The following is a 72089-nucleotide window of genomic DNA, read 5'->3' on the forward strand; positions in this document are numbered from 1 at the left end:
AAGCTATGCTAAAGGTTAAACTGCATGTAGCTGTGAAGATGTGCTGCCTCGTACTAGTCTTGTGTCCAGTTACTGATTGTCACTCAAAAATGATCACATTATACTAATAGAATCAATAGGTTATATACTAATTACGTTCTGTAAATTACAAGCGTTCTTAGATCAGCAGGTCATCCTTTAGGTAATCGCCTTGCATTAATTACATGGTCTTTCATGCTTGTAACCTCGGTTCTTGGGAACTCTGAGCACATTTTAAGGGGATCCAAAAATTAAAGTAGCATTACCTTATAATGGGTGTCCCCACATCTAGCAGTCTTGCATTAAATACCATGTAGGTCAATGAGAAACACTATGACATGCTGTTAAAAGCAAATGAAACACAGCAACTGCCTGTAACCTTCCTGCAAACAGGGATTTCTCAAAAATATGGATAGCCATTGTCAAGTGCCATCTGATAGCAGGAATGAAAATATCGGACAAAGCTCAGACTGGACTTCTGCATCAAGCCAATAATTACAAAAGTGGTCAGGCACACAATATAGGCCAAAGTTACCATGGCCAGCAATATCAGAACTACAGCACATACTTTCTTGCTGTCCTTGCTGTACCTTCCCCATGTACCAACCTCCTTAATCTCACAAGCCTAAGTGTATAAAGGGTCTGAAAACCTTGCTGTTTACTTTCCCATTCAATACTGTGAAGTCTTAAACTATCTGAATAAAATTGCCTAAGGAGTCAGAAGCTCAATTAAATGGCACAAAGGCTGCAATACAATGCTTGACATGGTGCAACTCTCCTAAATCCACTATTTCGAATACCACTTCTATGAACTAAACAGGCCTCTTACAAGCAGATGAGAAACTCATTCTATGGTGTTTACATAAGTAAAAACAGAATAAGTTTCCTCTTAACATAAAAGAGGAAAGGTTTCATGTTGTGTCTTTCGGCTTATCCTGGTTAGGGGTTGCCACAGCAGAACTCCGGTCCGCTAATGTTTGGTAGTGGATTTTTACGTGCAGAGTTACCAGCCTTGACCCACAACCTTCAACAAAGGCACGCTCATTCATACATGCCTCCACAGAGAAGACGCTCTAGCTGAGAATCTAACGGGACAATGTCTTGCTGTGAGGCGACAACGCTACCGCAGCACCACTACCGCGATAAGAGCTAAGGTTTCATACCAACTATAAATTTACATGGCAAAAGTATCTTGTTTACTTCCATCCTACCCCTCCCTCATCTAACAAAAATCACTGCTCCGATTTTACATTCATTCATCCAATCTCTTTGCCCTTGCCACCTCCAGATTCATAACGACTGCCCCAAGCCTTTCACCATATTATCTTTGGCATCCTCCAAGCTTTCTCCTGCCCTTTTTACTTTTTACATGCTTTCCTTGTGGCTTTGCCTTGCTTTTAGTACATAAAATCTGATGCAACAAAAAGCTACACCATAATTTCTTATACTCCAATATGTAACAGCCCTACTTCATCTCACTGACCATGCTTTGTACATTTGCATTGTTTGCAATTTATGTTATAACAATTCTCATCTGATTAATTTGCTACTCACTACATATGAATATTGGGAATTTTGTTCATTTTTACCTGTTAACCACTTTTCTTCACTGTCATGGCACGCACTGTAAAATACAGACAGTACATAGTGTTTGCTAGTTTTAACTACGCATATATTTAGCAGACTTCCTTGTAAGATTTTCTGAGCATGCCTTTACTACATATTAGCAATGTCCAGGCAGAACATCTAAAAGTGAGCGAGCACTGGATATGGCTGGCCTGCTCAACATGGTGATGCAACAAATTAGGTCCCAATAAATAATGCTCAGAGTGCCTCTCTGATGCAACACTCGACCATCCACTCCAGATGGAAATCAGGAAATAAGGTTGTTAGCATATGTTAGCCACCTTAAGGCTATGTGTTTTCCCTTTTCAGATATAATCTCAAACTACCCTCTCAATGACCTTAAGGCTAAATGTCTCCTCTTCCCAGATGCAATCTTCCTCCTTACTTATTAACTTCCATCTATTTCCTGTCTGTACTTTAGAAAAGCCTGTAATTGTGTGTACATAGCATTAAACATCATCTATGTTGTTATAATACAAAATATGAATTTCACTAATTACACATCTATATTTGGAGATTTTCTCCCCGGGCCTCCGCTGAAAATGGACATGTATCCAGTTGGACTTTCCCAGTTAAATGTAAAATAAAAAAAATAAAATTTACTGGAGCAAAACTGTAGCAACTGATGGATTTGCAATACTTCATGAAAACCCAGAGTCATCCATATCAAAAGAGACTAGTGATTGTGCGACACTAGTCAAATTCCAATAAAATAAAGCCACACAATTCTTAACAGAACACAGATAAAGAATACAAACAGAAAATTTTAGCAAGAATTTTATTTTCCAGCTATAATACAGCATTGTACTCTAAACATGGGATAGGCGATCTCAAAACATGTTAACATCCATCTCCAGAAATCCATCAGCTAGTGACCCCTTGAATAGTAGGCTCTTGTATCATCTTCCAGAAGGACCTTGAAAGCACAGAAAAAACAGCAGTATTTATAAATCAAACTGTCATACAGTGAAGAGAGTTTGAAAATGGCTACATTTACCAATTAAGACAAGCATTTTTATAGTCATGTTCAGAAGGGCAAGATGGTGTATAGTCAGTGCTACCAAAATGACATGGACAGAATAAAATTTGTGCTTGCCTTTAATTGCAAAGACATTTATGAACTACCTTCAAGACTGTTGACAAAATGTAGTAAACTGGAATGCTATAAACAAATATTTTGAAGTAATCAAAGCAAAATTTGAAGCCTAGAGTGTCATTCAGCTGCTCATACTACACGCTTTATTGGAGACTACCACTGCACAAAAAATTTATTTTACATTTGTTGACCGGGCTAGTCTGGCTGGATACATGTCCATTTTCAGCAGAGGCCCGAGGAGAAAAGCTCCACTATATACTAGTAAATAATAATGATAAAAACAAACAAAAATAGCACAATAAGATAGAAATTACAAGCATGTAAAGAACTATTCACAAGTAGCATAGTAACAGTGCAAAAGTAATATATCAAAACTAAACAGAGTGAGGATTTCTATTACAAAATCTTTGGAAGAGTAATTAAATAAAGCAGTAACTCACACAAGACTATTCAACTATTTACAGCATTAACAATTTTGATAAACATTTTGTGTCAGGGCACTAGTTTTAAGAGAGATTATCAGCTGGGTGATTTAGATACAAGGTGAGATGATAGGTTGCAGTAATATAAAGAGAAGTAAATTTATGGGAAAAGTAATATCCAAGTGGATGGTAGGTGAAGTACAGAGGAGGGGTAAAGGTAGTGATAGGGACATGAGGAAGAGTAGTGGAAAGAGCTGAAGAGAGATGGAAGCAGAGATCAGTCAGGATTTGAACAAGGGCATAGCCAGTGAGTTTTAAAATAGTTTCTTAGTTGTTTTTTGAAAAGTTGTGATGAGCCTAGAGTGGTCAAATCTATGGGAAGTTTATTCCAGTATGAGCCAATGGTATTTGTAAACAAGGAGCTTTGTGTGTTTTGAGGGTGGCCACTAGTAATTAGCTGAGCGAAGGGAAGTAAGATTCCTGTAAGGGACAACAAGGTTATTTAGTATGGGTGTATTAGAAGGGCAATGGAGAATTTTATGTAGGAGAATGAGATTTTGAAGTTCAAGCCAGTCAAGCTTTTTGAGATTAACACAATGTGTGAGAAATGGGGAACCTGTGGCAAACCTGGCAATGCTGTGGTAGGCTGTGGCAAGTTTCTGAAGGCTAGATTTTGAAAGGTTTATAAAAGATGGGGAGGCATATAATAATGTAGAGATAAGATGAGTTTGGGCTAAAGACACCCTGGTGGTTGCTGTTAGAAAGGGCTTAAGTCTATAGAGGGCACCTATCGTTTTATTAACAGTTTTGATAGTTAGGTCAATGTGATAATCAAAGTTTAGTTGATTATCTATTGTAACACCTAGTAGTTTAGCGGAACTATCAGGTGCAATGATAGTGCCATTGTCAGACAATAGAAAAGGAAAGAGGGGCAGATTTAAGGGTGAGAGAAAAGTAATAATTTAGTTGTTTTGGGATTAAGGAGGAGACAGATATCTTGGAACCATTTTTCTGCTGCTGTAAAGACTTTTTGGGTGGAAGAATGAAGTTCAGCTGGAGATGCAGCAGAACAGAGGAGTTGAATTGTCTGCATATTGAATACATGAGGGTGTTGGGAGTGAAATAGACAGGTTGTTTATAAATATGGAGAAGAGAAGGGGTCCTAAGATGGATCCTTGTGGGACACCAATAGTGATTGGGAGCTGAGAGGAGAGATGGCGGTCCCAAAGGACTGCTTGTTGTCTATCTTTCAGATAAGAGTCAAACCAGTGCAATACCGAAGGTTCAAGTGAGAGATTTCAAAGTGTCTAGTAAAAGTTGATGGCTGACAATGGTCAAAAGGCTTTAAAGTGGTCAAGAAACAAAGCAGAAGAGTATAGGTTGTTATTGCGATTTTTTGTTGATAGTATCTGTGAAGGAGAGAAGAGCAGTGGAAGTGCTATGGAAAGGTCTAAAGCCATGTAGGGAGTCTGAAAGTAGGCTATGTAAAAGATGATGTAAAAGTTGTTGGTGTATACAACGCTCCATGATTTTAGATAGTGGTGATAAGGCTATAGGACAGAAATTAGAAAGCTCATTAGAGTTTCCTTTATGCAGAGGAATGATATGGGAGACTTTCCAGAGGGAAGGGATAGTAGATTCGGTTATTGTTCTATTAATTAAAATGGAGACTGGGTATGCTAGTTCTGCTGATGCTAGCTGCAGATATTCAGCTGGTAGTTGGTCAGCTGAAGGAGTGCATGGTTTTAGTTTTGAGAGTAACTTTTGTATATAGGTTGTGGAGACTGTACCGAATGTTAGAGTGGGGGTGTTATTTTGAGGGGAGGCGTTTTTAAGGGAAGTGTGGGGAGTCATGTTCTTTGCAAGAGAGGTGACTTTCAGTGAAGAATTTGTTGAATGTATTGCCTATTAAGTTGAGTGGGGTCTGTGCCAAGTTAGCTGGAGTAGGTGTTTTGGTATTTCCTGGATGGAGCAGTTTGATTCCTGACATTCCTAGGACACCAACTAAATGAATTGCTGAATCGGTGAGGACCCATTCTGGGTATCTAAACTGGGTACAAATTAGAGGCTATGGAAATAAGAACAAGTCTTGTATTAAACTGTATTCTTCAGTGACTAACATTGGGGTAAGGCGGGCAAGAAAATAAGCTGGAATTTGCAAAGATCTAATGCAATAATATCAATGATTTTGGCCTTGTCCACTTAACCAGCAGTGCAATTCCACACTAAGGTCAACTTTCAAATGCTTGAGTTTTCATACACAAATTCAAGAGGTCTGGTGCCCTTGTAACCATTTTCTATATAGCAATACGGCTTTCAGTTAACCAATTCTCTCCCAGTCTTGTTTAGGAACAGATGAGCTCAATGGCCAAAACAGACAGAATTCCATGCTTAAAAAAGGTTAAGGACAGGGAAAGAAAGCTTTGTGAAAAGTCTATGATAGAAAATTAGCAGGATTTGGAATCTGGTAAACAATTTGTGGGAACAAAAGTATGGTTAAGAGGAATTCAGACCCATCTGAAGTTAATACTAGAAATAATAAAATTGAGGGGGTGGTCAGCAGTTAAGAGCTTGGTATGAGGAAATTCAATAGAAGACTGATCAAGACAATGAAATAAAGGAAAACAGTGGGAAGAAATGAGCTATAAGGGAAGAGGTGAAGGAGCAGTATGGTAAAAGGCTAAACAAAAATGTGGAAAAGAATGAAAAGCAGAGATAAACAAGTTAAATACTCATGTTTTCTGTTGTAAGAATTGGTCAATTGATAATAGCCCATATTAGAGACTTGACCAGTCCTGTCTAGTAAATGCCACTGCAAGTCTTACAAAGAGGTCAAGAAATGTAGCCCCACCACACAAATGCTTATAAATGCACCACTTCTAGCCCAATATACCATGGGGGTACACAAGTATGCACTTACCATAGCAATAGACCCATGTTGTCTGGTCCAGTCCTTCCTGAAATGGATGGATTACTGGATCAGACTATCCAAGTCTCAAGTTCCTCCCCTTACCCATAATTCCTCTTTTTAGCAACATTCCCCAGATAAGACTTTGTCCATACCGTATAATAAACCTACTAACACTTACCACAGTAAGCATGTTACAAAAAGGCAGTAACTTCTGAACAGAGCTTGCAGAGGACATTACTAAGCCATGGAACAATCAGTGCAGTCATTCCAGAAACCATGAAAGGACATCTGGAAGGGGAGAAGAGTGAGGGAAGTTTGACAGAAAGACTACATGGATCATTATGTTAAGTACATACTTGTGTGGTCTCTTCCATGTGTTCCCTCAGTGGATGAAACCGCCCTATGCTACTATAAATCTCGGTAGGTTTCATGGAAGGATATTCTGGAGGACAGATGACCCAAAGGAAGCTTTAGAGCTGGTCAGTAAATCCAAATTTGGAGATGTGAAGGTACTGACATTCAACCAACTAGCTGCAGCTGAAATATCTGTGGGTGCCCTGGAGATAAAGGTAGTAGAAGTACCAACTTGACCTAGTAGAGAGCCTTACAAGACCCAGGCAAATACCATCCTTTCTTGTAGACATGAGAAATGCATTTGAAGAGCGAGAAAGTTACCATGGACATTCCTTTGCCAATTTTGCAAAGGAAAAGTGGTCAGTCTGTAGGACATTTAGTACAATGCAGGTTGATTATGCCCATGTAGAAGATATAGCATGCATTCCCTTTATTAGGGAAACAGGGAAATATAATGTGGACAGACTGGTTCAGTGATTATTCAGAAGCCACCTTAGGGAGAATGGTTCAGTGATTATTCAGAAGCCACCTTAGGGAGAAAGGATGGAGTTTAAGTCACTGTCCTTGTGGAACACCAAATAAAGGAGCTTTATAGAAACAATGTGAAGCTCCAATACTCTCTGGTGGCAGTTACTTCTGCATAAGTTTTCCAGGAAAGGTACTTCAAATCAGCTGTGGCTACAAGTTCAAAAGGAGGGGTCTCAAAGCCTGCAGAAGAATGGCACTATCCTAAAGTGGGATAGGATCTCTAAGGGGAGGCAGCAGCAGGAAGGTGCTCTTAAGGTGGACTTAGACAATTCCAAGAAATGGGCAACTGGTTTTCTCCAGTGTGAAATTTGGAGATAGTGGCCAACTGATCTGTGAGTGTAACTAGAACCACTATGAAAGAGATGCCAAAATGTCCAAGATAGTTGGGAGAGGAGCTGAGGAGATCTATATCCCTTCTGGGAGCCCAAATTGAATTATTTTCCCCATTTGCTTTTGTAAAACTTACTAACTGAAGAACTGAGAGGAAGTCAGAATGTGTACAACTTGGGATGAAAAGCCTAAACTATCTAACCAATCAGAATTGCAGAAATCATGCAGTCACCTTTAGGGCTTCTATATCCAGGCGAGGCTTCCCAGAAGGGTGAGGTGATCTGAAGCAGGATCCAGCACACACAGAAGGTGAATCAGATAAGACCAGAGGAAGGGAAACCACACCTGTCAAGGCCGGATCCAGCACCCACAGAAGGTGAATCAGATAAGACCAGAGGAAGGGAAACCACACCTGTCAAGGCCAGAATGGAACAATGAGGATCATTATAGCCTTGCTCCACATTGCTTTCTGCAGAAACTTTGGGATGAAAGGAGTGAGCAGATAGGCATAAAGGAGACTGGGGCCAAGTATGCAGAGCATCCCACAAGAAATCCCCCTCTGAAGGACTCTGGGAGCACCTGCTGCATTTGGTTTTGGCAGGAGATGCAAATAGGTTCCAGAATTGTCAGCCCCAGCAGTGGAAAATCTGGTCTACCACTACCAGATTGAGGGACCACTTGTGAGGAAGGAGGATAGACGTGCTCAATCTGCTTGCTAGAACATTTGACCTCCGTGTGTACATTGCTTCAAGAAAGCAGTGAGAAGACATCGCCTACTGCCAAACCCTCATGGTGTTTCCACACAGTGGGTAAGAACATGTCCCCCCACCGCTTGCTGATGTACCAAACTGACATCAGCATCTGGATGAATATCAAACTTCTGGGGAGGGAGTACTGAAATGTCTGAAACACTAGGAATACCCCCCCAGCTCCAAAATGTTGTCATGAAGATTGGCCTCTGAAGGGGACCACATGCATTGTACTATCTTTCCCAAAAAGTGCCCTTCCATCCCAGTTAAGCATTCATGGTCACTGTGACATGGGGGTAAAGGGAGAACAGTTATACCCCTAATATAACTGGAGTCTCTAGCCAACTCAAATTGACATTGACCACTCAAGTGAGAGGGCTCCACTGTAGCACCCTAACAAAACCTGGCCAGAGGGACTAAGGTAATGGTAGCTGCCACCAAGAGAAAACAATGAAACTTGCTGGTGTTTTTTCATGGAAGGAGTGCCAGTATTACCTTTCAAAAGGTGAGTCCTGGATTTCAGTAGTCTGGCTTTAACTTGGTATCCAGATGGGTTCCAATGAATTCTATCATTTGAATGAAGCTTGGGTTTGGTCATGTTTACAATTATCCTTAGCTGTGAGAAAAGGTGGGGGCAAGGAGCTCCTGGCTTTGAGATTGCTGGCTGGGGGTGGGTATGAGTCAGTTGTCCAGACATGGGAACACAAACCCTGCAGCCAGAAATGAGCTGCAACCATTGCCATGCACTTGAACACACAGGGGCTCTGGTGAGACCAAAGGGTAGTGCTCTACACTGGAAGCGACTGGCTCACAGCAAAAAGCCCAAAAACCTCCTGGAGAATCTATCAACCTTTATGTGTTAAGTTATTACAGCAGAATGACTCCTTCAGGTGCTTCTGCAGTTATATCCTTCGGATGCCTTCAGGCAAATACTGCTTGTTCATATTTTCATCAGTTCTAAATAAAAATGCTATGTTCAAGGTTTTAAAATATTTCACCTTAAAGTCTACACAATGCCAAGCTCAACTGCATTGGTAGTTTACCTCTGTCTAGTGCAGTTAGAGGTATTGTTTATATTTATATAGATATAAACTTTCATATTTTTTCTAAATATCTCAAACAAATCCTTAGCCTTGTATGAAAGCTTTCAGATAGATGAATAAAATGTTGACAGTATGTAACTTTAGTGCATTCTGGAATATTGCAAGTTGTTCACAAAATAGTGTTTACTGTGAGTTATAAAATTCAGTTTTAAGACCTACAACCTAAAGAATACTGCCACTATAAAAATTTGTGCTGAAGAGTTTGCCATTTACACTAACACCTATGGTCCAGATATATGAACAATGGTTTAAAATGCAAGGACATGCTTTGATTCTGTCAAAAGGGTTAGGCTCCACCCATTTAGAAGTTAGTGCAAACTTTCAGAGCTCCACCGGAATGAATGAGTTGTGTGCCCTGGAGTTCAAACACATCCAATCACCCTTCCTAATCAGTGGTAGGATGGACTACACCATGAACATTTAAGAATCTGCTTCACATATTTGTTCAAGTGGCTGTGATCCAGATTGGGCCCAAGGTCCCCACATTCTTCTTTGGCACCAAAGAAAACCTCAAGCTATCTCAAGATCCATGCTTGTGTGGGTGAGGCCTTCTGGACAATATCTGGCAGGCCTCAACATTTCTGGTGCTGCTGTAATATTCCATTGAGAGGACATCACATTGGGAAGTTTTAGAGTACAGCAGTTAAGAAAGGGAACTGTACAACCCTCTGCACCCATCTCAGTTTATCAACATCCAGGCCAAGTGCAGGGATAGGTATGCCTGTCTCCAGAGTGCAGCAGTCTAGCAAAAGTTCAGGGATGTTGAAAACATCCAAAGGACCCCCAGAAGCATTTTTCTGTGGTCCACCTCTGCCACAGGGGGGCCAAAGTCCATCATTATTGTTCCCCATCAGGAGGGTCCATCACCCGAAGCATCCAAATGTAAAACCCTGGGGATTTTTAGAATCCATTTCTTCCCTCCTTTCTGGTTTAAGGCCTGGGGGGGGGGGTTCAAAAATCACATCAATGGTAAACTAGGTTTTGCCCTCCTGCTCGCCTAGACTTGGGACCAAAATGGGTGGACCCGTCATAGGGAGCCTTAAAGGACTTTGGGACTTTTTGAAGAGTTCTGCAGAGACTCATTCAGGCACACCATCTGACAGTTATATCTGTGTCTGCTGCGTGTCCAAATTTAATAGGTCATTGACACGGTCAAAGACTGAAGGGTGACCAGCTACACGTTGACAGCTTTCTTCTCTGCAGGTAAGGAGAAGAAATAATTATTCTCAAATCCCTCTGGAAATTTATTATACGAGCCAGATAATTCAGCACCACAAGAGCAGAGGTTGCAGAGTCATACCTGCTTACCACATTTGTCCAAAGCCCAGGACTCCCAATTAGGGGGATGTATGGTGAAGCTTTCATCAGTAAGCTCCCTCTGGGGGACCACCACCACAGAATCCACAGTAGGACCTTTGCTCCAAAAGAGTCTTTGGAGGGCACCAATATAGTCCAATTTCCAGGGGCTAGGTTCAACTACATAAAGTTCCTTCCATGCTGTACAACAGTATGTGCACAGTGTCTTAAGAAGCATTTCAAGGACTAAATGTGTATAGCAAGCACATGCTACACCTAGGCACAAAAGGTTTAACTAAGCAAAATGTTTTAAGATTTGATAAAATGGTCAGAAAAGCTCAGAGAGTCAGAAATTACCTCGGAGTTGCAAAATGAGTATGCTTAATTTGCAAAGTACCTTGCTAAGGTTTGCCAAGGTAAGGGAAAACAGCTTTTACTTACAAAAAAGCACCAAACCAGGCATGTCCAAGAGTCAGCTTCCAGTGATTTCTCCTGTCCACCTGGTGAATCTGGGCATACCGGTGCAATGCAGCAATTGCCGCATGTACAGACAACCCTCACCTCCTACCACCCAACACTACAACCTGTGAGAGACGCACTTAGAGCCAAACTGGAAGCAAAGCTCTCCCCACCCAAGATTGTGCTAGACAGTCAAGAGAAGGTTAATGCCCACACTACATCTCAAGCAACACATAGCCCTTCTAAACCCACAACACATAGCAACACTAAACCCACATATGTGGAGGTCTTAACAGTAACCTGCCCAAGCAACAAGGACCTCCTAAACTGAAACGCAAACCAACACCAATCACAACCAAATAGCTCACACCACCAGTGTGCCACCCAACAGCCCCTAAGGCAAGACAACATACCCAACACTTCAGTGTGCCCGACTAGAGTCACCTATGACTTTCCCACTCACCAGGCTGAACAAGAAGAAAATTAGTCAGCTGCCTGTCAGGTGCCAGGATCCACCACAATGCATGCACTCATCACTCCACAAGTACAAATATGACATTGTCCATGTTGGAGTGAATGACATGAGACATACCTCCCTGGACTACATGGAGACATGGAAGAGCTCTGATCATGTGGCCCATACAGGTATGACCCTATCCCTCCCTGTGTAGCATCCTGCCTTCACCCAGCATGATACCACAGTACAAGGACAAAATAATTGACTTCAACAATTGGCCAAGCTTTTTTTGTCAAAGGGGATCCAGTATCTGCCTGCCTGGAACATGAGACAGACCACAATGTGGTGCCAGAGATGGTCTGCACCTGTTGCCCCTGGGATTCAGGTTACTGGCTTAGGCTCTTGCCACCCCTATTGTGTTTTTAGACAAAGTTCAAAGGACAAAACCACCAACGTAACAGGTACAAGCATGCAAAATCTGAAGGTAATGCTACTCAATGCTAGAAGTCTGAACCTCAAAATGCACTCTTGAGGCACTGTTAAAAATGGAGAACATGGATATCTGTGCAGTAACTGAGACCTGGTTCAAGGCTCCAAAGAGCACCCCTGCAATACCAGGCTACAACTTATTACACTTTTCGGCCACCAAACTAGGACCGAAACACTAAAGCTGGAGGAGGAGTGTCCATATTCACCAAGGCTATTCATACCACCAGGCTAGTTTCCCAACACAATGCATCTGAAATTCTCCAGGTGCAACTAGCACTAGGTAAGACTGCAATCCAAGTTGTAGATCCCCCACCATACCCCAAGATTCTCACTACACCTTTCTAAACATACTGGAAAATATTAAGATACAACCAAACACCCCAGTACTGGGTGATTTCAACCACCCTCGACATCCACCCCCACCCCCCTTTAAGGAAACCTCAGTAAAAAGCTTCTGAGGTGAGAAGCATGAAGTTGGCTTTGGAGAAGTAACAAACTTCACAATACTCATGCAGCTGGGAACTGGAAGTTCAACTGCTTAATCCTACACTGGTTGGTGCTGTATGAGCACATTGACTTGTGCATGGACAGAGCCATCCCAAATATAACCAAGATGCTGCCCTCAAAAAAAAAAAAAAGGGAAGCCAGTCCGGTGATCCACTGCCATAAACACAACAGAGGGAAGAAACTGTTGCAGAAAAGGGGAAGAACCCCAATTCAAAATAACTCCCTCACCAGCCTCAGTAGAAAGAGATCCCTCAAAATTTTCCAAGGCTAGTTACGAAAGCAAAATTGCCAAAAATTCCAAAGATAACCACAAGCCATTCTATAGCTATGTCAAGAATCTAAATGGCAATACTTAGATCTTCTCTGAGCTACAGCAGAATGGCACTAGATATACTGATCTCAAAGATAGTCAATATCCTGGCAGACCGATTCAATGCCAACTTCACCCCCTTCACCCCGAAAGGGCCCATCTCAATGCCAAAAGAATGCCACATTCTGGTAATCACGGGCAATCAGGTAAAAATCGCACTCTCCAAAGCAAAGAATACAGCATCCATGGGACCAGATGACATCCCGGGCGGTGTCCTGCATGAACTACAAAATGAACTGGCACCTCACTGTGTCATGCTTAATCATAGCCTCGCCTCAGGCTTTATGCCCACAGAGTGGCACACAGCTACAGTCATCCCACACCACAAGGGGGGATCCACGTTGGGAACTACTGTCCCAGTCTGATGAGCCTGATCTGCAAAGCCATGGAACATATCATGGAACTTACAAAGATTGTCAACCTTCAAACACTGGACCCCATCCAATTTGGGTTAATGAAGGCCCAATCTTGCCTCATAAACCCGATAGACTTCTTAGAATCAGTCTCCAGAGCCGTGGAGGAGGGCAAGGTGGTTCGCAAAGCCTACTTGGACCTCACCAAGGGACACTATCAACCACTCTGGAATCAAAGATAAACTTACTAAGCTGGGCATAAACCCCTATGTCACTCGATGGGTTGCAAACTGGCTTACTGACAGAACATACTGTAAAAGTAGCCAACTCAAAATCCAACTCCAGACAAGTGGTGTACCACAGGGTTCTGTCCTGGGACCACTTTTGGCATCTACTTCTCTGAAGTGCAGGTCAACACTAAGGGACTCTGGCTTACAAAGTTCGCAGATGACTGCAAGCAGAGAGCCATTATTGAATCCCCAAAAGTTGTGGATATACTACAAAAGGGCCTTACCAAAATAGATGCCTGGTGCCAGGAGCTATGGGCTCAAGTTAAATGTGTATCATTGTCCCCTTTGGGAAAAACCACATACCTGCAAACAACCACTTACCACATAGGCAGCAGTACACTAAACACCGAAAGTGTGATGAGACCTAGGGACACAGGTGGGCAGTGGTCTCACCTTTGAAAGCCACATAGCCACAACAGTTAGAAAATTCTACGTGGCACACCTCATCACAAAGGCCTTTTCATCCAGAAAAAAAGGAGGTCATTGTCCCTTTGTACTCATCCCTCATTAAACCCATTATAGAATACAATGCCCCATTTGGTATGCACCTCAAGACATCTGCAACTAGAAAGGCCGCAGAAATGCCTCACAAAAAGAATCCCAGACCTAAAGCAGTTGCCTTATGCTGACAGTCTAAAAAAACTCCAGCTATACTCTTGTCATCACCTACTCAGAGGCGATCTCTGCACAACATACAAGGCCATGTCAAACCCAGAGTTGTTGGACATGCTATACTTAAATACCAATCCCTCCGAGCCACATGCTCCTGGGATCTTAACCTTGTCATCACAATGAACAGAACATGCTGGAGGGATAGGTTCCTGACCCAGCGTCTCCCGCAGAGTGCCTCAATGGCCCTCAAGAGGAACCTTGACGATTGGATGGGAGATGGAAAATTCACCCCGGGGATCACACCAGTAGCCCTGCTAGACAGGGGTCCAGGGAAGTAAATAGCTGTGGGAAGCAATAGCCAGGGAATCATAGCTAGGCTTGTATAGGCCCTAGGGCTGATAGCCGGGTACTTACCTATGAACCCTGTCATTAACTGGAGAAAACTACTAGTGTACCGACACCTTTGCCCAACGGTTCTTGGAATGCATAAATCCCAACGCCCTAGATCAACTAATCCTTAGTCCCACCACGGGCTCCAATATCCTAGACCTGGTCATTACCAACATGGGAAATCAATGCTCCACACACCTATGGTCACCCCCTCGTTGGTCAAGTCTGACCATAAGCTAATCACCCTCAACATCCACATCCCACCCCCCAGTAAGGAAACCTCCATAAAAATTCTCCAAAGCCAACTTCATGCTACTCGTCAGAAGTGACAAACTTCATGACACCCATGCAGACGGGAACTGAACTGCTGAATTCTATACTAAGGCACTGTACGAGCACATCCACTTGTGTAGGAATCATGCCATCCCCGATAGAACCAAGACGCTCTCCTCCAAAAAAGAAGCCAATCTTGGTCCCTTGCCATAAACAAACTTTACAACAAAAGGAAAAAACTGCTGCAGAAAAAAGGAAAATCCCAGGATGCAAAAAAACTCCCTCACTAGCCTCAGTAAGAAGCTGAGATCCCTCAAAATCCTCCAAAGCTAGTTACGAAAATAAAATTGCCAAAGATTCCGAAGACTACCACAAGGCATTCTATAGCTATGTCAAGAATCGGCAATGCTCTCATCTGCTCTGAGCTACAACAGAATGGCATTAAATATATTGAGCCCGAGGATACTGCAAAAATCCTGGCAGAGAGATTCAGTGCAAACGTCACCCCCCTAAAGTGCCCATCGCAATACTGAAAGACTGCCAAATTCCAGTAATGGCCACAAAAGTAAAAACACTCCAAAGAATACAGCATCCATGGGACCAGATGACATCCCAAGGCTGTGTACTACATGAACTACAAAATGAACTAGCACCTCACCTAAGGGTCATGTTTAATCATAGCCTCACCTCAGGCTTCATGCCCACTGAGTGGTGCACAGCTACAGTTATCCCACTCCACAAGGGGAGATCCACCTTGGATCCCAGGAACTACCACCCCATCAGTCTGAGGAGTCTGATCTGCAAGGCCATGGAACGTATTATCATGGAACTTATAAACAGACATTGGCAACTTTCAAACACTGGACCCCACACATTTGGGTTCGTGAAGGGCCAGTCTTGTTACCTGAACGGCTTCTTCGAATCCATCTCCAGAGCTGTGGACAAGGGAAAGGTGGTCCACACAGCCTATCTGGACCTTGCCAAGGCATCTCCCACTCTGGAATCCTATAACTTACTAAGCCAGGCATTAATCCCCACTCTGGAATCCTATAACTTATCAAGCCAGGCATCAATCCCCAAGTCACTCGATGGGTTGCCAACTAGCTTACTGACAGAACAGAAACTGTAAAAGTAGACTCCAAATCAAGCTCCAGACAAGTGACAAGTGGAGTACCTCAGGGTTCAGTCCTGAGACCACACTTGTTTGGAATCTACTTCTCTGAAGTACAGGCCATCACTAAGGGACTCTGGCTAAAGTTTGCAAATGACTGCAAACTGGGAGCCATTATTGAATCTCCAAATGTGGATATTCTACAAAAGGACCTTACAGAAACGGATGCTTGGTGCCAGAGCCATGGGCTCAAGCTCAACGTCAGGAAATGTATAGTCATCTCCTTTGGGAAAAAACATGTACCCATGAATTATCACATAGGTGGGCAGTACACTAAACACTGAAAGTGTGATGAGACTTAAGGACAGTCACCAAGGGCTTTTCATCCAGAAAAAAAAAGGTAACTGTCCCACTGTACTCCTCCCTCATTAGACCCATTATAGAATGCAACACCCCATTTGGTATGCACCTGTCAAGACATCTGCAACTAGAAAGGCCACAAATACCTCTCTAAAAGAATCACAGGCCTAAAGCAGATGCCCTATGCTGACAGTCCATCTAGACTGTCGCATATAGTCTACTCAGAGGCGATCTCTGCTCAACATACAAGGCCATGTCAAACCCAGAGCTGTTGGAAATGCTACACTTAAGGAAATTCCAATCCCTCAGAGACTCGCTCCAAGGATCTAAACCTAGTCATCACAATGAACAAAACATGCTGGAGGAATAGGTTCTTGACCCAGAGACTCCTCAGATTCTGGAATAGATGACCCATACACATCAAGCAGAGCACCTCTTTGGCCCTCTTCAAAAGGAACCTTGATGATTGGATTGGAGATCGAAAATTCACCCCGGCGACCACGTCAGTCGCCCTGCTAGACAGGGGTCCAGGGAAGTAAATACTGTGGGAAGAAATAGCCAGGGAATTATGGCTAGGCTTGTATAGGCCCTAGGGCAGATAGCCTAGTACCAACCTATGAACAGGTGTTGGTAAAGTAAAACAGGCATGTTAAGATTAAAACAGACAAGAAAAGTACAATGGGTATAAAGAGATTAAACAAGCAAAACAAATGGGCAAAAAGGGCACATTAAGCAAGGCGACCATGTTTTGGGTGTTGTCTTTTTGGCATAAACTACTGTTTCACATTAACTAAAGCCCTGAATATCATAACTAACGTTATCTGAAATATTTTTCAAAGTGTGTAAAAGTGCTTTGTGTGTGATTACTATGCATTTGTGCAAAGTGCAACTATTTTGTTAAGTCCAATCAAAGTAGAGCCATTTCGAAAAGTTTCTTGTGCTGGGTGAGTATTTGCAGAGTGCTGTCAGAGCGTTTTGCACTGTTAAAAGTACCACCATTTTGGGGAAATTTCAGTGTACTGTTTATTGGCAAAATGCAATTACTTCAAAATGTTAATTCTGAGCTTCTCCTGCCCAGTTCATTCGCGCAGTAGTTATTTGAAATCTTTCTTATACCGATAAGGGGGGATTTCTTACAGCACAGTGATTTCAAGACTGTTGCAGTGCCCAAGAGACTTATGTCACAAAGTTCAGTTATTCAGAGGCTCATTGTGCTATTGAGCATAGTTACAAGTACTGGCATAAATTTCTGGCATATGTATACATGTGAATGTTCGTGCATATTTGCAAAACCCTTTACTGGCATCTGTTAATATGACAGATTTCAAAAGTCCTCACCAATTGTACTTTATCAGAATGTTGCAGAGAACTGGAGAATATTCGAGTAAGAGTAAGATATTTTTATACAAGCAGCTTATTCAAATAAAAATGCATGTACTACGGCATTCATTTTGCTAAACCTAGCTAGGCCAGAGGCCATAAAAAAGACCGTTCATGTGTGTTATGTAACAGTATGTGAAGGTGAAAACCATCATACTGTTGTACAGGCTGAATCAAGGGAAGACCCAGTGTGTGTTTGAAGCACAAATTCAGAGAGATGTGCAACCCCCAGGCAATTACATTAGAGAGGCATTTATTTTACACAAGAGATCAGAAGCCAGGTGAAACATTTGCAGCTTATACAACTGACCTGAGAAACAGCTAAAACATGTTGGTTTGGTGACCTAAAGGATGAGTTGATAAAAGGACAGGCTTGTGCGTGGTATTAATAGCGCTGCAGGGACAAAGATTTTGCTTTGTGACAGTGATTTAATGTTGAGCAAAGCTATGGAGATTTGTCAAATCCATGAAGTTACAGAAAGGCACACAAGTATGCTTTAAGTGAAGAGTATGGTTTCAACAAGCCCTACAGTAAATGTAGATAGCATGCAACACATGGTAAACAGAAGCAGCACTTGGCAGCCACAGCCCCTGCTGGTTTGCCAGGGAAACCAGTGTTCCAACAAATTTTAAGAAAGTTGCATGCTCAGTGCAGCACAAGCATGAGTCAGCAAAACCCAACTCCAACCTTAACAGTTAACTGTGGAGCCAACCATGAGTCAGAAATGCTTAGCATTTGATCAGCAATGCCACAAGTGTAGAAAATGCAATCATTTTCAAAAGTTTCACAAATCAGGTAAACCCCACAGTTATAAAGGTCACTCAAGAAAGCAAACTGATAAAGTAGAATTGTAGCAGTCCACGTTGTGCAGTTTCTGGTGAAAAGGTTGATGCAGTGAATTTAAGAAATTGTGTGTTTTGGTACTGTCCAGATCAATGGTAGATCCGAGCTCAAAGTAGACACCGATTCAAAGTGTAATATGTCAGCAGACACTTTTGCTAAAGTGAGAGCTAACTCAACATGGTCAGTTGTGTGAAGCGTGTTGCTTATGGTGGTGAAGAAATTCAAACCAAAGGCTCGGTAGTACTTTCATATTATTTGGCCAAGCACTGTTGCAACTTATTTTATGTAGTTCGAAGATCTGTGCAGTCCTTATTGGGTCTCAGCTTGAGAATGAATCCTTTTACCAAAGAAGTTAATCAGATAAGCACATATCCTAGTTCCATTTTCTCTGTCCAGTGGTCAGACCTGCAAGAAAAGCTCCGATAGCTACGCAAGAAAGAGTCAAAGCTCAGCTGGATAAAATGGTGCAGCAAGGTGTAATTTGTCCAGTTACAGAACCGAATGGGTTTTGTCCATGGTAGCAGCTCACAAAAAATGCTCAGACAAAAATAGAATATGTATTGACCCAAGAGATTTGAACAAAGCATTGAAGAGACATCACCCAATGCATACAATCAAAGTAGTTACAGCCCTAATGCAGAATGCCACTTTTTCTGTCTTAGATGCAGAGAGTTCATTTTGGCAAGTGATGCTTGATCATAAATCCTTATCAACTTTCAGTACCTCATTTGGCAGATATACATTCCTGGGGATGCCATTTGGAATAAATTCTGCAAGTGAAGTCTTTCAGCATGCAATGGAGCAATTTTTTTCAAGATATTCCTGTACCATAATAGTAGATTTATGGGTTGGAGGCAATGGCGAAGCAGAGCATGACAAATTTTGAGAGTTCTACACAGAGCACACTAAGAGAACTTAAAGCCAAATCCTCTAAAGGGAAATTCAGACTACCAGAAGTTACCTATATAGGTACCAGCACTGGCTTGCAACCAGACCAGTCTACACAGGAAGCCATTCTTGAGATACCAGTGTCAGAATTTTCAAGCTCTACAATATTTTCTTGGCATGGTCAACTAGTTAGGCAAGTTTATATCAGACTTCAGTGAGTTGACAGCACCTTTGATAGAGCAGATGCCCAAAAACGTTACATTGCCTTGGTCAGAACAGCACCAGAAAGCATTTGATGACCTTAAGAGGAAAATTGCCACTCCATCTATGTTAAGATACTATGTTAAACCAGTAACTCTTTCCGGTGATTCTTCAAAATTTGGCCTTGGCGCAGTCATTCAGGAAGGCAGACCAGTAGCCTATTCATAAAGAACCCACTCAAAATGAGATGCAGTATGCTCAAATTGAGCAAACTTTTGGCAATAGTGTTTGCGTCTTCCAAGTTTCAATGTTATATCTATGGTCAAGCTATTTCAGGTTGAAAGTGATAATCAACCTCTAATTACTATTTTAAAGAAGCATATGCTTTCCGCTCCAGCAAGATTACAAAGAATGATTTTCAAATTGCAAAAGTACAACTTCAAAATGGTCTATACAAAAGGCAAACTTCATCTGGTGGATACCTTATCCAGATCCCTTAGTAATACAATGGAACAGCTTCATGAGAATTTTGACTGATGTAAAGTGCATACGTTTTCTACCACGAGACTTGAGCTAAGAGATCATACAAAGACTGATCCACTTTTGCAAAACTGCAACCACAATTAATGTTGAATGGCAGTCAAAGCAGTTTGGCGTACCACCTGAAGTGCAAACTTATTTTCCTTAGAGATGAGATGCTGATGGAAAATGGCATTATTTTCAAAGGTCCTAACATTGTTCCTGCTTCCTTACAACATGGAAATATCCAGATTTTGCATTATCGTGGTCATCCAGGTTCAGAATCTACCAAAAGGGGACTAGTATTTAGGCCTTCTCTAGCAAGAAATTGATGCACCCTGAAGATGAAACTATTTAATAGTACTAGACCGCATCTGCAAAAAGAGAACCACTTCAGCTGTCAAGTTCCTGAACTACTTTGATAAACAGTAGCCACTGATCTATTCGAGTGAATCAGCATTACTTGGTATTGGTAAACTCTTATTCAAACTTGTTTGAGATTGATCTACTACACAACGTCCACTGCTATTACTAAGTTGAAATGTCATTATTCAGTCCATGGTAGTCTACAGTTACTTCTGACAATGGTACTCAGTTTAATAGTAGACAGTTTTGGAAATTTGCAAGAGAATGGGACTTGTACAGGTTAGTAGTCCAGAATATCTACAGTCAAATGGTTTAGCTGAACGTGCAATACAGAGTCCAAAGCAATTACTTGAGAGGTCAAAGAGTGACAATACCAATGTCTATTTGAATTTACTTAATCTCAAACATACCCTGTGACAATATACTTGGCTCGCCTGCTCAGAGACTTCTATCTAGGCAAACCAGAACATTGCCCATCAGTTCCTTTGTTGAGGCCTAAAACTAATGACTATTCGATCTCAACTACTCAGAAAGCATTCTTTCTAGAAGTCCAGCTATGACATATCAAGCAGATTTCTTCATCCACTGAAAGGTGACAGAGGATACAAATGGCAAAAGGTTTCAACTGGATTGGTCAAGCTACAGGTATATGTACCGAGCTGGGATATTACTTGGTAGAATCTGAGGATGTGGAGTACAGGAGAAATCTCATCCATCTTCCTTATCAGAATCTATATTGCAGCATCATTCCTGCAATACAGACTAAACCTCAGAGCAACCTAGTCAATTTCCTGTTCCAGAATAGGTCTTAACTTCTACTTCCATTTCTAATTATGCTGATGTCCAGAGTTGAATATTCAGCAGAGAGTCCCAGTTGCTAAATCTGATTCTAGTTTCTGCGTCACACAATTTGGTTGCATTTCCAGATAGAGTGTGAAATAGTAACCTGGACTTTGTATATTTAGTTCTGTACAATTGCATGACCAAGATTTATACTAATTGTATGTCAATTACTGTTTTAACATTGCATGACATTTCTCAGACAGGGAGGATGTGGAAGTGTGTGTGCTGTGTCTAAGCATTGCAAGGACTAAACATGTGTACATACACAGTCCTTGAAACACTTAGACACAGCACGTGCTACATATATAGCACGCGCTATACCTAGTGCCATTTTGAGTGCAGCCAGAGAGTGAATATATGTGTAACAGCTAGTTTATAACTTTACCCAAGTTAAAGTAAAGTCTCAATCCTGATGTTTGTGGGTTCTGTTCAAGTAGCTTTATGTACAAAGTCTCGTCTACAGTCTGACTAGACGAGCGACATGTCCACTTCAACACTAGATAAATCAATTTGTCCAAGGGAAAGACCAACCAATAGGTGGGGGAGCCCCAAAGGCCTCAAGGAATAGAATCCTCCCGGGAGGGGGCTTTGAGGGGCCACACTCGTCTGAGAAATTCCAGAATCTCACTGGAGATATCTTGAGGGGGGATCTGGGGGAATCCCTCCCTTTTTAATCAAAGTCAGTATCCTCTGTCAGAGAATCCTTCAGGGAGTTTAGATGCCTCCTCTTTTGCATGAAGCCTATCCAATGGGAAGGTCTGAGGATGACTCCCAAGCCTATGAGTCCACTGTGGATTGTCTTGAGACTCGAGCTATTGATCTTGACATGAGAAAAAAGAACCTAAAGAGCTCCACAGGACAAGGGCGGATCTGATCAGGTAAGAATATTTGAAGGTTGAAAAGCCAAAACAGGAGCCAAGGACCCCAACACAGGTTTGCCCAGATGACCCTTCCAACTCTGCTCAGAGGCCAACACCAGTGATGAGCTATCCAGGGCCAATACACCAAGTGGGAAGGACAGCTCCCACAAACTGAGTAAAGCCTGACCCCACAACACTGGCACCTTTGCTCCAAGATTCATTGGGGTCTGAAGCAGTTAATGGATAAGAGTCACTGTAAGAGTGGACTAGGTCAAAGTATTCTGATCCTTCACAGAAACTTGAGGAAGAACTCCGATCCAGGAGCCCAGAGTTCAAGGGGTGATCAGGGAAGGAGCTACAATCTGAGGAGGGCATGGACCTAGGCCAGAAACTATAACACAAGTCAAAGTCAGGAGAACCCAGCTGGATCTGGGTCTAACTATCATTCTGTTAATGTCTGCTTCAGAAAGGTTTCTGTAGAACTGCACAGATATCAGGAATGAAGCCATAGATAAGCATCTATATGTCATGTTAAAGGATCTTTCTTGCAGGAAAGGCCATCAAACCCAGAGATGCTAGTTCCAGTGGAGACCACTGCTCTGGGAGTGAAGGAATGTGGGATTCAATTAAAACAGGTTCTAAAGCCAGTGCAGAGTCCAAAGGCCTCTAATTTTGGCACCAGGCCTAAAGGATCCAATTGATCCAGAGAATGCTTCTTGGGGTCCTTATGCCTTCTCCTTCGACTTGTGCTCTAGTACCAAAAGCGGTACAAAAACATTCAACCAGTGGGAGACCCCTAATCAATAAACAGAGTGAGCATCCAAATTAGCATTTTTGTGGTAAGAACCTACACGCTTAAATTCAGGTTTATCACAACCACCACTACACAACAAGAAAATGCATGTCCAGAGTACAACAAAGAGTAAACATTTTGCACACATATATACACATACACATTTTATCTCAGAAGGGGAGGAAGGTGGATGAAGAAAAAGCTGGCCTGGTCAGTCAGCAGGTAAATGGCCCAAAGGGAGAGAGAAAAAAGTGCCAAAGTAACAAACTTGGCTGTCACCCAAACACTGAGCCAAGAAATCACATCCAAAGCAAATAAGATCAGAGGAGGTGAATTATGGGTAAGAGGAAGAGCCTGTGCCTTGGATCTAAAGTGAAATTAGCCGAAATCAGTTTCAGTAACTCATCCATTGAGGAAAGACAGAAGAGACATTAGAACAATGAAATTTGGGGAGCACTGCGAGAGAGCGGCTTGTTAGATTTATGGGCAAGTTAGGATGGAAGCATGATGAATAGTACACCAGATAATAGATCGGTGCAAATGAAAGGCATACAAAGCAATAATGGTCTGGGGGGAAAAACTTCAGAGAACCAAATATGCAGGTGTATAAGGGAGCTAAAATGGACGGAGGATTACATTAGGACAAACTGCTTTGATGCAAAGGAATAGATACATGAGAAAAAAGTGAAGAGTGATGCTCTAATAAAAAGTTAAAAATGGAAGAGCTACAAATTCTAGATGAAGACAGTAAAAAAAATTGGGAGTATTGACAGCATCAGTGTTCGGGATCTACAGAAAGGACAAGGTGTTCAGTGTTGGGGGAGTGCATGGAAAAGAACTAAGAACTTGTTTATTACTTTCATTTAATCCCATTTTTTGCACCTGTGTATCCAAAGCATAAAAAGCAAGATAAAAATTGAAGTGGGAAGAGGGAAATTAAGGTTGAGAAAACTAATGGTACTCCTGAATCTGCCAACAGTAGGTCACAAGGTACAATTCTTGATAAATCCAAATGATTGTTAGTGTGCAGAAATAGAGCTAAGCTCATCTAAACTGGAATGACGTTTCCCCAACCATAGTCCAAGCAAAAGAGTGTGTTGTAATGAAGCCTCTTGGATAAAGTAACCATGCAACAGGTTCCTTCAATGCCAAAGGGGAAGGCATGGAAAAGAGGAGCACGAATTCATAAGCTGTTGCAGGGTATGAATAGAAGGGAGAATACAGCAACTATGGGAAGTTGATGAACGAGATGAAAGTCAAAACATCCTTCCTCCAAGGGCAGCTAGTGACTTCAGAGCAAGGTGAGGCTGCAGAGAACAGCATGGGTGCAGCTGCACAAGGAAGGGATCTTAGAGCATGTTTACAGTAAATGGTCACACCACTGCACATAAGTAGCTACTTTTCAGCAATATTTTTGCTTGTGTCTACATGCCAGAGTTGTACATATGTGCACATGTCCCTAACAGAGGGAAAAGTCAAGCACGTCTACATACTGTCCTAGCCTAGGCAGATCCAGATTCACTATATGGCTCTGTTCCCACCCATCCAACTCACCCATAATACAAGCCTTTAGATACTTCACTGCCGCGTAAAAAGGGTAACAATAGGGAAATGCATCTTGCCTTCCCCAAAGACTAGCTAGACCTGGCTGAACAGGAGACATCTGCTGCACTGAATGAGGTTATTCAGAAGAGTTGGTCGGAAGATTTCAAATTGCAGCAGGCATGATAGCACTGAGGGATTTTGCCTTTAAAAAAAGTCATGCGGCTTCAATTGGTAGAGAGACTAAATATACAGTAGTCCCTTCCAGGACTTGTTTAATGGGCAATGTTGAACAGACAACTTGCTGGGAAGCATCTGACTGTGCATTATGGCAAGTATACTAACAGCATTTAACAGGTCTAGATCCTGGTCCTGTAAACCTGATAGGGGCAGTGGAAGGGTAAGACAGATCTGGAATATGCAAAGATTTGCCAAGACTTTTATTCTTCATATAGTACAGTCTAAGTAGTGAGGGTTTTTAATCCTCACTAAGAGGATGATCACCCCCAACTGAGAAGCCATGTTTGGCTTTGAAATAAAATCCGTTTCTAGCTTTCCTCATTACTGAAAACATTTCGAAAAGTGGTCTACACACAAAGATATCGGATTTGTTAGTCTTGTCATTCTGGCATTACATCTCAGTATGTGGAGAACACCCATGTGTCAGTGCCCTGGTGAGGGATCAATGACAAGTTTGTCTTTTACCTCTTGGTGGCTTTTGGCACTGGACCATAGGATTCTATCACTAGGTTTGAGGATTATCTAGTACATTTCCAGAGTGGCTTGTTTCTTACCACTCAGAGCTAGACACTATTGAATGTGTTCTAATTTTTCAAGCTCCTATGCTCTGGACTTTGGTATGGTGAAGGGCTCAGTTTTGGCTCCTTTACACCATATACATAAAGCAGCACATCACTGTTGAGCAACAGGATTGACATTGCTTCTCTGATTCGGTTTCTGAATATCTGTGAGAAGGAAAATTTAACCAAATACCACACATCTATGCATATGATATGATGGGAGAAGTACTAAGTCACAGTTAATCTGCTAGGATCCCTGCATCACTGAAACAGTAGGGCCACTGAGCCAAAAAACCCTTCAAGATACAAATGATCACCGCTATATATGCAACTGCAAGGTGATTCACGGGTTTCTGAACCACATTGCTCATATATACATACCTCCACTGCACTCAGCTGTAGTACTATCCTCCATCATGATCCAGTACCACACACTGAAGTGGATGTAGCTATAATGCCATGTAAGCTATAGAATTATACTGCATGACTGTCCTGTATATTCTGGCCAAGGAGTGTTATCTGGGCAAATTAAAACATGCAACAGTATTACTAATGGCGCAGTGCAATAATGTTTACCATAACCACCACAGGCAGCTACTACCATTGAAACATGCACCTCAGTAACCCTGCAAGCAGTTTGCATTACAGAAGGGCATCTGGTAGTGTGCACATGATGTTCTAGTGAATTGTCATCCCACCCAAACTGGTTACAACCAACACATCAAAAGCACCATAAATATGTGCAGAACTGTGCCACCCCAGCTGACATACATGAGGCAATGTATGCACAAAGAAAACTCCACTCCTCCCATATAAATGGGACACACTGCGAAACTATCACCCCTTATATTTCAACAGGTGCAAAAGAATGGCACATTATGCAACCCACTTTTAAAAAGTAGGCCTGTCTTTGTCACTTACCTTTCCAATTACTATTTTAGCCTGCAGAAAATGGAGGTACAGCATCTCCCATTCTGTAATAGGAGTGAGATTCCTCCTCATCTCATGTTGCTATTTTTAAAGCAAGACATGCAGTCTTCTTGATTCGACAGGGTAGAAGGCATTCATCACAAAAGCTACCAGCCACATTTCATGTAGCTGGCAGCATCCACACATCCCCCGCCCGGCCCAAGAATGGTTTCTAGATTTCAGCCCATCTTTCTGGGTAGTCTCTAGCTGCCTTTACATTGGTGGGCCTTATTTTGTTGGGATTGTCAAGCATCCCTACCACTCAAATTTGCATTCTTCCCTTTCCTTCCACATCACATGAACTGGGTCACCAATCTGGAAGAGTTCTGGTGAGGAATCTGTGCCCTCATCTTATTTTTGAACTTTGACTCCCTGTGAGAGAAGTTCCTCTACCAAGAAAAGCATCAGATTCGTTTTCTTGGAATTGTTGGAATCAAGAACCAAGGCTGTTGGAACACTACCTGCGAAATCTCCCCTCACTCCATAAGTGAGACTAATCAGAGACCTTCACTGGGTGTGGATGAACGAGCATGGCATAGTCAACCATTTTCAGCTCATCAGTCCTAATAGCCCTCCGGTTTCCCCAGCTGCCTTTGCCACATTTTTGTAAAAGTAGCTTTTCCCCCATTCATCTGTTTATTTATCATCTGTTTATTTTTCCCCTTGCAGCAATAAGTAGGGAATGATCTTAGAAGAGGGAAGGTGGCATCTGTCATATGGGACATGGGTAAAAAACTGCTGCTGACCCACTATGTCCACTTTTCATCCAGTCTTTTGAAAGCTTTGTGAAAGAGTCCAAAGAGCAAGGACTTTAAGGATCTGTTTTGACATTCTCAAGCAAGGGCTGAATACTCCAGTCAGGCATGTCTGACAGAACTAGTGGTAGCAGCTCTGCATGCTGCATCTATATCAGACCCACAATTCAACACGTTTACTCGTTTAAGAATCTGGTTGGTATAGTTTCAGCGTTGCTTTATGAGTACTGGTCAATACCTTCCCCTTTATCCTTGGCTTCACCTTGTTTGTCCAATGGCTGGTAGCAAAGGCACCCAGAGTTGCTGCAATACAAAAACCTATTTACCATGAAGATACTACTATTCTGGTCATTAGGAAGTGTGTTAAAGGTTGGAACCAATTTAGACTTTAGCTTGATCCATGAATACCACTTTCACTGGATCTGCTATTTACACACAGGTGTGTGTACTTAATTCCAGACCCTGAAAAATTGGTCCGGTTTCTTGTTGGCAAGGAGCTGGGAGACTGGTTCCAGGAATACTACCAGAAAAGTACTACCAGAAAAGTATTCTGGGAAATATCAAACTGGAAGTGCAACTGTCCTTGTAGTGCAGATTCAGGTTGAAACTTTTGGACTTCAGATAACCTCCTTCACCTCCACTTTGAAGTGCTCATACATACTGCACAAGTTATCCCCAGATATAACCGTCTTTGTTGGTAGTACAGTGTATTATACCCAAAAGGTGAAGGCATCTGGGAAGATTAGGACAGATCTTACAGCTTTGAAGCAGAAGATTAACTCCCTTTTTTTTTTTTTTTAAAGGAGGGACACCCAATACTAACAGCTAGCCAGACTTTGGCTACAACCTTTTCATAAAGCCAGCCCTGGGACAATCTCACCAAGCACTGTAAGGGGACTTGAAAGGAGGACATAAACTCTGCCTGTAGAACCTGCACTTGTCTAGGAGTGTGATTAAATCTTATTTCTGGACACGTAATCCCACTGTTGTGAAAGGGTGACTGGGTATGTAGGTGGGCTTTCCAGACCACCTTTCAGTCACAGATACCCTCAAAAACAAGGACCAAAAGATATATTCTCAGCCTTGGAGATTACTAACTAGGTAGAGTGAGGTGCCTGTGGCAGGCAGCCAAAATAACAGATTTAGTTCAAGATGTGCAAGGCTTTCAGAGCATAGGGCTCCTTATGAGGGCAGAGGCCCTGGAAAGTGCAATGACCAGGCTCTACAAGAGCACTTCTCAGGAACCAAGTGGGTACCATGGGGACTGAAGCTGCATCCCTTCACTCTTTAGGGTGTTCCCCAAGACGATACCTGCTACAACTGACTGGACACCACTCTCCATTATGACAATCTCAAGCCTTTCCTAGCCAAGAATCCTGGAAAACATTCTATACCTTTAGCCATTCTGCTGAAATGACCACAATTCAGACATGCATGGGCCAAAGGGGGGGGGGGGGTGTTCCCTACTGAAATGTCAGCACTCAAAATGCTAAGTACAGATAAGAATGGCAAGGGGAAGAGACCAAAACTCCAGAAGAGCAAATCTAAGATCAAAATATAAACACAATGCACCAAGGTAACACAATGTTTAATAAAAACAAAAAGTAAAAGACAGAGGTGTTTTTATTAAACGTTGTGTGTTACCTTGGTGCATTGTGTTTATATTTTTACTTTTTTTGCACCTTGGTTTTATCCGCAGCCGTTTGTTTCAAATCTAAGATCACTCAAGTTCATAGGTAGGTACTAGGCTATTGGCCCTAGGGCCTATAGAAGCCTAGACAAAAAGGTACCCTGGCTTTCGCCATCCAAGAAAAGTATTCCTGTGCCCCTGTCAAGCAGAGCCGCAGAAGTGATCCCCAGGGTTAATTTCCCATTTTCTATCCACTCAAGATTTTTCTTGGAGTGCTAATGAGGAGCTCTGATTGACATATAGGTAGTCTGTTCAAGTATGGGAAGTCTCTGGGACAGGAATCTATCCCTCCAGCATGTTCTGTTTATTGTGGCGAGAAGGTTTAGGTCCCTAGAACGTGTAGTTCGGAGGGATTTGGATTTCTTAAGTGGAGCATGTCCAACAGCTCTGGGTTTGACATAGCTTTAGGCAGAAATCACCTCAGAGTAGGTGATGTGACATAGTAAAGCTAGAGTTTTTGAGATGGTCTGCGTAGGGCATCTGTTTGAGGCCAGTAATCCTCGGGTATTTCTGCGGCCTTTCCAGTTGTAGAGGTCTTGTGAGGTACATACCAAAAGGGGCATTGTACTCTATAATGGGTCTAATGAGTGATGAGTGGAGGGGAACAATAACCCCTTTCTGGATGAGAAACCTTTTGTGATGAGGTGTGCGTAGGAGGATTTCCTGACCACTGTGGCGATGTGATTATCAAAGGAGAGACTACTGTCCACCTGTGTCCCAAGGTCTATCACACTTTTGGTGTTAAGCAGACTACCGCCTATGTGGTAGTTCATGGGTACAGAGTTTTTACCCAAGGGGATGACCATGCACTTTTTGGCACTGAGCTTGAGGCCATGGCTTTGACACCAGGCATCTGTCTCACTGAGGCCCTTTTGTAGGATGTCCACAGTTAGGAGTTTCGATTATGGCTCCTAGTTTGCAGTCATCTGCAAATTTAGTTAGCCAAAGACCTTCCGTGTTTGGTATCTACTTCTCTGAAGAACAGGCTAACAGGACAGGACCCAGGACTGAACCCTGTGGTACTCCACTTGTCACTGGTCTGAAGCCTGCTTTAATCTTAGCCTAGCACCAACCTATGAACCTATATATGCAAGTTATCGGCCCTCAGGCCTATACACACCTAGCCAATTCGTTGGATAGTTCTTCCCACAATATTTACTTCCCTGGACTCATGTCTAGCAGGGCGACAGACGTGATCCCCGAGATGAACTTCCTCTTTCCCATCCAATTGTCAAGGGTTCGTTTGAAGAGGGCCAAGGAAGCACTCTGACATGTATGGGCAGTCTACTCCAGAGTATGGGGAGTCTCTGGGTCAGAAACCTATTCCTCCAGCATATTTTGTTCATTGTGATGACCAGGTTTAGATCCCTGGAGTGTGTGGCTCTGAGGGATTGGGATTTCTTTAAGTGGAGCATGTCCAACAGCTCAGCATTTGACATGACCTTGTATTTTGAGCAGAGATTGCCTCTGAGCAGATGATATGCCACAGAGTATAGTGCCTTTTTTTTTTTTTTTTTTTTTTTTTTTAAAGACAGTCGGCATATGGCATCTGCTTTAGGCCTGTGATTCTTTTAGTAAGATTTCTGCAGCCTTTCCAGCTGTTGCAGATGTCTTGTGAGGTGCATACCAAATGGGGTGTTGTACTCTGAGGGATGAGTACAGGGGGACAATGACCTTTTCTGGATGAAAAGCCCTTGGTGAGGAGGTATGCCAGATAGGATTTCATGACTGTTGTGGCGATGTGGTTATTGAAGGAGAGACCACTGTCCACCTGTGTCCCCAAGTATAAACAGATCACTATACTTCAGAGGAAAAGGTATTATTCTGGGCAATGGTCATCTCAGACTTGTGTATGGAAGTTTGTTCTTTCAGCCGGTCTCCATTTTTCAGGAGACACTCTAGCAGGTCCCAACATTTCAAATGGTTTAACAAAAATGTACTTTACCTTGTGCTGAAGCTGCCTTAATGTACACTTTTTGCAGTGGAATGGCCTGTAAAATAAGCTACCTGACCACCACACAACAATCAGTGCTTTACAATATTGTAAGTAATTATATTCCCAAATGGGTTACTTACCTGCCAGCTCTAGAACAGACTGAGCTGTCTGACAATGCACACTGCAGTAAGACCTAAAGACTATGTTGAGACGTACTGAACACTGACATCCCAGGGACATGGGCTTCCACCTATATGGGAGGGAAGAGGGTGCAAAGCTCTGAAATTTCACCAGGCACCCCAGTAGCTACAAGTATTGCAACAGTGATCACTATGATGACCACCACAGGAAAAAAAGGAAGTCTTCTGGGAAAAGGAAAGGCAGGTCTAAAAGTGGAATATAAAAATGCAAAGAAAGCAAGAAACAGACTAGAATGAAGCCAAGAGAACCATGACAGGATAAAAAAAAATCATACTTTGAGACGGTATCCTACATACCACAATAGGCAAATGTCTCAAAGCTTACATAGTGAAAAAAAGATGCCTGAAAACAGCATTAAACAAGGTCCAGAGTAGAGAGACAATATACAAACTGAACAGGCCTACACATTTCAAAGGTCTGAACTGCAGCCCTTGCAATGTGCATAGTACTTGCAAGGTTTCATATATGGAACAGCTATGCAAGTGAATGCAGGCAGCAGAAAACCATGGCTGCAATCTGCTAAAAATTGCAGTAAGACTGCAATCTGCTAAAAATTGCAGTAAGAATCTGTCAGAGGCAGCATGCATAATGCAAACTGCATACAAGCCACAGTATAACTATAGTGCAATTTGATCACGTTACCACATTCTGCATAACACTGCAGAGCAACAGCATCAGGGAGGCAACAGCCTGTTAACAGGAAAACATTCCCAGACCATCATATATGTTCCATCAACTTCAGTTTACAAAACCAAGTCACAACCAAGCCTACATGAACTCCTACACCATACTGGAGGCAGCTGGACCACCAAGCCAAAAAACCTTCAATAATAATTCAAATTATCACTGCAGTGCACAAAAAATGAGGCTTGCATATATGTTAATTTGTGAAGTGAATTTTCATGCATAGCTGAAAAGAAAAAAGTCTAGTCACAAGAACACAAATTTAAAATGAACGGAGAACTTTAGTAAGACAAGTTTAGATGTTTGGAGAAAATGTGGACAGGAAGAGCTATCACAATGAAGAGATAGTCTGTACAAGTCAGGGGGACAGTGACCAGACCTTCCTCCAGGTAGTTTTTCAAAGGTGAAGACTAAAGTTGCTAGTTTATGCCATTTAAAGGCTACAAGAGTTAATTGGAGGGAAGCCAGTGATACAAATGAACATGACAGAACTGCAACTCACTACATGGGAATTCCCCTCAGTTTGCTAAAACATTCTATTAGGCAATTAGGTAAGTTTTCCAGAGGCCAGAAAACTCACCTGACTGCCTCAATTTTTTGCCAACGAAACCTAACAGATTGGTATATACAAGAAATCACCTTAACCAGGTATTAAACAAGATCTCACAAGTGGGGGACAACTAAGTAGTAATTTTTTGCAATTAAGGAAACCTTAGTGGCCAATCTGGCCTGTAATAGAGTGCTTGCTCTGGTTTTATTCGACATTTGACCATTCGAGAAATAGATAACAGCTGCACTAAATTTAGGTGAGGTGCTGATGAATCAGCAGGAACTCAAAGAGGGAAGATCAGATATCCGAGTAGTGCCACAGGAATCCAATGCCAAATTCAGAATGGTTATAATGGTGGAAACTGGGTAATGAAATATGAAACAAAGGTTCAACCTTGAAATTACCAGAAACAAAACTAAGGTTGCCATCACTTCTATGATCAGTCTTTTTGAACTTTAATGTCAAATGCCTACAAAATATTAAGGTATGAAGCAATTGCAGTGTTCTTTACAGGTATCGTGCCCCTATAAAGGTCACTTGAGCAACTTGGCACCCTCAAGACTTCTCCCGGAGAGGTTTGCTCCAAGTCTGGCAAGATAGCTCCCAACCATTTGCGTGTCAGCACATGCATTGCTTTCATATCAAATACAGTAGAAATGCAAGTAAAGAATTAACATGCAACCTATGTAGCATGTCCTCTCTCTACACTTAAGTAATACTGAGACAGCAGTGCTAGCTTTCCACCTTAACTGGAAAACAGTTCAAAGGGGTGCTAGCCCCATCCAACTATTAGAAAACAGCTTTCAAAAAAGTGGCATTATTAAAAACTGTAGTGGCAATACTGTAATGTGCAGAACACACTAAGGAAATGCTATAAATTTACCTATGCTGTTAAGGATCAAGCCAAGACCAATACCTAGTGGGATTCTGGATATCTTGGAAAATTATCTGGAAGAAATGGTACAAAGGGGCAAAAAATGAAAGTGGTATGAAGAAATAAGGAGACTAAAGGAGCAAGGCATGCATTTTATGGGGGTAAGATTTGGGGAAGTGCAATTCTTGAAGCAAGCTTACCATAACAGTAGATGCTCGAAAGATCACTGGAGTAGCCCAAGTTCTATGGGTTGTATCCTCCCAAGGGCAACTGCCAGCTAGTGTCCAAAGCCTCAGAGTACCTTTCATGTGCACAAACCATTCGGCAGCTTAAGCTGAGTCAACAATCGGGTTTGGGTCCCAAGCCATTCAAAGCTTTCATGCCAACAGAGGGAGGCTAAAAGCCCAGAGGAAATCAATGTTAAGAAAATGCTAGAGCTCCACATCTTGCAATAATAATGCACAAAAAATAAGGGGGAGGGAGCAACTACTGCAGTACTGATCATTTGAACATGCAACTGCACTATATTGTTCATATGGATCACTGCTGCGGTACCATAAGCTACGAGTAAGCTATGAGTAGATTAAACAGCTTAGCATGACTGGGAGAGAATGTTTCCAGCAAAGTCTGTCCTACCTCTGTCCTGCACCCAGGAAGTAATATAGTTTTTCTGCTTTATAAAAATATGCACAAAGGACCAAGTTGCTAGAATCCTACTCGTTCAAAAAAAAAAAAACAGGCTAGTAAAATGAGCCTTTAACCTGCCTACAATAGTTTTGTTGTGGTGGGTCTAATAAAAGCCAATAGTACGAGAACCATTGGAAATAGTTTACTTTGACCCAGGTGTTGAGAGATTTTTGTATCAAGATTTATCTGTGAAGATCCAAAAGTATAGCGTATCCTCTCCCCCCTCATTTTTAGGTTCTGGAAAGAAAACAGAGATTGATAGCTTGGCTTAAGTTAAAGTGATACTACTTTAGGCATAAATTAATTACAATCATCCAGGTAGTTACTTGTTTTTTTGGGCTTGGGACATATCAAACATCCCTGGTCTTGAGAGTAAATCCAGTATAAGAGGAAGCTTGTGCTAATCCTGTCTGGCCATTTCCAAAAGAGAACCACTCCTGGGCCAGATGAAGGGACTCTCAAAAATTCGACTCAAGTCTTCAGAATGACCCTGAATATTAGATCTTCAGAATGACACTGAATATTAGATGAAAGGGTGGAAACCTGTCCAAGGAGAGAGTGCATCTGATCCAGGCCTTTATGCATAGAGTCCTACAGCAGAATTTTGTCAGATTGTTGTAAGTGGAGGCAAAAAAGATGGATGTTCCCCACAACTGGATCAAATTGTAGAAGACCCTCAGATTCAGTTTCCATTCATGAGGCATGTCCTGGGCCAGCACAGCCCAACAGTTTTGCTCTCAGTATGCAAGATACCTGTAGAGCGAGATTGTGCTGAAAAGCTATATGCCAGATTACTATAGCTAGTCTGCATAGAGGGTAAGATCTGGTTCCCCCTTGCTTGTGTACAAACACAGATCAAGGACCACAGATGACGAGAAAGGTATGATGGCTCTTACTGAAGAGATGTTTTTGTGTTAGTCTTTTTTGTTCCAAAGACCATGCATGTTCATCTCCATAGGCACTGGTCCCCAAGCAAATGTCCATGGAGTCCATAGTGACTTGCTCTGCTGGAAGAATGGGAGACCTGGATTCTGAGAAATTTGGTGCATCTATTGCAAACACATCCTTTTCATAAAGTCCAAAACTAGGATTTGAATTTTAAGAAAAATTTGATGCTAGGAACACGAAGGATTTCAGGTACCATTGAAGCTGCAAAGCTCCACATGAGAAAATCCAATCATGAAACCCAAAAAACATTAATTTCTTTGAGACCCTAGTCCAAGAGGGGAAAAACCCAGGAATATATCTACAGATTTTTACTATGGAAGAAACCTCTAAATTGAGGTGTCCATGAGACACCCCAGGAAAACAATCCTGTGAATAGTCAAAGTTGTGTTCTTTGAATCTCAGCCTGTGCAAGAGATCCCTTACCTATGCAAGATTCCTGCGACTTGGGGAAAAGACGTTAAGACATCTAAATAAGGAAAATGAATACCTTACAATCTGCATTACTCTTTGGTCTTTCTACTGTTCCAAGCGTATTAGAATAGTCTCGCTCATGGGATAGCCTAGTGCAGAGAACTGCTGTTATTCAGACAGAATACCTCAACACCCAAAATTTGGGATCTAAAGGAATGTGATGTGCACCTTTTAAATCTAAAGTCACTGGAAATCTCAAATGGGGAATAAGGGGCAACAAGTTTAAGAAAACATTTTGAACTACACAGGTCTCCATCATTTCTTTGGCACCAGAAACATCCTTTAATAAAAAAAAACTGCCCTAAGGAGGAGACCGTTATCACTCCCAGAGTGAGCATATACTGAATGACTGGGGGTGGGTCTGGTGAGGAAGGATTCCCCTGAAAGGGGAGGAGGGGACTCTCCCATTGCCATCTGTACTCTGTACCAATCTGTCTGAATCTCTCCTTTGCCAAAGACAGAAATGGAGGTATACATGCAGAAAAATGTTTTGGAGAAGGAATGAATTGAGAAGGCAGTAACTGAATAATTTATGTAATGCTGCTTAGAATATACATCACATCTATTGTTACATATCCAAAATGTTCACAAGTATGAACTTGACATGATTTGATTAAAGAAGTTTGCCCATGTCACAAGTCAATAAAGGTGTTTTAAGACAGAAATGGAGATTCAGACTTTCTAGAAGGATTAAGGATTGCCATGTTTTGGAGGGATTCTTTTTAGGTCAGACTGTCCTTTGTTTTGGGGGATGCCCCTCCATTTTCTTTAGAATTTGCCAATACTTTTTAAAATTTGCTTGCCAGCAGCTTGCTGTATCTGTTTAAAGGTTATAATGGGAAGATTGAATCCCTTGGCAAACTTGGAGGAGGGTGGTTAAGTCAGCTTTCCCTTTCATTTTTAATGACCTCTGCAGGAAAGGTACAAAAAACTAAGGTACAAAAACTAGGCCCCTTTCCAGGGGATAAAGTCAAAATTTGGTTTCTGATGTTCCCTGGGAGGTTGAGAATGCAGTGAGGCAAACATCCTAATGTTCCACTAGCAGCAGTCAGCACTGAAAGTGGCATCAGCAGAATCATTAGCACATTTCAGACGGTAGGTAGCCACTTTAGATACAAAGCAACCAAGTTATATTAAGCTAAAGATTTCTCCTCAGAAGATGGAACAGAAGCCAATATTGTCGAGGCAAGTGTGAATGTTAAATAACCCCTCCCCCCCCGCAAATCAAAACCCTTCCCATTCTTGTCAGGATTCGTAATGACCAAATATTTAGCAATACCTGATTTTACTAAAGTTAAGCTGCTGAGTCAGATCTAGGAAGAGTGTAAAAAAACTTAAAACTGAGGAATTGTATACAGCCCATCTGGTCTCCAATGTAGATCAGAGTGTGTATGTTTCTTTAAGAAGCTTTCCATGGGCTTGCACGTGTGTATAAATACTGAACATGTGCAAGCTAGACTGCCATTTTGGAGAGAGCTGTTGAAATGCAAGCATGCATGTGTTAAACTGTCAGTTTGTTTATATTTTGTTGCTGTTGTCCATCCTGATGTGTTTCTATATAAAGCATACAAAACTAGCGACCCTGCCTGTTCATCTTAAATCATAACATAGGACAAGCAACATGGTGTCAGAATGAGACCCAGAATAAAGACCAAGAGGCATTCCGTTAAATGTTGGAGAAATACAAGAATGGATCATCCTTGCTGCATGTACGACTTACACAACAGGTCAGAAACAAATTCCAGGCAGAAAAACTCAAATATAAAAAGAAGCACTCTGAATGCTAAAAAATTATTTCTAATTAAACAAAATGTCCAAAACTGACAGATAAAAATATTCGAAATGGTCACAAAAATGTTTGAAATAATGTCAGAATCACAATGTATAAAAGGAAAATTACCTCATTTTTTCACTCTAGTTTTTCACATTAAAGCCATCCAAGGTGTACAAAGTATATGTAAACAGGTGTATTACTACAGTACAGTTATTTTGCAAAATACAGACATTTCAAACCATATTTCACGCAGTACATTTGTGTATTGTGCATTTGAATGTTATTACAAGTACCTGGTGTCTGCATGCTCATACATAATTACAAGGGCCATATTTGCAGTGTTTAAGCATACTTTGTTGGCATAGCTGAAAGATTTTGAAAATCTAGTCCACTTGTATTTGATAATACTGCAGAGAATTGTTTGAGCAACAGTACGACATTGTCATACAAGCATTGTCTGACAAAGATGCACATATGAAGGCATTTGCTTATTTGGCTGGTTCCGAAACCATACAAAGAACATTCATTTGTGTATGCACCAGCTGTGTCTGTAGGGGAGGGGAGAAGACCACCATATAGTGGTACCCACTGAAACAAAGGATGACAGAGTGCTTAAAATGTAAATTTAGAGAAATGTGCAACCACCAAAATGATTGTTATGGAAAGACTTATTTTACACACGGGATCAAAAGCTTGGGGAAACCTTTGCAACACATAACTGACTTGAGAAACCAGGCTAAAATGTGAAGATTTGGTGATTTAGGGATGAGTTAAGACGGACGTGTGTGGTATTAATGATTCTATGAGAGATGCTTCCAAGACCGTGATTTAGCTTTGAATAAGGCAATTCAGATTTGTCAATTATGAACTCACAGAAAAGCAGACAAATATGCTGACAAATGAGAAATGCACGCTTCCAGTATCTAAAGCTAATGCTGATAGTATACAGCACGTGGTTAAGAGAAACAGGCCCAAGCACATGGCAGCTACCAAGAGCCCTGTAACATTCTCTGGTAAACCCTGTAGCTTTCTAGCAAATTCCAAAGCATGCAGAGTCTCAGTCAAGCACAAGGGCAAGTCAAAACACAAAGCATGTTCCCTCACCTAGTCAGTCAACTGTTGAAATTGTGGTGGCAATGTAGCTAAAAGTGAAAAGTGCTTAGACTTTGGTCAGCAATGCCATGGATGTAAAAGTGTAATCATTTCCAAAGACTTTGTAAATCAAGAGGCTTTCTTTTATTGAAAGAACATTCAGAGAGCAAGTTGATCACTTAGAAAGCTGTGACCCTACTTGTATGTTGATGGTGTTTGTCTGTGCTTAAACAGTCAATGCAGCAGACTTGTGGGCAAAGAATCAAGTATTTTGTACTGTTCGGATAAATCGGAGACCCACACAGCTCAAAGCTGATATAGGTTCAAAGTGCAAGGTTATGTCAGCAGAAACATTTGCTAGAGTATGTGCTTGTGAGCAGCTTGATTTGGCAAAATGTGCAAAGCTTGTTGCTTATGAAGGTGAAGAAAGTCAAACTTAAGGTTCAGTAGTGCTTTCATGTTACTCTGGTGGGAACAGCTATGACCTGCAATTTTACGTGGCCAAAAGGCACGTACAGTCATTAGGCAGTTTGAAAATGTGACTAATAATGAAGTCCACCATGTAAGCTTAAAAGAACTATTCTGTCTTATTTTTTTCTACCTATGCTGATCTTTAAGACAAAACTAGATAAAATCCCAGTTGTGTACTCCATGAAGTTAGACCCTGAAGTCAGCCCAGTTATCAGACCAGCCCAAAAAGCTCCAGTAGATATGCAGAATAGTAAAGGCTGAGCTAAAATGGTGCAAGGTGTAATTTGTCCATTAGGTTGATCTACCCCTAATGAATGGGCATCTTCCATGGTGGTAGCGCATAAGAAAAGCTGAGATGATATCAGAATATGTATTGACCCAGGAAATTTCAACAAAGCACTGAAAAGACCTTATCCAATGTGTACAGTCGAATCAGATGCTGCACTTATACCAAATGCCACTGTTTTTCCATCTTGGATGCAAGAAGTGTGCTTTGGCAAATTGTGCGCGACTGAAAATCCTTATTGCTAGCCACTTTCAGTACTTTTAGCAGGTACAGATTTGAGAATGCCATTTGGGATAAATTCTGCCACTGAACTTCCAGCGCGCCATAGAACACATTTTTTCTGGTTATCAGTGTGCTATTATAGTAGAGGATATTCTAGTAGGAGATAATGGTGAAGCCAAACATGATAGAAACCAAGAAAGTTCTGGAAAGAGCACATGAAGTAAATCTTAAGCTAAATCCTCAGAAGTACAAATTCAGGCTACAAGAAGTTACTTATGTTAGTCACTTATTTACCAGCTTAGGCTTGCGACTAGATCCTTCCATGCAAACAGTAATTCTTGAGATGCCAGCTCCAGACAATGTTCAAGCCCTACAACATTTTCTTGGCATGGTTAACTACTTAAGCAAGTTCATTCCAGGCAACTTCCAGCAATGCTCAGAGAGCTGACATGCAAAGATGCTCACTGGTTATATCAAAGAGCATTTGATTTCCTGAAACAGACTTGCCAGTCCAACTCTCAGATACTATGTTCACAAACCAGTTACTCTGATGCTTTGAAGTTTGGAAATGGTGCAGTCATTCTTCAAGAGGATAGAAAGTAGCCTATGCATCCAAAACTCTAACCCAGAGATGCAGTATGCGCAGATTGAGAAAGAGCTCTTGGCAATTCTCTTTGCATGTTCAAAGTTCCATGATTTATGGCCAACCTATGTAAACTGAATCACTATTTTGGAGAAAGCCTATGCATACAGCTCCTGCCAGATTGCAATGCATGAAGTTGAAATTTCAAAAGTAGAATTTTAATTTTGTCTACACAAGAGGCAAACTTCTCTATCTTGCTGATACGTTATCCAGATCACCCAGAAATACCACTTAACAGCACGAAAATGAAAAACTTGATTTTGAAGTCAAAGTGAGCAATTTTTTCTTTCACATCTTGAGCTTAGAAGTAACAGCTTCAGATCCAATTCTTCAGAAGCTCAACCATTACCAGTCAAGGATGACAGTCAAAGCAATCTTGTGTTACCAGCAGACCTGCAACCATAATTTCCTTACAGAAATGATTGACAATGGTATCATGAAAGGTCCAAAAGTGATCATTCCAAAATCCGTGCAACAAAAGTACATTACCATCTTGCATCGTGGCCACCCAGGAATTGATTCTGCAAAAAGGGCAAGAGGACTAGTATTTTGGCCTTCTGTGCCAAAGGATATTGACAGAGTACTTTGTTGATGTGGCTTAGTACTATTACATACAGAACAAGATGAAAGAACCTTCAGCTAAAACAGATTCCTGATTTTCAAATGGAATAGTCAACATTACTTGGTATTCATAGACTCAAATTGGTACAGGATTGACCTACTTCCTAATCTAGTGTCCACTACTGTCGTTACTAAACTGAAGCATAATTTTGTAGTCCGTGGTAGTCTGCATAAAGTTATTTCTGACAATGATACACAGTTTACAAGCCAGCAATTCAAGAGATTTGCTTACCACCTACGAACACAATTTGCAAGAGATGCAGTTACATTAGGCACCTAGAGTCCATGCTCTCCCTCATAAGCCAGTATATCTGGTACTATGAAGCTTGTTGACAACCACTACACCCTCAACTACCCACACCTACACAACACAAATATATGTGGAGGTCAACAAAAACATACCCAAACAAAGGAGACCTCAGGGGCAAAAACCTCCAAGGAAAAAACATGCAATCTCCACAGCCCTCCAGACCACATACCATGCATAGTTCACACACCTGTCTCAACCACTAAGGCTTAACCATAAACTTAGACACAGATATGCCCTCACCAGGCTGGATAAGGAGCAAGTCACAGTTGTCTGTCAGGGGCCAGAGTCCACCATATCACACATGCACTCAAGTCTCTCACAGTAGGTACTTCTATGACTCTGTCATAGTCCATGTCGGTGTGAATGACTTTGCACCTCCCTAGACTATATGGAGAGACATGATTGAACTTGCTGTGTGTGTACCAGGCAGGTATGTCCCTAACCTTAAGTAGTATTCTACCTTCACCTTGAATGATGCCTCAATACAAGCAGAAAATGATGGACTAAATTGGCTTAGTATCTGGTGTCATCCCAGGGGTATCCAGTACTCAACAGCTTGGGAAGATCAGATTGACAGACCATGATGTTTTGCCAGAGATGGTCTCCCATCTATCTCACTTGGGCTTCAGGCAAAAGCACTTGCCTCCCCCGTAGTGCCTTTTAGAAAAAGTGATGGAGGTTAAAACTACCAACAAACATTTCAACAAAACACAAATTAAGTCATGCTGCTAAATGCTAGGAGTCTAAACATGAAACTGCACTCATTGCAAGCATTCTTAACCCTGGAAAATGCTGATATCTGTGCAGTCACAGAAAGCTGTGGACAGCACCCCACCCATACCCAGTTACTCATCATACAGTCAGACCCCAAACTGTGGGTAGTAGTAAAACCAAAGGAGGCTGAGTTTCAATATATATTAATGACATACACACCTCCAGGCTGGTCAAACAGTATGATGCACAGGAGACACTCCAAGTGCAGTTAACCATTGAAAAGATCCCTGTACAAATCATAACTAGCTACTGGCCCCCAAACTTGACTCAAAATGCCCAAACTGCCTATCTAAACCTCTAAATCTATCAAGAGTCAACCCTTTACCCTGATCCTGGGTGACTAACCACCCAGAGTGAAGAACTACTCGTGCCAGAACACAAATGCCCAGAGATTCCTCGATTTTGTCAATGCAAATGCTTTGGAACACCTAATCAATACCCCCACAAGAGGTGATTCATCTTGGACTTGGTATTAACCAACATGAGTGACCACTGCAGCATCCCTGCAGTATCATCCTCTCTTGTAACATCCAACCATAAAGCAGTCACATTTGAAGTCACCATCGCCCCTGACCCCCCCCCAGCTAGGGTTAAATAAAAAAATTCTCCAATGCAGATTACAGCCTCCTGATCCGATGGTATAAACAGCTTCAAAGCCCTCTCCCCCTTTCGGGGAACTGGCACCAGTATCAAACTATACTAAATTACTATACAAACATATATAGATGCATGGAATCAGGAATACCAGACAGGGCTAAATCATCCTCTGCAAGGAAGATTAAAATCTGTCTGGTTTATTTCTGCAATAGACTAGAACAAAAGAAAAAAAATTGCTGTCCTGGATCAAGGAGGCGCAGGTGCCCAATTGGAAGCAATCTCTCCTTAGCCTAAACAAGCGAATAAGAGCAGCAGTGAAATCCTCCAAAGCAAACTTTAGAGTCCAAATTGCCCATATCTAATGGAGGTAGTCATAAGGCCTTCTTCACATATGTCCATAATCTCAAAGGTAGCATCCCAGATCTGTTCGGAACTGGTGGTAAAGGACACCACATATACAAATGCTGTAGATCTAGCAAACTTGCTGGCTGACAGATCAGTGAAAATTTCACCCGTCTGCCCCCCCCCCCCAAGTAAGTCAGGACATTCCCAGTACCACCCCCCTTCCCCTTATATCTGGATAACAGGTAATCACTGCTCTCTCAAAGGCATAAAATACAACCTTCCATGGGACCCGATAACATCCCAGGCTGCATCCTACATGAACTCAGGCAGGACCTTGCAGCACCATTAACCAACCATCCCGGAGTACTGGCTTTGGCCCAGCTGAGTGGAGGACTACTGTCATCCCTTTACACAAAGGGAGAGCATCCAATCTGGGAAATTATAGACCCATCAGCCTAACTAGCCTGATCTGCAAGACCATGGAACAGATTTTGGACCTCATTAACAGGGACACTGGCAGCCTCCAAACACTCGACCCCACATAGTTTGGCTTCATTAAGGGGAGGTCATGTTTTAAATTTGGTCGACTGAGTCTCACCAAAGCCATGGACGAGGGGAAGACAGTACCACACAGTCTACCTTGACCTGGCCAAAGCCCTCAACACTATTCCCCACTCAGGCATAATAGATGTAGTCTCAGCTAGACAAATCCATATGTTACCAGATGAGTAGCTAACTGGCTCACTGATGAACCCACCTAGTCAAAATAGGGGAAGCCACCACAAGCAGTAGACCCATATAGAGTGCTGACCCCAGAGTTCGGTCTTGGGGGTGCTTATTTGGGAAATACTTCTGATGTGCAGGCCAAAACCAGTGGGCTATGGCTGACCAAGTTTGCAGAGGACTGCAAGCTAGGCATAATAAATTCCCCTAATGACATGGACATCCTCCAAGAGGGTCACACCCAAACAAATGACTGGTGCCAGAAACAGGGCCTCAAGCTGAAAACAAAAAAATGCATCATCCACTTTGGGGAGAATGACGTCCCCACACATCATCACATTAATGTGATATGCATGCAGTCATGAGGGATTTGAGCATCCAGATTGATAGCAACCTGACTTTTGATAATGTTGCTTCCATTGTACGGAAAAGCTTTCTACATGGCTCACCTCAAAAGTAAAGGCATCTCATCCAAGGACAAGAGGTCATAACATCCCTGTATTCTTCCAAGGCCCATTCTCGAGTACAATGCCCCAATGTGGCATGTACCTTGCAAAGCATATGCAGCAGTTGGGAGACCACAGATTCCTCACCAAGAGAATCCAGGGTCTCAAAAATCTACCATACACAGGCCGAAAGCCCTATCCCTCTATTCCTTTGCAAACAGACTCCTCAGAGGTGACCTCTGGCATACAAGATGATCCTTGATGGTACTGCTGCATATCCGCAAGTCAAGTTCCACTCAAGTAACAGCCTCAACCTGGTCTGTGACATCAATAGGACTTCTTGGTGGGACAAATTTGTGTCCGAAACTCCATCTGTGGAGCAGATTCCCTTGCCACGTCAAGCAGAGTACCTCTTTACCCCCTTTTAAGTGCAACTTAGATAACTGGATGGGAAATAGAAAATGCATCCCTGGAATTCCACCTGTGTCCCTGCTGGACAGGGACATCTGTTGATTTGTCTCAGAGATAAACTCTTGGCTAGGCTTACAAGGGCCTCAGGGCCTATAGCCTAGTAACTTCCTATGAGTGTGGGACTTTATTCATGTTACAAGTAGCCCTGACTACCCAGTCAAATGGTTTGGCAGAAGGTGCAGTTCAAAGTGTGAAGTAATTAGAGAAGTTGAAACGAGACAATAGCAATATTTTTCTAAATTTTCTGAATCTCAAATATTCCTCATGATAAACATCTTTGTTCACCTGCACAACACAAAGGGTTTTGGTAGAGATAAACCAGAACTATACTACACTATCAATCAGCAACAATCTGTTGGTTCCCTGTGCCATATAGAGCACATGCAAGCTGTCATTTTAGAGAGCTGTTGAGATGTTAAGGATGCATGTGTTAGTCAGTTAATCAGTTCATTTATATTCGCTATCCATCCTGGATGTATTTTTATATAACAAGGCACAAACTACCCCGCCCATTAGTCTTTCATCATAAGACGAGCGACATCTAGAGACCAGCAGGCTGGCTGTCAGACAAATCGCAGGCTGTGGATAAACATCTTCCAGAGCTAAAAGAAGATAGGAGAAATTGGAGTAGGCTCTGGAAATTCCATTGCAAAACAATCACACTACTTTCCTAGGGAATGAGACATAGGACTTTCTCTGAAACTACTTCCAGAATAAGTTTAATTTGGAAAGAATCCTTCAAAGATACTGTCCAAAGCCACACTTAAGATCTGAATTGGAAACCTGGGGAGAAAATCTGCCCCTTCATAATCACTGAGATTTTATCGCTTCGGAAAAAGAAACATTTTACCAGAGACAGCCATTTTGCTTTTACAGTGTTTGTCCAACTATTTTTAGTCAAAACCCCTGTTCAGCAATGACCTGGGAGAAAAGCTTCAACATTCAGTAATATAGATGAACAGGCATTACACATTAGATTACATTCACAATATTTGCCTTTCATATAATAGTTATGCATTGGATGTAGAGCTCTGAGCATTTGAAGAGGTATTAGTGGGCTTGTCAGATAATAGATCATGTGACTAGTGCTTAGAAATTCAAAGAAAATTTAAGTTTGGGAAGGAACTAGGTAATGCAGAAAATGTTGGTGGGGTTTAAAGCAGATGGTGTCTAAATATAGTTATCAAAGATTATATTAGAAATAGAGGTGGTGAGCTGTACAGCTAGGAGATGCAACTAGAGGCATTGGGAAAGTGTTGCGGGAGCATAGGATTCTGAATGAAAAATGGGTTGATATGGCAAGATGAAAACCATGGCATTTATCCTGGGAGACAGCAGATCCACTGATTTGACAGGAAGTTTTTACTTGTAAATTAATAAAAATTTCATGCACAATAAATGTAGACAAATATGTTTTAGCTGACACTAACACAAGCCCTTAATTCCTCTTACACAATCCAGTAACGTATTGAAAGTAATTTAATTTAAGAATTATACAAGATGTACATATCATTAAAATGAACAATGGCCATCGATATATTTCCAGCAGCTGGGACAATCAGTATGTAGACAGAAGTTCATACTTACCATTTCCCTTACACTGGTAATACAGATTAACTTTCTGGATATCCTTTTCACTTATTTTTACTCTCTGACCAATATAGACAGGTTCTCTTGGCTGTAGTGTTTCTTGACCATTCTTGGAAAAGGCATTTCTAGAATTTAGCAAATTGAACACATTCTAGATAAACTCGTTTTCATACATTTACATTTTCTGCTGTCAAGAAATTTTAGTTTTGTTCTAGGAAACACCTACAGTAAGTTAAACACTTACTGGAGGTACAGATCTTAGCAGAAATGCATGAAAGTTATTCTTGCGGTGGTAGAACTCATTCCATATACTTTAAAGTTGTGCAGCGATATCACATAACATGCATCTAAACAGAAAAGCATCCAACTACTTACGCTCTGTAATGGAGAATAGAGCTGTAATCATACGTTGTAACTTCATTAGCACTGTCAGAAGGTTCAAAATTGAATTCATAGCCTGAAAGCAAAGATCATGAATTACACACACCATTACAGGAGCACAAAATTCAACTGAAAAAAAGATTCATCTCGTCAAGTATAAAGTCCTTAAGTAGATGGGAAAACCAGACAAAACAGGTCAGCCACAGCCAGTACCTGCATGGAGTTTTGAAATGCAGACCAATTATACATTAAAAATGAGAAATTTATAAATGCATGTAAAATTAATGCATTCAGATAAAATACTGCATATTTCAGTCCCATGAAAGTTATGTCCACTAAAAACACTGGGCCCCATTTTCATGTACTTCAGTCTACTTAAGCAATTTGCGCAACTGTACAAGAGAGGCCACTAAGACTCCTCCCTCCCTGCTGCATATGCAGACTGCTCCACAACTAGCTTCCAGATAAATTCACCAGAACACATTGAGATGATTGCAGATATACACTTGTCTGCTGAAACAAGAGACAGTAAACCGCTCAAGCAATTAGTGTAATTAATTTCCTATATTAGGATCATTTCTACATTACTCCTTCATAATCATGCACATCAGGTTTGTGTTTGGGTAAAGATACAGCTCCCAAATCGGGACCAAATTTGATTGAGGGTGTTTAACAGATAAAAATGGGGTTGACCGCAACAAATATCCAGGTCCACCAATAACTGGTACATGGCATATTGTACTGAAAAAGCGATCCATTGTGTGGTCAGCTGTAGCAAGTGATAAATCTACATTTTTTTGTCCAAGTCTTCACAATTCTCAACAGGGCTTTCAAAAACTGCATCTTCCTCAACCTTTGGACATATAATTTCCAAAAGCAATCACCTCAAACAGGTTTAACCTTAAAGGCTTCCTTTTGGAAACCTTCAGTCTCTACATTACGAATCAAGTCGCGAATGCTTCAAAGTACAGCATGGTATGTATTCTTTAATACTGAAAAGACTGGTTATATTCTCAAGGAGATGCTTTAAGGGTAGGGTACAAGGAAATGCAATTTCCATGTAAAAATTAATTTTATTTTTGTAATAAACTTAGAGATATATGTAGATTTCCCACTGTAGTAGCAAAGGTTGAGAGATGCACATTCAAGCAGAATTTAATCTGCCTCAACTTGCCCAGTGACATTTTTAGGGCAGATTGTAAGAAATACTAAATTAATGCCAAAGTGAATGATTTTGCCATTCAATAGCTGATCCATAAAGCATGCAACAGAAATTTTGCATAAATATTTATGATCACAATAGTGTCTCATTATTTTTCTTGCTGCCTTTGGAAAAAGCAAGCCATTTTTAAACAAAATCTCGCACGTTTCCACATTTCAAACTACTGATTTTTGTTAAGACAGGTTTTACTTCAAAGCTAAGGCAATGATTAATTGTTCAGGTACTACCTTTCACAAAACACTCAATGGACAATTTGTGATGAACTGTTCATTTTAAACATCTATATTTGAATATAGTTACATGACTAGGACACTGAATATTTTGTGTGGTGGGGAGGCTCAAACACCCTGGAGGCTGTGAAGATCTTTGCTTTGCCTCATAACGGATAAGCAGAATGGATTCCCAAGAAAGAGTATGGAATTGTGCTTTGTTAGTCACTCACTTACTCGTTACATTTACTTTTTTCTGTTCACCTCTGAAGTCCAGGAGTGCCTTCTGGTACAGTAATAGTATTCCTAAATGAAATGCTAGTTCAAAGAAATATTAAACAAATTCAAGGCTTTTTGATAGTGGCAAGGCAGCATTATAAACCATGCAGAACACAGACTTGAAGTGTTGTGGATACCACATTGAGCTTTTACTGTAGTTAATTTGAATAATATGCACAATGCAACTAAAAATGTTAAAGCTAAATTTGTTACACACAAATTCAGTGGAGACTGCACAAAACCAGAATTGTACACGCAATACCTCCCAGATCTAATCCTAAACCTTAAATCTTAAGCACTAAAAATCACAGACCAAGTACTGCTGTAGAAATGAAAAGAAATGCTTTAATCACACAATCCAGAATTCTGAAAAATGGCTTGGACATGTTTCTGGTCATGATACTACACACAACTTTATAACATGGAACAACCATGGCTTAAGAGTAGGACATTACTGAAATGCTTCGTGGAGGTTCTTAGAGAATTGAAATGGCAACCTTTGTAGACCAAAGTGACATACCTAGGAACTATTACTTTTATCACAGATTTAGAGAAAAGTCAGTCTGCAACTTTCCAAAGCTCTTGCTCATCTACCCAATTTTGTGGTGTTACAAAATGTTTCAGATAAAGTGAGAAATGCAGGAAAGGAACCAGAAACTCAACATTTACTACATCTCCCTAATAAAACACTGCCTGTCAAAGGTTTACAAGACAAAAGCATTTGTACAAATGGGTACAAATCTTTAGAACCTTATGAACCATTGTGCCAGACAATGAAAAAATGTACAGTATTGGAAGTGAAAATTGCCACAGATCAAGGAAAAAAACAGCACAAGAGAGTCCACTAAGGAGCAACCACAAGAGCTCACCAATACATTTTTAGTATTAGAAGCTAAAAAGCTGTGATGAAATCTTGGGAGTAATGCATCCCAAATGCAAAGCAGTAATTTTTCACTAAAAAAAAGACAGGATGGCAATAGCCCTGCAAATTTTAATAGGAAATTGGAACAGCTTTAGTAATAAAGTAGGAAGATTAGTCTCAGAGGGGAATATCAAGAGGTGAAGTCTTAGAGGTGGCAAAATGATTCAAGAATAAAAGAACAAACATGAGGAAAAACTACAAAATTAGACCTAATCACTGAATGAGATTCAAGAAGTTAGCAGAAACAGACATCTTCTACTTAATGGCTTGGCCAGGACTAAAAGCAGAGCTAAACAAATTTGACAAAAAAACGGATAATGGAGAAAGTGAGTTGATTTGTCCCCTGCACAGAAAAACGTGCGAGAAACTTATGAGGCAACAATGTTTCAGCCTTTGAAAAAAAAAATTCTAAAGTGTATATATACCCAATTAACCAAACACAGAAGACAACCAACCATTTGAGGAGTACACATTTACTGCTTCCATTCCAGCCTTCTTACATTCAGGCCATCTGCAGTCTTCATCACCCATGTCTGTATGCATTGGTGGGTAGTGTGTGCCTGAACAGTGTTAGAGCAATAAAGCAGAACAGTTTTCCATGTAATGAGCCTGCACTTCTGACAAGTTCAAATGGAAATATTAAAATTTTCCAGCAGAAAATCTAGATCCCTGGAAGGAGCAAAGTGCTTGCATCATGGTTTCAGGTGTAACCCTCCTTACAGAAAGTGTTTTACTAAAACGATTGCAGAAAGTGGAGGGTCAGTGGGCAGACATACCAAAGGGGCTGCAAGCTGTACTTTAAAAATGAGTATAAAAAGACATTGGGTATTGACTCACCAATGGAACATTTTGCTGATGGGACCTTGGTTATAGGCTGGGTAGCACTAAGTCCTCTACATGTCAAACAGACCCATTAGTAGGATCTGTTGCCTCAACACCTGCTGCATCCTCTGAAGAGGTGCCTAAAGGTATCAGAATTAAGTCTTCCAAGATGTACTAGATTGGGGTGCATCAAACTCCGTCTTTTGAGAGTGCATCCAGGTTGTAAGGAACCTTGTGGTATTTGCCCTAGGCCACTTTCATAAAATGTGAGAACCAGTCTTGCCTGGGCCAGAAGAGGGTCACCACAAATATTTGACGTCTACTTCTGAATATTCAGAAACACCCTGATCGTTGAAAGGAATGGGGAAAAGCATCTGTTATGTTAAGTCTGAGGTACTTCCAGCTGGATCAATTCCTGGATCAATTCCTGGAAGACCCCCCCCATTCAATTTCCATTTGAAAGGGTCTGTCCTGGACCTGCTCAGCTTGTGCCACTAGGATTTGCTCCAACAAAATGCATGAAGCTTGGTGGGTTAAATTGCTGAAGAGCAATCACAGCCAACTGCATAGAAGTTACAACATTGTTGCTGCTTGCTAGATGTACTATACCATTTCACTGTGATGTTGTCCTGAAGACCACAGATGTCTAAAGGCATGGATCACAGCCAGTCTCTCTTGCATGTGTTTTGGGACTGAAGAATCCTACAAGCCTTGCACTTCAATCCTGATAGAAACTGCCACCTCAAGCTAAATCTGAGGTGTCCACAGATGGACAGAGTTAGAGGTAGAGAAAAAAATGTTAGACCTGAAATTAGCTGCGTTTCTCTGAAAACCCATAGGACGCCAGCAGTGAATTTGTGTTTTAGACATCACAGAAACTCCATGTGTAGCCTAATGAGAGGAATTGAGAGTCTTAGACGTCATCAATCTCAAAGATTTCCAGACAAAATAGCCTTCCGTGCAAAAGGTTTTTTGGTGCATACTATCAAACTTTCTAGAAATCCTACATGACTGTCAAGGATAAAATTCTGAAAGTATCTGGAATCCCAGATTGGTCAGAAGAGATTAGGCTGTGGACATAGGGAAAGGCTCTGCAAAGATAGGTTATCCAATGAGCTATGACTGGAACTAGACACTTTGGATTTTCTGTTCCAAGGGTGTTTAACAAAGGGCAATGCAGAACACTGAATGCATGACCCACAGAAATTTCCTGAAGCCTTAGGCTATGGGAATGGGATAGTATGCATTTTTAGTTGCAATGTTAGCATAAAGCTACCCTGGGAATGACAGGCAACACTTAGTATCAGCATCTAGAATTTCTGGAATGTTCACGTTTTGAAAGGAAGATTTAGAAGTGGTCTCCAGGAATATTTTCTTTGGCATGAGAAATGCACTTGCTTAATTGGTACTGGTGCTATGACTCCTGGTGCTGACTCCCTAGGGTGAATTGCTGAAGAACCACAGGAAAACAATAGTTTGGTTCAGATGGCAGGAACTCCCTCCTGAAAGTAAGAATTTTGCATCCAGTGCAAGTTTTAAATCTCAGCCACCTTTAACAGGCATGAATCTGTCAAAATGGTTTCCAAAGGGAAATGTCAAAGCTAGGCATTGGGACATTTTTGAGAGGTAGAATCAAGAGGAAGACTGCTGACAGTCATTCAGAAGTTACAAACTGTCTTTTTGGAAAAGGATCCTCATTTCTAGTTCCACTCCTGACCAGGGCATCTTCCAGGAAGCAGTTTCTTAGGCTTGACAAAGGATCTGTGAGATTTGTAAGGGGGGCCTGAAAAATGTTAACTCCTTTAATTTTCAGTCCGTCCAACTGAACCTGAAAAGCAGAGAGATTAAACAACCTTGTTTAAATGAGAATACAAATTTTCAGACTTTGCATCTGTAACCATTTCTTCTTGAGGAGGGTAGAGGTCTAAGAGACAGTATCTACTCAAAATGTATACATTTCTTAAAGCATGTTAATATACTTGTGATAAGCAAGATAGAATCAGGATATAAATCAAAGACTGACAATACCTTCAGGAAGTGTTTTTTATTTAAACAGTTAAAATAGAAACCAGAGTATTTTATACACCAATGTAGAACAAATTCACAAATCCTTCCAAATCTTTCCCTATTCTAAAGGGGAGAAATACTGGTTTGGGACACAACGTAAAGCCTATCTGCTTTACTGGAGACTGAAGATTGCAAATAAATGCAAATATTCTCTACCTCTCCAAGGCTGGCACCAGAGGAGAAACCAGTATAGAAGACAAGCCTCCTCAAAAAACAGGAGAAATATCCATCCCTACCCATCTGTATCCCCTAAACAATTCTCAAATACCATGGCAATGAGAATGTGAAGACCAAGAACCACTGTCCACATAGAAATTGTAGAGAATATGCAGGAGACAAAGCCTAGTCTCAGTCCGAATCAGAGGAGTTTTCCTTGGTATATTTAGAGTAACCTTCTTAAGTATATAGTGATGCATGATTGGCTGTCTAACAGACTGTTGTAGTAAGAAAATCCTTACAGTAAGGAAACACATTTTGTACTGAAAAAAGTAACTTTTTTAAACAGGCAACATTGGAGAGACTTGGAATGAATATTCACAGAGAGCTCTTCCAGTTCATACACTGGTCAGCAGAATCTGCCTGAAATCTCCATACCCCAGAAAGAATGGTGCTTGCATGCCCGTAATGGACACTGGCACAGCTGGAGATGTGGGTTGACCCCTGGTTCATAGCAGCCAAAAGGAATACACCACAGGAAGCCAGAGAGGCATGTCAGTGGTCTGAGGAACAAATGCTGGCCACTACAGAGTGACCTACTTTAAGGTGAAGACTGTAGAGCCCTATAGTTGGAAGGGATTTCTGGTAAGTAGATTTTGCTTTCTAGGAACTGCAAACAGACCAGCAGGAATGGAGTACCCACCTGTGCTGTGACAAAATGCTTCAGCTAAGGACAGACTCACTAGAACAAGGTCGGTTGGAATGAAATTTGTCAAAATGTTTACATAAGCAGCATGCTTACGTTTCACCACCACAATTTTCAAAAAGCTCAGTAATTCACAAGCAGTACAAACACTGGCAGAAACAAGTATGACAGAAACCAGATTTTGGCCTCCTATTTCTGGTCCATTTTTCACAAAATCATGGTTTTCCAGCAAAGTTAGTGGTAAATCATTAGGAGTTAGAAAATATGTACATACATTTGACTCTCAGGCTTCATATCTTCAGAAAATGCATGCTAATGCAAAACCTAATGCAAAACCTGTTATTCTATCAACCAAGTTTGAAAGAGCAATATTTTAAAACTGTTCCTATTTCTGGCTTTGTGCAGATTTCTTGCTCTAAGAGGTTGACTGGTATGCTCAGAGAAAAAGGGCTCTTTTAGGTGGCATTATTTGCCATTTGCCTCAAAGTCTTAATAGGAAAGATTCTACTGGACTATGTAGGCACAGCGATTGAGTTCTGCAGTCTCCCTGGTTAATGCTTTAGGATACGAAAGCTTAGTTGCACTGTCTGCACTCTTTGGAGACACGTGCTTTTAAATATGCAGCGCATTAAATAATGAAAACTAAGCTCAAGTACTGAGGCTTGTCTATGTAAATTACATTGCACTTTTATTCCAGAGACTATAATCAACCTTATTCAAGATGTAATGAAGGTTTCAGGTCTCATCTATGAAAATGTTAATACCACAAGTAACACAGATGTATAAAGTGACTGCAGTACCTTACCACTATTGTTGCTTACCTTTGAAAGATGGAAATAAATTTGCAGACTATCAGAAGGTATTAATGCACCCATAATTAATGGAGCTTTTATCCCAGAGCCTCCACTGGGAGCCAAATTCTTGCTCAACTACACTATGCAACTAAAACTAGGATGCTGATGATACCCATCTCATGTACACAAGATAAAATTACAGGAAAGTATACCAGTAAATTAGCACAAGCATCAATTCACATCTAAATGTGGATGAAGTAAAGTGCGTCAAGGTTTAGATCTCTGTGCTTAGAAGACTGATGAAAGGTGGGCAGAAACAGAACTTAAAGACTTAAATCAAATATTATAGTCCTAAACCAAAGTTAAAACGAGTCATATCGCAGCATGGTCAATTCTGCAATTAGTCAAAACTGGTGGTTATGGCTATGAATTTTTGGTCCTTTGAATTAAACAATTTGTTTTGGAATAGCAAATGCAACATTTACTGCAAATGAACAGCACTCATGATATCTGAGAATTAATTGATCTAGCTGATGAAATTTCAGTAAGATAAACACACTGATACAGGTCATCTGCACAAGTGATGGCTAAAATTTTCAAAACTGAAAATTTCCTGAATATGCAGGACTAAGATATGCACTAGACATGGCACGAGGTGCAAGAATGGAAACTGGATGACAGCCTCATGAGCTCAGACTTCAGACCTTTTGACCAATTATGCAAGACATCAGTAAACACATGGCACCTGCAGAATTGATTAATGTAAAATCAACAGTGATGAGCTCCAGTGAAACAGATTCACCTTAAGTTTTCATGATGGCAACAATTCAATTTCACATTACCTCAAATATATAGGCAAGGATTATAGAAAGAAAACGCTACAATGGATGCCATATGCAAGAACCTTTTGCTCATACAAGTGGCTTCTGTATACTAAACATGAAGTTTATAAGAACAGCTGCTCTTAAACATATTTAGTACTGGTTTAAATCTTCCATATAGATACAGCAACTGTTCCTTACTGGATGCCTGCAACAAATTTGGCAGACTACTTTGCTGCCTGTCCAAACAAAGCAGTTAGCTCTCTTGGCAACAGCTTTCCCTTTTAAGTTCTTCCTCTTGATCGGATGACTGATGTGGATGCACCATCTGTTGCTTGTTCTTTTATTGCTAATTCGCTCTTATGTAAGCGATCGCCTTCTCCAGAATTTGCAGAAGCCATGTTGTGATATCACCCAAGCGTGATGCAGAATTTTTAGCAGTAAAGGAAGGAACTGTCCATGCTTGATTCTTCCCTTGATTGTATGCCGACTGCTTATTTCACGATACATCCAGATTTTAGCAAGTTAGACCACCATGCTCTAATAATTGGTGTACGGATGGTTGCCAAGATGAAGTCCTTGTATTTTCCTGCATTGCTGTGCTGATAGGTTGAAACATGGACGCTGTAAAAAGGGCTCCTACTGAAATGCTTTCACAATAGTTTAGTGGTGTGTTGTGACTGCTACTTTTAGTTTGCTCAAACTTACACTCACTGCTTGGGCCACCAAGGAAGGCTGATATGTTAACGAGGTATAAGACCAAATTGTAAAGAATCAAACGTAATATGCTGTCCGTAGTACATTTATATACCCTCTCTTTGAATTATTCATACATCGTACAGACTACAGAAACCGTATTAAACAGCTCATTGTCAAGTGTCTTGCAGTGAAGTGGAGAAATTGCAGTGATTGGAGAAGAGGTGGTTTGAAATAGGATGAGTCACATACAGAAAGTAGCATGCATTCATTAGTTCAATACAGAGAAATAGTTGCGGGGGAACAGATTTTAGCACGATCAAAAAAACTGCAACATTTACCTATCCAGTTTAGTTATTGCCTTAGCTGGGGTTGGGGTTGCCACCCTTTCAGGTGTCCAGGTGGGCCATTTTTGAAGGGGAGTGAGATTTGCAGGACAGGGCATGCCCATGGCTGGTGCAGGGGAGCGAACTTCACTTTTTTTCCAGAAAAGATTTTTGCGGCATTTGATTTAGTTATGTTTCTTATAACACTTGGGTGTTTCTTGTATAAATAACCGTTTTGTGCAGTTATTAAAGTAAACCCAGAAAATTTTCAAGTGCTCTAGGTTGCACCGTATATATAAATTTCTCTGTACATGTAGAATAGGCTACTTATTCTACTGTATTACTGCCTCAAATAATTTTTTCAGTTGTGCATTTTCCTTGCTTCATTTAAAAAGTTTAATTGCTAATTTTGTAGAGTTTTAATTGCATTTACTGTTTAGGACTACACACACAAGTGTGTTGGCCTTTTGTTTACTGTATTATTGCATTGTTTAGCCTTTTTTTTTTTGTTAAGACACACTTGTTTGCTCATTTCCCACCTTTCCTAACCAGTATAGTCCAGATGCCAGGCTTTGCTCATCTCAGGACTATTTTCTGTGCTCAGAGCTATCCAGACCTTGCTGTGGTAGAGGGAAGTCCTACTACTTACCAGTGGAGTGGTGAGCATTGTACTACCTAACACTAGGAGTGGTTTCCAGATCTGAAATTGTAATTTTATTAGCCTTTTTGGGCTCATCTCTATCCCTTTCAACTTTCTGGCTTAAAAACACATGTGTTTGCATATTTTTCGCATTGTGCAGCACAGTGAGGCTACAGTTAAACTATTCCAGGTGCCAGAAAGTCTGTTCTTCAAATTTTCCCTTAGAACTAGCTGGTTTCTCAGTAGTAGCACTAAAATCTGAACCCCTGTGACTGGCACTTGCTCTAGAACCTGCCGGAAAGCACTAGGAAGCCTGAAACTGATACAAACACTCAGCTCTCCTGGTCAATAAGGAGAAATTAACTGTAGGCACTAAGCCTATAAATTGCAAAGTACCTTGCAAAGGTAAGGGAAAACAACAAAAAAAAGCACCTAAACAGGAATGTCCAAGGGTCAGCTTACAGGGATTTCTCCTGTCCACCAGGTGAATCTGAGCATAATGGGGCAATGCGGCAACTGCCTCATGTACACAGACTACCCTCTTCTCCTACCACCAAACACTACAACCTGCGAGAGATGCACTTACATAGCCAAACTGGAAGCAAAGCTCTTTCCAGCCAAGATTGTGCTAGACAGTCAAGAAAAGGTTAACACCTGCACTACACCTCAAGCAACTCATAGCCCTTCAAAATCCACACCATCAACACCAACATAGCAACACTAAACCCACATATGCGGAGGCCCTTAACATTAATCTGCCCAAGCAACAAGGACCTCCGAAGCTGAAACGCAAACACCAGTCAACCAAGGACAGCTCATAACACAGTGTGCCACTCAACAGCCCCTAAGGCAAGACAACGTACCCAACACTTGTGACTAGTCAGGCACACTGACGTCCCACTCACCAGGCTGAACAAAGAGAAAAGTAGTCACCTGCCAGGATCTGCCACATAATGCATGCACTCAATTCACTCCACAACTAGTACAAACACGACTGTCATTGTCCATGTTGGAGTGAATGACTTGAGATGTACTTCCCTGGATTACATGGAGACATGGAAGAGCTCTGATCATGTGGCCCAGGCAGGTATGACCCTAGCCCTGAGTAGCATCCTGCCTTTGCCCAGAATGATACCACAGTAAAAGGACAAAATGACTGACTAACAATTGGCTAAGCTTCTGGTGTCAAAGGGGATCCAGTATCTGTGTGCCTGGGAAGACATGATCGACAAACCATGATGCTTTGCCAGAGATGGTCTGCACCTGTCACCCCTGGGATTCAGGTTACTGGCTAAAGCTCTTGCCACCCTATAGTGCCTTTTTTAGGCAAGGCTCAAAGGACAAAACCTCCACCATAACAGATACAAGCATGCAAAATCTGAAGGCAATGCTACTCAATGCTAGAAGTCTAAACCTCAAAGTGCACTCTCTCGAGGCACTCCTAAAAAGGGAGAACAGATGTCTGTGCAGTAACGGAGACCTGGTTCAAGGCTCCAGAGAGAACCCCTGTAATACCAGGCTACAACTCTTACCACACTTTTCGGCCACAAAACTAAGACCGAAACACTAAAGGTGGAGGAGTGTCCATATCCAAGGATATTCACACCTCCAAGCTAGTTACCCAACACAATGCATCTGAAATTCTCCAGGTGCAACACTACGCAAGACTGCAATCCAAATTGTAGCTTGCTACAGATCCCCCACCATGCTCCAAGATTCTCACTACACATTTCTAAATATACTGGAAAATATTAAGATACAACCAAACACCCTAATGCTGGGTGAATTTCAACTACCCTGCCATTAACTGGGAAAACTACTCTGGTATCAACACCTTTTCCCACCGGTTCTTGGAATTCATAAATTCTAACGCCCTGGATCAACTAATCCATTGTCCCACCAGGGGCTCCAATATCCCAGACCTGGTCATTACCAACATGGGAGATTCCACACCAGTGGTCACCCCCTCATTGGTCAGATCTGACCATAAGCAAATCACCCTTGACATCCACATCCCATCCCCCAGTAAGGAAATCTCCGTAAAAAAACTTCTCCAAAGCCAACTTCATGCTACTAAAGTTGGAAGTGACAAACCATGACACCCATGCAGACGGGATCTGAAAGTTTGACTGCTGAATCCTACACCAAGGTACTGTACAAGCACATTCACTCATGCATGAATCGTGCCATCCCAAATAGAACCAAGATGCTTTCCTCCATAAAAAGGAAGCCAATCTGGTGGTCCCCTGTTGCAGAAAGAGTAAAATCCCAAGATGCAAAAACCTCCCTCTCCAGCCTCAGTAAGCAGCAGAGATCCCTCAAAATCCTCAAAAGCTAGTTACGAAAAATAAAAGTTGCCAAAGATTCCAAAGACAACCACAAGGCATTCTACTGGGTATGTCAAGAATTTAAATGGCAATGCTCAGATCTGCTCTGAGCTACAACAGAATGGCATTAAATATATTGATCCCAAGGATATTGCCAATATCCTGGCAGATTGATTTTAGTGCCAACGTCACCCCCCACCCCCTAAAGGGCCCATCTCAGTACCAAAAGATGGGCAAATTCCAGTATTCACGGCCACACAGGTAGAAACCGGACTCTCCAAAGCTAAGAATGCAGCATCCATGGGACCAGATGACATCCTGTGCTGTGTACTACATGAACTACAAAATGAATTGGCACCTCACCTAAGTGTCATGTTTAATCATAGCCTCATCTCAAACTTCATGCCCACTGAGTGGTGCACAGCTACAGTTATCCCACTCCACAAGGGGGGGATCCATCTTGGATCCCGGGAACTACCATCCCATCAGCCTGATGAGCCTGATCTGCAAGGGCATGGAATGCATTATCATGGAACTTAAACAATGACATTGCAAACCTTCAAACACTGAACCCCACCCAGTTCTCCTGAACCAGACTGACTTCTTTGAATCAGTCTCCAGAGCTGTGGATGAGGGTAAGGTGGTCCACACAGCCTATCTGGACCTCACCAAGGCCTTCAGGACCATCCCCCACTCTGGAATCTTAGATAAACTTACTAAGCTGGGCATAAAATCCCTATGCAAGTCGATGGGTTGCCAACTGGCTTACTGACAGAACCCAGACTAAAAGTAGCAGACTCCAAATTCAGCTCCAGACAAGTGGAGTACCTCAGGGTTCAGTCCTGGGACCACTCGTTTCACACCTACTTCTTTGAAGTACAGGCAAACACTAAGGGACTCTGGCTAAAAGCTGGCAGATGACTGCAAACTGGGAGCTATTACTGAATACTCAAATGTGGATATTCTACAAAATGGCCTTACAGAAAGATGCCTGGTGACAGAGCCATGGGCTCAAGCTTAATGCCAAGAGATTTATAGTTATCCCGTTTGGAAAAAAACATGTACCCATGAATTACCACATAGGTGGCAGTACACTAAACATTTAAAGTGTGATGAGAGACTTAGGGACACAGGTGGACAGTGGTCTCGCCTTCGAAAACCACATTGCCACAACAGTTAGGAAATCCTTCTGTGGCACACCCCATCACCAAGGGCTTTTCATCCAGAAAAGGTCATTGTCCCACTGTACTCATCCCTCAGACGAGAACGGCCTGTTTGGTATGTACCTCACAGTACATCTGCAACAGCTGGAAAGGCTGCAGAAATACCTCACTAAAAGAATCACAGGCCTAAAGCAGATGCCATATGCTAACAGTCTAAAGAAACTCCAGCTATACTTTGTGGCATATCTACTTAGAGGCAATCTCTGCTTAACATACAAGGCCAAGTCAAACCCTGAGCTGTTGGACATGCTCCACTTAAAGAAATCCCAATCCCTCAGAGCCACGCACTCCAGGGATCTAAACCTTGTCATCACAATGAACAAAACATGCTGGAGGGATAGGTCCCTGACCCAGACACTCCCCATACTCTGGAATAGACTGCCCATACACGTCAAGCAGAGCACCTCCTTGGCCCTCTTCAAAAGGGACCTTGATGGGAGATACGAAATTCACCCTGGGGATCATATCAGTCACCCTGCTAGACAGGGGTCCAAGGAAGTAAATATTGTGGGAAGAAATATCCAGGGAAATGTTATGGCTAGGCTTGAATAGGCCCCTAGGGCCAATAGCCTAGTATCAACCTATGAACCTATATTGAAATAAATAAAACAAAATCCACGTCAGCAGAACCAGCAGCAAAAAATCCAATGTTGTGTTTTATTAACATCCACTTTTCATTCAAAAAGACTGAACTTCTTCAGACAGACATCAAAAGGTAGCAAATGTAAAAAAAACACATGATACATTTAAATGGACCAACCAACTGGTTAAAACTCACTGACATCAATGTGTGGGAAAAAGCTGATCTCAAAACTTCTTAAAGTACTACTGCATACAAAAAAGTCAAATCTATGAAAAATGTGTTAACAAAAAATGGAAATATAAACAAAATGTTTAAAACCAAAAAACATAGTATATAAAACCTTTTTAATGACAAAAGGACCTATATTGCTGATGCATCACTGAACATTTTGTGCAGAAATTTGATTTTACAACTAAAGAAAAGTTACCCTAAGGTACAAAGTATAGGACCAATACTGTTAATGAGAACATGTGCAAACTTTGCAACTAGGACAATTACACAATATTTGAGGAAAAACATTGGTTAATAAAGTTATGAAACCAAACAGCAGACTTGCATATATACCAGCACAGAAAGCAGAGGTAACAGATGTTATGGATTTAAAACTTTTTTTTAGAAATGTTTAAATTACAGTTTAGACACTCCATAAATAGTACTTCCAACAGGTTTCAAAAACCCAGTGCACATATTCCTTTAAACCATCCTATGGCATATGAGAAAATCTGGACACGAGATTTATAAATTATTGAAGGAAAGTATGGGAGAATGTGAGAATTTAAATAGGAATGAGGCTGGCTCTTTTGAACTTACAGAAAGATAAATCCATCGCAATAAGGACAGTGAACAAAGGTGGTCTCGTAGCAATAATGGACCATGATTTTATTTTTGTAATATGACGTGAATATTAAGTGATTTTGATACTTGTAGGAAATTGACAAGGCAAGTTGACAGTAAGGTAATGAGTGAATACTTTGATTGCTTATTATATCAAAGCATCAACTTAGATCTTTTTAATTTTAAAATAGATGGACCAATGATACCAGTTATACAAGGTCTCCCCAAGATCCATAAATACTCTTCCCACTTTGAAGACCAATTGTGGCAGGAAGAAATTGTACAGAATGTCAGTATTTGAGAAACATCTTAGAAACTAAGCATTTTTTGAATGATCTGCATAAATCTCTAGACCACCTTGTGGTCTTACTGAATATACATTTATGTTTGACATTCATTTACTGTAATACCAAACGGGTGTCTGTGTTGAAATGTTCTGAAATGTTCTGATTAAGTACAACAATGACTTGAAATTTATAGACTGTCTTCTCATGGAAATAGTACTTGAAAATAATGCATTTATTGTAAAACCACAAAGACAATTCTTTATACCACAATCCGAAAAAAAAGGACCAGTAGAATCTTGTTCTTCTGTCGACTAAACTTTTTTTTTATTCCAAAGTAAAAATCTTAGCGCCTCTGCCACAATCAGCCTTTACAGAGTAAAATCTTTTCTATGACTTCCCTCATATATTAACATCACATAATTACTTTCAATTACACTCTTAATAAAACTCAACTAAAACTTTTTTAAAGCTAAAACATTAAATGAAACTTTGCCAATTACATTCTTTGTTCAAATCATTAGGTTGTAAAGTATTATACTTGATGAAAATAGATTCCTTTTTCCTAAGTAAATGCTTTAACATTTCTACATTTCCAAACTGCTGTAAAACCTGCTCCAAAACTGTTACTTTCAAGTTCATTACATCACCCAAATGTACTTTCCGCTATAGGACTTATGCTTTTTTTCTTAATATCTCTAATATGTTCTTTTATTCTCTCACTTAAACTTTAGTTTCACCTATGTAATATTTGTTGCATGAACACCCTATAGCATAAATAATCCCTTTACTGGTACATGTAAATGTTCCTTGTGTCTCAATTTTTTTTTCTTTTATTTTCTCAAAAGTTATTATATGTTGACAAATGGAACACTTTCCACAAGGAAAGGTTCCTAATTTTGTCAAACTCTTAACTCTTTCTTCTGGTTTGAGATATTTACTATGCACCAAAAAGTTTAAATTCCGTCCCCTCTGAAATGAGAACCTTAATTCTATTTGTGACAATGATGGAACCTCTTTTTCACCCGTTTCCAATACCCTCTTATTAATTCATTAAATCTCACCTTCGAGAACCACATCGCCACAACAGTCAGGAAATCCTATGTGGCACACCTCATCACAAAGGGCTTTACATCCAGAAAAAAAGGAGATCATTGTCCCACTGTACTCATCCCTCACTAGACCCATTATAGAATACAACTCCCTGTTTGGTATGTACCTCAAGACATCTGCAACAACTGGAAAGGCTGCAGAAATACCTCACTAAAAGAATCACAGGCCTAAAGCAGATGCCCTATGCTGACCGCCTTAAAAAAACTCCAGCTATACTGTCACATATAGTCTACTCAGAGGCGATCTCTGAGTAACATACAAGGCCATGTCAAACCCAGAGCTGTTGGACATGCTACACTTAAAAGAAATCCCTCAGAGCCACATGCTCCAGGGATCTAAACCTAGTCATCACAAACAAAACATGCTGGAGGGATAGGTTCCTGACCCAGAGACTTCCCAGACTCTGGAATAGATTGCTTGATACATGTCAAGCAGAGTGCCTCTTTGGCCATCTTCAAAAGGAACCTTGACTGGATGGGAGAAAGGAAATTCACTGTGGGGATCACGTCAGTCACCCTGCTATACAGGTGTCCAGGGAAGTAAATAGTGTGGGAAGAAATAACCAGGGAATTGTTATGGCTAGGCTTGTATAGGCTCTAGGGCCGATGGCCTAGTACAACCTATGAACCTCTCAATTTTTCCACCATCCTTTTAGTCTTTCCACATCCTTAGCTGCCATAATAAAACCCTTTTTAATCCAAACACCCAATGTCTCCATAAATATGGGTATTGCTCAACCAGTTCATGTCTGAGAACAGTTTAATGCTATAACCTTTTTCATTTTATATCCTGAAAACTTAAACAAAAAATATTTTGGTGTGGAACACAGATGAAACATATCTACAAATGGGCTTTTGAGTAGTGGACAGGTAGGGATGGAGGAGAGATCCTTGTCTTGTAGGAGGTAACTTGCAATTGCCATTGGCTAACTGCAGAAGAGGGAACCAATGCTTCTCTGCCAAAAGGGAGTCACCAACAAGATTTGGGACCATCTGTTGTATTTTGAACAGGACTTTTGGAATGACGGAAAAGGGGAGGAAAGGCAGAAAGAAACTCCCACTTCCAAGAAACAGGGTGTCCACCTTCCAGACCAGAGGACCTGGGACTCTGGCACAAAATGAAGAAAGCTGTCTATTCAGAGGGGAGACAGATTCATTTTAGGCATACCCCACTGGTGGCAAATCCCTGTGAAGCAACCATTCATGGGAGTTATGGACCAGTCAGCCTGCCACAAAGGTTTTTGACCTGAAGAAATGTACACTCTGAAGTCACTTGATACTGTATAGCTAGATCCCACATTAGAAGTACCAACTGGGAAAGACCTTGCCCCCCCCCCCTCCATATATTGACATACCACATCAGTGTCATTGTCTGTAAACACCTTGAGAGGTCCTGGGGAGAATAGGATGAAAGGCCTAAAGAGCAAGCAGAAGAGCTCCCATCTCCTGGACATTGATAGATCTTTGTTGATGTGACCAAGCTCACTGCACTTTAAGCAGCCAAAAGCTGCTCCCCCATCCCACATCTGAATCTGAACAGCTCCCGACAGGGAAGAGGATGAAAAGGGAGCCCTGGATGGAGAATCCACCAGTGAATGTCCTGCTTGAGACATGGAAGAGGAGTAACTAAAAAAGGGGATAAGAATGTTGAAGCCTAACTGACTTAAAAAAAAAATTCATGTGGAGTTTGGCAAAAACGAGCAAAGGAATGGTATAAGCCATGAACCCCCAGAGCTCTCAAATTCCCTTGCTGTTACTGAGAGAAAAGGAAGATGGAACAAAAATGGAAATGAAAGTTAGGGTCTTGGGAGGAGGCAGGGATGCCAGCATAGGACCAGCTGGATCCTTCATCTCAGGCATGATCCCGAGAAGCCAAAAAGAACTTTGAATTTACAGTGAACCCCAGGCTCTGCAAAAAAAAAAAAATCTAACAAAAAGGTTGCAAAATGACGATTTTGCAACAGTCTGTGGAGAGGATGCCTGAAACAGGAGGTTGTCCAAGACTGACTTGGGACACCCTCAACCTATAAAGGCATCACAGGAGCAAGGCATTTGGTGAATACCCTTGGGCAGTAGAAGCACCAAAAAGCAAAGCAGAGAACTGAATGCCAGGAAGCAACAGAAAACTTCCTTAAAAGGGGATAAATTGGGATATGGAGATAAGCATCCTTGAAAACAAGAGATGACATGCAAGCCTGAGGAAACAAAAGGAACAAAGTCTGAAGGGACAAAGGAGCTTTCAGAAATTTATTTAGATGAGATGTCTAAAATTGGTCTCAAAGTACCCCCTTTCCTACGTACTAGGAATATTCTGGAGTAAAACCCCCTCCCCCTTTGGGAAACAAACTTCTTGAAAAGTACCCACAGTCAAGAGATCCCAAAGCACCCCTGGAAAGGACAGCTGTTCCTGAGGGGGCTGAGGAATTCCCATAAAGGGGGCGAGAGATTTCCAGATCATGAAATACCCTTGGCAGGTGACAGAGCTCAAGAATCACAAGTAATCTTTAACCAGAGAGATAAAGATGAAGAGGAACATAGTTGGGAAGAATAGAGTAGTCAGACAGCACCTGGTTTATCAGGAGAGACTACTTATGCGGCACAAAGTCAGAGTAGCTTTAGCAGGAGGAGCCTTTCCATTGTTCTGCCATCTTTCAGAAGGCAGCAACTTAGAAGATAGCAATCGAGATGGTTTGTCAGAAGCCAGATACCGAGGATCAGCAGAAGGGCACTTAATTTAGTCCTCAAGCACCCATCAGGTTTCTTGCAGAGGAATGGGAATTAGGGGCCTAGAAAAGGCATCCACAGCAAGGTATCCAAAAAGTACAGTTTTGTACCTACCATAAATGTAGATGTTCGAAGATCCACATTGCTGCAGTCCTTACATATGGGTAGTCCGCTGTCCTCGGTCGGCCCGAATACCAAAGAATTAGGCTGACGTCGGTCAAGGCGCTTAAAACTGACATCAGGACGTCAGGGTACAAATGCGCATGACCGACGTCATATCCTCAGTCTTTTCTTGCCCCAGATGTCAGAAGGCCCTAAAAAGAAAGGCCAAAGCCAAAAAACAGCAACAACCAACCAACCACCCCTGCACTAATCATCTTTACAATATTTACAATATTCACAACCCAAACCACACAACCAACTCTAAACACAGAGGGGAAGGAGGGAGGGTAAATTGGACTGCAGCAATGTGGATCTTCGAACATCTACATTTATGGTAGGTACAAAACTGTACTATGTTCTTCATCTCACATTGCTGCAGTCCTTACATATGGGTAGAATCCCAAAGCAGAGGCAAGGGAGGATGGCAAAACTATAAAGCATTAGGAGCTGCCAAAATGCCCTGTAAAATTGCAGTGGCAAAACCAGCCCTAGATTTAGAGTAAAGTGGAAGGTGGTAATGCTTAGAGAAAGTAAGCACTGAACTCCAAGTAGCTGCCTCCAAAATATCTTTAGTAGCCACCCCCCTTAAAAAAGCTGTAGAAGTGGCAGTAGCCCTAGTGGAATGAGGCCTAATCCCAGCTGGAATCTCCTTACCATGATGGGAATAACAGAAAGATACAAAAACCAATCCACTTAGAAATAGTCTGCTTTGAAACAGGTTTGCCCTGAGAACCCAAAGCAAATGAAACAACTGCTGAGACTGCCTGAACCCTTTAGTTCTGCTCAAATATCGCAACTGTCTGTGTATATCCAAAGTGTGCAAAATCTTCTCCCCTTTATTTTGGGGGTTTGCATAAAAAGTAGGCAAATGAATACTTTGGTTTAAAGCCACACTAGAAACTACTTTAGGCATAAAGGAAGGGTTAGTACGCAAAGATACTCTGTCCTTGTGGAAAATTAGGAAAGGCTCAACCGCCATAAGGGCCTGTAATTCAGAAACCCTTCTCGCAGAGTTAATGGCCAACAAAAAAGCAGTCTTCCATGATAAATATTTCAACTCTGCAGTCGCTGCAGGCTCAAAAGGTTGTAGAGTGAGTTTCTCCAACACAAAATTGAGATCCCAAGCAGGAGTAGGAGCTCTACGTGGGGGTCTTATATTTTGCCCCTCTAAGGAATTGCTTAAACAAAGGATGAGAAAATAATGGTGGGTCACATAGTGAGCAGAAATTGCTGCAGCATGAACCTTAATAGAGGAGAAGGACAAACCTTTGTCCAATAACTCAGTAAGGTATTGAAGAGAAACACTCAAATTAGGATTAGAAACATCAAAGTCCTTTGCTGTACTCCAAATTAAAAATCTCCTCCATTTATCAGCGTAAACTTTCCTTGTACTAGGCCTCCTGGCCTCCAAAATAACATTCAAAACTTGTTGCGGAAGTAGAGATCCTCCAGAGTTTAAAACAGAATATGCCAGGCTGTTAGATGTAGAGTGAAGTTTGACATTGAGTAAATGACTGTTCTCCTGAGACAGCAGGTGTGGAATCGAAGGCAAAGGCCATGGAGGCTCCCGTACCAGACTTCTCAGTAATGGGTACCAGTGCTGTCGAGGCCAATCCGGAGCTATTAAAATCATGGTTGGCTTGTCCTGTCTGACCTTCAGGAGTACCTTTGGGAGGAGAGGCAGTGGTGGAAAGGCATACACATGAAGATTGCTCCAATTGAATGAGAGAGCATCCACTTTCCAAGCTGTGGGATGAAACCTTTTTGTGCAAAACTTTGGCAGCTGGTAATTTAGAGAAGCGAACAGATCTATGTCTGGAGTTCCCCATAACACTGTCAGTTTTTGAAATGCATGAGGATCCAATTTCCACTCGTGGGGATCCATAATTTGTCTGCTCAACACATCTGCTAAGGAGTTCTGTGCTCCTGGCAGAAACCTTGCCTGAAGATTCAGCTGTAAACTGAGAGCAGTCTCCCACAAAATCATTGCTTGTCTGCATAGAGGATAAGAATGTGTCCCCCCTTGCTTGTTGATGTGCCACATGACAGTTGTGTTGTCTGTTAGAATCAATACCTGCCCTGGAAGAAGCAAATCCTTGAAAGCTATCAATGCAAATTGGACTGCTAACATCTCCTTCAAGTTGATATGTAAATGTTGAAGTCTGGCAGGCCACGTGTCTTGTATCCACTTTCCATTCAGATGAGCTCCCCAAGCTCTGTCTGAGGCATCTGTCGTTAGAATCTGACTCCTCTGGTCGGGTCACAGAGAGTCCCTTCTTTAGGTGACATTCCTGAGCCCACCACAAAAATTCCTTTTGGATGCAAGGTATTATCTGAATGACAGCGTCCATATCTTGGCAGTGCTGCGTCCATACATTTTTGAGATACCATTGTAGCTTCCTCATATGCAGTTTGGCATTGGGAAGTACCAGAATACAAGATGCCATGAACCCCAAGGCTTGAAGGACTGTCCTTGCAGTCAGCCTGGACTGACGAGAATTGGTGGAAGTAGAGAAAGATTCTTTTGTTTGTCCGGGGTCAAAAAGGCCATCTGGGATGCTGTATTCAGTCTCACACCCAGAAAGCACATGTCCTGAGAGGGTACTAGACTGGACTTTATTTCGTTCACAGAATACCCTAGGCATCTTAACACTGCCATCACATACTGTAAATGATGAAGTTCGTCCTTTCCTTGAGCCAGAATCAGGCAGTCGTCCAAATAAGGATAGATTTGTATTCCTCTTAGCCTGAAGAAAGCTACCACTGGAGCCAGAACCTTTGTGAACACTCTGGGCGCAGTAGATAAGCCAAAGGGCAATGCAGAGAACTGATAATGAAAAGTCCCAGCCCGAAAACGTAGATACTTCCTGCAATAGGGCCTGATAGGAATATGAAGGTAAGCCTCCTTGAGATCCAGAGTCACCATCCAGTGATCTTTGCCCAGCAGAGGTAAAAGCTGTTGTAGCGTCAACATTTTGAACTTGGGAATGTCCAGATATGTGTTGAGGATAGATAAATCCAAAATTGGTCTCCACGTGTTCCCTTTCTTTGGTACTAGAAACAGGAGAGAATAAAATCCTAGGCCCACTTCTGGCAGAGGGACCGGTTGTATAGCTCCTATTTGTAGTAGCAGAGAAATCTGTTTGTGAGCCTCTAGTCTTTGTTGAGGAGGAAAGTACAGTTTTGTACCTACCATAAATGTAGATGTTCGAGGATCCCCATTGCTGCAGTCCTTACTATTGGGTGTAGTCCGCTGTCCAGTCGGCCCGAATACCAGAGTATATGGCTGGCGGTCAGGGCGCATTAGACTGACGTCAGTACGTCAGGGTACTAATGCGCATGACCGACGTCATATCCTCAGTCTTTTCTTGCCCCAGATGTCAGAAGACCCTAAAAAGACAAGGCCCAAAATACCTGCACCAAAAATATGTACAATATATACAAGAAAATATACAAAAATATCAGCATGTAACCTCACCTACACAACCACCCCTAAACACAGAGGGGAAGGAGGAGGGAATTGGACTGCAGCAATGGGGATCCTCGAACATCTACATTTATGGTAGGTACAAAACTGTACTATGTTCTTCGTTCCCCATTGCTGCAGTCCTTACTATTGGGTAGAATCCCAAAGCAGAGGTAAGGAGGCTGGCAAATCATAAAGAAGCAGGAGCTGACAACATGCCTTGCAAAACAGCTGTGGCAAAACCAGCCCTAGACTTAGAGTAGATAGGAAGGTGATAATGCTTAGAGAAAGTATGCACTGAACTCCAAGTAGCTGCTTCCAAAATATCCTTAGTTGCCACCCCGCTTAGAGATGCTGTTGAAGTGGCAGTAGCCCTAGTGGAATGAGGCCTAATCCCAGCTGGAATCTCCTTGCCATGATGGGAATAACAAAATGCAATGCAAAAGCCAATCCACCTAGAAATAGTTTTTGACACAGGCTTGCCCTGCGAACTCAAAGCAAAAGAAACAAACAACTGCTGAGACTGCCTAAAATCCTTAGTCCTGCTTAAATAATAACGCAATTGCCTGTGTACATCTAAAGTGTGCAAAATCTTTTCCCCTTTATTTTGGGGGTCTGCATAAAAAGTAGGCAAATAGTACAGTTTTGTACCTACCATAAATGTAGATGTTCGAGGATTCCATTGCTGCAGTCCTGACTATTGGGTATAGTCCGCGTCCCAGTCGGCCCGAATACCAGAGTATAAGGCTGACGTCGGTCAGGGCGCATTAGACTGGCGATCAGTGCGTCAGGGTACTAATGCGCATGACCGACGTCATATCCTCAGTCTTTTCTTGCCCCAGATGTCAGAAGACCCAAAAAGACAAGTCCCAAAACAACCTGCACCAAAAACATGTATAATATATACAACAATATATATATATATATAATATAAGCATGTAAACTCACCTACACAACCACCCCAAAACACAGAGGGGAAGGAGGGAGGGTAAATTGGACTGCAGCAATGGAATCCTCGAACATCTACATTTATGGTAGGTACAAAACTGTACTATGTTCTTCGTCTTCCATTGCTGCAGTCCTGACTATTGGGTAGAATCCCAAAGCAGAGGTAAGGGAGGCTGGCAAATTATAAAGTAGTAGGAGCTGACAACATGCCTTGTAAAACAGCTGTGGCAAAACCAGCCCTAGACTTAGAGTATATAGGAAGGTGATAATGCCTAGAGAAAGTATGCACTGAACTCCAAGTAGCTGCTTCCAGAATATCCTTAGTTGCCAGCCCCCTTAGAAATGCTGTTGAAGTGGCAGTAGCCCTAGTGGAATGAGGCCTAATCCCAGTTGGAATCTCCTTGCCATGATGGGAATAACAAAATGCAATGCAAAAGCCAATCCACCTAGAAATAGTTTGTTTTGACACAGGCTTGCCCTGTGAACTCAAAGCAAAAGAAACAAGTAACTGCTGAGACTGCCTAAAATCCTTAGTCCTGCTCAAATAATAACGCAATTGCCTGTGTACATCTAAAGTGTGCAAAATCTTTTCCCCTTTATTTTGAGGATCTGCAAAAACGTAGGCAAATGAATAGTTTGGTTTAAAGCCACACTAGAAACCACCTTAGGCATAAAGGAAGGATTAGTGCGTAATGATACCCTGTCCTTATGGAAAATCAAAAGGCTCTACTGCCATAAGGGCCTGCAACTCAGACACCCTTCTTGCAGAAGTAATAGCCAACAGAAAAGCAGTCTTCCATGACAAATATTTCAATTCAGCAGTAGCTGCAGGCTCAAAAGGTTGTAGAGTAAGTTTTTCCAACACAAAATTGAGATCCCAAGCAGGAGTAGGAGCTCTACGGGGGTCTTATATTCTTTGCACCTCTAAGAAACTGCTTGAACAAAGGATGCGAAAACAAAGGTGGGTCACAATCATAGTGAGCTGAAATTGCTGCAGCATGAATCTTTATGGAAGAGGACAAACCTTTGTCCAATAATTCAGTAAGATATTGAAGAGCCACACTCAAATTAGGCTCTGAAATCTCCAAATTCTTTGCTGTACTCCAAAATAAAAATCTCTTCCATTTTTCTGCGTACACTCTCCTTGTACTAGGCCTTCTAGCTTCCATAATCACATTTAAAACTTGTTGAGGAAGTTGAGACCTGCTGTGTTTCACCACAGAATATGCCAGGCTGTTAGATGAAGAGAGTGAAGCTTGACATTGAGCAGATGACCGTCCTTCTGAGATAACAGATGAGGAATCAGAGGTAAAGGCCATGGAGGCTTCTTTACCAGACTCCGTAGTAGTGGGTACCAGTGTTGCCGAGGCCAATCTGGAGCTATCAAAATCATCCTTGGCCTGTCTTGTCTGACCTTTAATAGTACCTTTGGAAGAAGCGGTAGAGGTGGAAAGGCATACACATGAAGGTTTTTCCAACTGAAAGACAGAGCATCCACTTTTCAAGCTGTGTGATGAAACCCCTTTGTGCAATACTTTGGCAGCTGGTGGTTTAGTGGAGAAGCGAACAGATCTATGTCTGGAGTTCCCCATGACACTGTCAGTTTCTGAAATACATGAAGATCCAGTTTCCACTCGTGGGGATCCATGATTTGTCTGCTTAACACATCTGCTAAGGAGTTCTGTGCCCCTGGCAGAAACCTTGCCTGAAGAGTTAGTTGCAAGCTTAGCGCAGTCTCCCATAAAAACATTGCTTGCCTGCATAGAGGATAAGAATGTGTTCCCCCTTGCTTGTTGATTTACCACATGACAGTTGTGTTGTCTGTTAGAATCAACACCTGCCCTGGAAGAAGTAACTCCTTGAAAGCCATTAATGCAAACTGGACTGCTAACATCTCCTTCATGTTGATATGTAGATGCTGTAGTCTGGCAGGCCACTTGTCTTGTATCCACTTTCCATTTAGATGAGCTCCCCAAGCAATGTCCGAGGCATCTGTCGTTAGAATCTGACTTGCCTCTGGCCGGGTCACAGAGAGTCCCTTGTTTAGGTGACATTCCTGAGCCCACCACAAAAATTCCTTTTGAATGCAAGGTATTATTTGAATGACAGTGTCCAAATCCTGGCAGTGCTGTGTCCATACATTTTGAGATACCATTGCAGCTTCCTCATATGCAGTTTGGCATTGGGAAGCACCAGAATACAAGATGCCATGAACCCTAATGCTTGAAGGACTGTCCTTGCAGTCAGCACGGACTGATGAGATAGTTGATGGAAGTAAAGTGACAGACTCTTTTGTTTGTCCGGGGTTAAAAAGGCCATCTGGGCTGCTGTATTCAGTCTTACACCCAGAAAGCACATGTCTTGAGAGGGTACTAGACTGGACTTTATTTCGTTCACAGAATACCCTAGGCATCTTAGCACTGCTATAACATATTCCAGATGCTGTAGAAGGTCTTCCTTTTCTTGAGCCAGAATCAGGCAGTCGTCCAAGTAAGGATAGATTTGAATTCCTTGAAGCCTGAAGTAAGCTATCACTGGAGCCAGAACCTTTGTGAATACTCTGGGCGCAGTAGATAAGCCAAAGGGCAATGCAGAGAACTGATAATGAGAATTTCCAGCTCGAAACCGCAGATACTTTCTGCAACTTAGCCTTATAGGCACATGAAGGTAAGCTTCCTTGAGATCTAAAGTTACCATCCAGTGATCTTTGCCCAGCAGAGGTAAAAGCTGTTGTAACGTCAACATCTTGAACTTGGGAATGTCCAAAAACGTGTTGAGGAGAGATAAATCCAAAATTGGTCTCCACGTGTTCCCCTTCTTTGGTACAAGGAACAGGCGAGAATAAAATCCTAGGCCCCTCTCTGACACAGGGACTGGCTGAATAGCTCCTATGTGAAGTAACTGTAAAACTTGCTTGTGAGCCTCTTTTCTTTGTAGAGGAGGAACGTCTGGCATGCCTTTGAAAGGGGGCATTGTATGGAAATAAAATCTGTAACCGTGGTGAATGATATCCAACACCCATTTGTCTTGAGTAATTAAATCCCAATTTTCTTTGAAGAGACACAGTCTTCCCCCCAAAGGAGCTGCCAGACGTGAATCTGCTGGCAGCTGGAAA

General features: G+C 41.6%; 1 long non-coding RNA gene across 1 annotated transcript; it reads right to left on the reverse strand.

Annotated features, from left to right (window-relative positions):
* Positions 1 to 2405: 2405 nt before the first annotated feature.
* On the reverse strand, positions 2406 to 45729 carry LOC122810993. The gene is made up of 3 exons (XR_006366184.1): positions 45646 to 45729; positions 45268 to 45395; positions 2406 to 2560 (listed from the first exon to the last, which is right to left on the reverse strand). It is a non-coding gene; the product is annotated as an uncharacterized LOC122810993 (long non-coding RNA).
* Between the last annotated feature and the right edge of the window lie 26360 nt (positions 45730 to 72089).

Source organism: Protopterus annectens, chromosome 9.part0, assembly GCF_019279795.1.
Source record: "Protopterus annectens isolate FY-2018-M chromosome 9.part0, PAN1.0, whole genome shotgun sequence".
NCBI classification, from domain to species: domain Eukaryota; kingdom Metazoa; phylum Chordata; order Ceratodontiformes; family Protopteridae; genus Protopterus; species Protopterus annectens.